The sequence below is a fragment of the Psammomys obesus genome, unplaced genomic scaffold, assembly GCF_907164565.1.
Source record: "Psammomys obesus unplaced genomic scaffold, mPsaObe1.curated_primary_1811, whole genome shotgun sequence".
In the NCBI taxonomy this organism is placed as follows: domain Eukaryota; kingdom Metazoa; phylum Chordata; class Mammalia; order Rodentia; family Muridae; genus Psammomys; species Psammomys obesus.
In genome coordinates, this window is record NW_026585504.1 from 15510322 (window position 1) to 15570356 (window position 60035).

General features: G+C 48.1%; 2 protein-coding genes across 4 annotated transcripts; both read left to right on the forward strand.

The window, feature by feature from the left end:
- The first annotated feature begins 1601 nt into the window (after positions 1-1601).
- Positions 1602-6960, forward strand: Pla2g4f (phospholipase A2 group IVF). Its single transcript, XM_055611706.1, has 10 exons — positions 1602-1721; positions 2409-2545; positions 2783-3005; positions 3631-3745; positions 3933-4070; positions 4149-4256; positions 4371-4581; positions 5032-5194; positions 6299-6485; positions 6737-6960. The coding sequence occupies exons 1-10, from the start codon at positions 1602-1604 to the stop codon at positions 6958-6960; spliced, it is 1626 nt and encodes a 541-aa protein (XP_055467681.1).
- A 13302-nt stretch (positions 6961-20262) lies between these two features.
- On the forward strand, positions 20263-42373 carry Pla2g4d (phospholipase A2 group IVD). 3 transcript variants are annotated; one of them, XM_055629494.1, is made up of 21 exons: positions 20263-20436; positions 25506-25581; positions 25755-25891; positions 27076-27207; positions 27822-27862; positions 28206-28248; positions 29459-29522; positions 29734-29870; positions 30760-30858; positions 30987-31024; positions 31196-31331; positions 31586-31722; positions 33117-33339; positions 36717-36831; positions 37166-37303; positions 37523-37621; positions 37748-37897; positions 38173-38339; positions 38522-38708; positions 40003-40202; positions 41911-42373. In XM_055629494.1, the coding sequence occupies exons 1-21, from the start codon at positions 20365-20367 to the stop codon at positions 41941-41943; spliced, it is 2424 nt and encodes an 807-aa protein (XP_055485469.1). In that variant the 5' UTR covers positions 20263-20364; the 3' UTR covers positions 41944-42373. The 3 variants fall into 3 exon arrangements, with proteins under 3 accessions (XP_055485469.1, XP_055485540.1, XP_055485420.1); XM_055629565.1 differs by having other exon boundaries at positions 37751-37897; XM_055629445.1 differs by having other exon boundaries at positions 20264-20436; positions 37742-37897.
- The last annotated feature ends 17662 nt before the right edge of the window (positions 42374-60035 follow it).

Consider the following 60035-nt stretch of genomic DNA (forward strand, 5'->3'; position numbering starts at 1 on the left):
TGTGTGTGTGTGTGTGTGTGTGTGTGTGTATGTGTGTCTGTCTGTGCACTCAGGAGCAGGAGTTCTCTTACCCACAACCTTCCTTGAGAGACAGAGTCTATGTGGTCCCGACTGGCCTCAAACTTGCTATGTAGGAGAGTTGGCCTCTACCTCCTGAGTGTAGTGATTAAAGGCAAGTGCCAACACACCCACCTCCCCAAATGTTTTGTTTTGTTTTGTTTTGTTTTAATGGTAAGTATTACTACTGTGTAGCAAAGGCCTCATATGTAGTCAGACTAGTCTTGAACTTATGGTCCTCCTGCCTCGGTCTCCCAGATGCTGGTATCCCAGGGCTGTACTTCCATGTCCGGCTCTCTTCCTCTTCTCATCCGGACACCAGTCCTGTCAGGTTGAGGCCCTCCCCTAGTATGCTAACTATATTTACTTCATTGGCTCTGTCTGCAAACAGACTCATATATGAGGGGTGGGACTTGACCAAGTGAATTCCTTCTTTCTTCTTTCTTTCTTTCTTTCTTTCTTTCTTTCTTTCTTTCTTTCTTTCTTTCTTTCTTTCTAATCTTGTCTCATATATTACATCCTGACCACAGTTTCCCCTCCTTCCCTCTCTTCACCCCACCTCCCCTCTCCCCCAGATCCTCTGGCCTCCACTTCCCTCAGAAAAGAACAGGCCTCTCAGGGACATCATGGCAAGCTTCAATAAGACCAGGCACATACCATGACATCAAGGCTGAAGGAGGCAACCCCTTCAGTAGGAAAAGAGTCCCATAGTAGGCAAAAGAGTCAGGGACAGCCCCTCCTCCCTCCGTTGGGATTTCCACGAGAACACCAACCTACTCAGCTGTAACATATATGAAAAGGACCTAAGGGGTCAGACCCTCTAGGCCAGACCCCTAAATACAGCCTGATCTCTGCGAGCCCCTATGAGTCCTAGTCAGTTTATTCTGTGGGCCAATGTTCTTGTGGTGTCCCTGACCACAGCCACAAAGCCTTCGACCTACAGTTGGTCCTGCCTGCAGAATGTTCTGGGACCAGAGTCTAACAGATTCATCATCAGACCAGAGAGAGACTTCATCCAGCAACTGATGATGGGAGCAGATGCAGAGTACCACAACCGAACATCAGGGGCCACTCTGGGAGTCCTGCATAGGAGGCAGGGAAAGGGTGGGAAAGAGGAACAAATGAACTTTGAAAGGGCATAACTAGACAGTAGTCAAAGGGATCCAGAAGCGGAGGCTTGGTGGGATCTCTTAGGCAAGGACCAGTTGGCCTGTGTCTGGGATGCTGAGAGGTGGACCGGAGGCAGAAGCCAGGAAAAGGCCAGTAGCCTCATCTCCGCCCCACGTGTAGAGCAGATGTGGAGCCACTGCCCAGTGACAAACCTAGATTATGTATCAGGTCAACAGATGCGGCCACTGAGTGCCAAGAATCGCTTCTGTTTTATCCAGCAACAACAGGGTCCCCAGAGAGCAGGGCCAGAAGCAGAAAAGGCTCGTGTCTGGGGGGGCAGGCCAGGGGTACTTGCTGGTTCCTGTCACTTCAGCTTAGTGGTCCTCAGCTGCAGGCAATTCTATTCCCCAAGCCCCAGAGGACGTGTATCAGCAATGGCTGCGAGTGGTAGGTGGATGGAGGAGAGCGCCGCTGGCATTGACCGAGGAAAGGCCAAGGGTGCCGCTGAAGGTCCTACAAACGGTGCAGAGCCACAAGGGGCCAGCCAGGACCAGGTGTTCACATTGCGAACTGGGTCTGGAGAATCAAATATACCTTCCCGAGACAGCGGCTAAGAGCCGCCTCTGAAGCCAGGCATGGTGGTGCATGCCTGCGGTTCCGGTACTCAGGAGGTAGAAGCAGAAAGCTCAAGACCATCTTTGGCTACATAGTGAGTTTGAGGTCAACCTGGGCTTTGTGAGACTACCTCAGAAAACAAAACAGAACAACAACCCAACAAACAAACAAGCAAGCAAGCTGCAAAGGCTCAGTCAATAAAATGCTTGTTGGAGTCCAGATCCCTAGCACCCACGTGAAAAAGCAAAGTTTGGTGGCACACGTCCTGGGAAGAGGGACGTAGTCACGGGCTTAGAGATTGGTGGCCAGCTGGTGAAGCTGAATCTGTGGGGGTCCGGGTACGGGGAAAAACAATGTCTCAAAAAACAAGGTGAAGAGCAAGTGAAAAATCACAGCCGGTATCATCTTTAGACCTCCGAATGATCGTGTACTTACACACACACCTAGCCCCATGTAACCTCACACATCAGTGTTGTCATCTATAAAAGGGGGTTGGGGGGCTCACTAGGTTCCTGGGAGGTGTCAGTGAGCTAATGCTTGGGGCGTGCTTACAACAATGTCCGCTGTGGGTGAGCAGTAATCCATACAGCCCAGTGTTGTCGCTATGGAAGTCTCGCTGTGCCTAGGTGCCTGTGGTAGCTGTGTTAGGCTCTGGGGGCGGAACCAGAGCCATGACTTCCTTGTACGGCAGCCTGGCCGGGCTGCAGGAGCTTGGCGTTCTGGATGCCGTGACCTACCTGAGCGGGGTTTCGGGGTCTACCTGGTAAGTGAGGTGGGGCAGAGTACAGAGCAAAAGGGAGCTATGGGTGATTAAGGATGTCCAGGTGATCGGATGGAGTCTCTGATACGGGCCTGGGAGCCTGCCTTTATGAGGATCAGGGTGGCTGAGAGGAGGCTGGGTCCCAGGGACAGTGGTCTGAGCGAAGGAGCAGGTCGGCAGATGTTTGTGACAGGGCAGAGGATCCTTCCTCTAACTCACAGGCATCCCTTCCATCTGCAGGTGCATCTCTACGCTCTGCAAGGATCCATCCTGGTCCCAGAAGTCTTTGCAGGACCCCATTGAACGTGCCTCGGCTCGAGTCTGCAGCAGTAAGATAGGGTTGCTCTCGGCAGAGCGGCTGCAATACTACTCCAGGGAGAAGGCGGCCTGGGAGAGCAGAGGCCACACCATGTCCTTCCCTGATTTCTGGGGCCTCGTCGTTGAATATTTCCTGAACCAGGCGGTAAGAGAACGGGAACTGACTACCTTCTCCCCATCCCATCTCCCTTTCCACACTTCTTCAGGCTGACCCTTATCGTGGAGTGTTTTCAAAGCGGTTCCAGCCCGCCCCTAGGGCGGAGCGCCACACCCATGCGTTGGCCAAAGCAGCCCTGACCCATGCCGCCACCAGGCGGTTGCTGCTAGAACTGCAGGCCCAGTCTCTCAGAGGCAGAAGGTTCAGAGCCGCAGAGCCGCAGAGTGTGGCTGTTGGTTGGAAGCGTGGTATCTCTTTGTAAGTTAAGAAGTTACATTTCCTAGAGATTTTCTTTGTAAAGAAACTAGACTGCTTTTTCAATAGTTCCCTAAAATTGCCAGTCTAGCTCTCTCTCTTCTGATATGCTTTCTGGAATGAAAAACAAGAGAGAGAGTATTCCCAGAGGCACTGAAATTGTTGAAAAACAAACAAAACAAAAACAAAACAAAACAAAAAACCAACCCACAGGGGTCTTAGGGGTCTTAGCTCAGCTGCAGCCTCAAGCTGTAGCTTGGCCTTGACAACTTGACGTCAGAGTGCTGACATCAAGCCCTGGGGACGGAGAACAGGGAATCCTCCCAAAGCCAAGCTGTCTACTTTCTTTCCTGCCCAGGAAAACCCTGCCAAGCTGTCAGACCAGCAAGAAATAGTCAGCCAGGGTCAGAACCCATACCCCATCTACGCCAGCGTCAATGTCCACCCAAACATCAGTGGGGAAGACTTCGCAGGTGCCTGGGTGTGGACACAAAGGAAGAAGACAGGAAGGGGGTGATGGGAGGGGGATAAGGATGGTCTGTCAGGGACAAGTGGGAGGAGCTCCCAAGCAGGGACCTTGGTGGGAGGGGGCATCGCCATTTTTGGAAAGGCAAGATCCCTGCTAAGCCATGAGGACCCTGCTGACTTTGTTTCTCCCAGAGTGGTGTGAGTTTACACCCTACGAGGTCGGTTTCCCCAAGTATGGGGCTTATGTCCCCACCCAGCTCTTTGGCTCTGAGTTCTTCATGGGTCGGCTGCTGCAGCCCTGGCCAGAGCCCCGCATCTGTTACCTTCAGGGTAAGTCTGGGCTCGGAAGGTTGGAGACTGCCAGGGCCGGAGGTAGGCCCTGATGTGGGGCCCTGACTGTCTCTGCAGGCATGTGGGGTAGTGCTTTCGCCACCAGCCTGTATGAGATCTTCCTGAAGACGGGACACTCAGGTCTGGGCTTTCTGGACTGCCACAGAAGCAGTGTAAATATCACAGGTGAGCACAGGGACCTTGTTCAGCCATCACCACTTGCTAGCAACTTGCCAGGCCCAGGAAAGAGGTGGACCAAGAACAGTTCCATTTCTCACTGTTTCATCCCTTCCCATCTAGAAAGCAGTCCAAGGTTCCGGTTGAAGGACCCCACACGGCTTCCTACCAGGCTCTTCACGCCACAGAACCCCTTCTCTCAGGCCGTGTTGGACATATTCACCTCCCGCTTTACTTGTACCCAGAACTTTAACTTCACCAGAGGTCTCTGCTTGTACAAGGACTACCTGGCTAGCAGGGACTTTGTGGCCTGGAAAAGTAGGTGGTACTCTGGGTGTGTGTGTGTGTGGGGGGGGTTGTTTTAAAGAAATTTTTAATGTGCGTTGGTGTTTGCCTGCATGCATGTCTGTGGGAGAGTGTCAGATCTTAGAGTGACAGACAGTTGTGAGCTGCCATGTGGGTGCTGGGATTTGAACCTGGGTCCTCTGGAAGAACAGTCAATGCTCATGCCTGCTGAGCCATCTTTCCAGCCTGGCAGGGCGGAATTGTAAGTGGATCCTTGCTATACATACATCTAGCTCACCGGGGCCAGCACTGGCTTTTATCTGGTTGGAGGAGGGGGAGGCTCCTGCTGCTGGAGGAGGGGACGGATTTTCTGATTGCTGAAAGCTGTGAGAGGCAGGGTGGACGGGCTTAGGTGAGGGACTCCGTGGCTGTTGGGAGGCAGGAGAAGAGGATCACCAGCAAGAACGGCTATACTCATCCCTGTGTGCCTTACAGAGAGACACCCTGATGCCCGCCCCAACCAGCTCACACCCATGAAGGACTGCCTGTCCCTAGTAGATGGAGGCTTTGCCATCAACTCACCATTTCCGCTGATCCTGCAGCCCCAGCGGGCTGTGGACCTCATTGTGTCCTTTGACTATTCCCTGGAAGCCCCGTTTGAGGTAAGGAGGGAGAGAGGGGTCTCCTAAAGGGAGTAGAGGGGAGGAGAAGACATCTATGCTGAGAGGCCCGGCTGGGTGTTTGGGTGTTACCCCTCATAGAAGGGACCATTTAAGCATCATTGACAGTCCAGGTCTGCCAGCTGGAGGATTCTGGGATTATGATAGGACGTGGAAAGAGGGTCTCAGGCATCGTCTAGACTCCGTCCTAGAACCTGGCCAATTATGGTAGGATTCCCTTTCCAGGGTGGGCCTGGGGTCGCTTTTCTTTGTTACTATGGAAACACCAGCCATGAAAGTCCTCTTAGGGAGACAGCTTAGGGAGTCTAGTGATCTCACTTTGACTTCCTCTTTGTCTTCCTCGTCCAATGACTGCCTAGGATTGAAGAAGAGATAAAACCACCCCTCCAACACTGCCCTTTTAACCAGCCTCTTAACAGGGAACAGGGGAGGGGTTGAAGATGGGATGGCCATATTAAGGGGAGGAAGGAAGGACTACAGTCTCACTAGACACTTATTCCAACTATCTTAGGGTTCCTATTGCTGTGAAGAAACACCGTGACCACAGCAACTCTCTCTCTCTCTCTTTTTTTTTTAAGATTTATTTATTTATTAGTATACAGTGCCCTGCCTGCAGGCCAGAAGAAGGCACCAGATCTCATTATAGATGGTTGTGAGCCGCCACGTGGTTGCTGGGAATGAACCCAGGACCTCTGGAAGAGCAGCCAGCACTCTTAACCTCTGGGCCATCTCTCCAGCACTACAACAAATCTTATAAAGAAAAAACATTTAATTGGGGCTGGCTTACAGTTTTAGAGGTTTCGTCCATTACTGTCACGGCCGGAAGCATGGAGGCACACAGGCAGGCATGGTGCTGGAGAGGGAGCTGAGAGTTCTACATCTGGATCCCCAGGCAGCAGAAAGAGAATGAGATTTGTTTCCTCCAACAAAGCCACACCTCCTAATAGTGCCACTCCATGTGGCCTGTGGAGGCCATTTTTATTCAAACCTCCCAGACACCTTTATTTGGCCAATAGAAAGGTGGCTCGGAAAGTCACTCCGTTATACAGAGTTAGCGTGAAGCCAGAGGCTTGCCTCTCTGCCCAGGTGTTGCAGATGACAGAGAAGTACTGCCTGGACCGAGGGATCCCCTTCCCCAAGATCGAGGTGGGCCCCAAGGACCTTGAGGAGCCCCGTGAGTGCTACCTGTTCACCAAGGCGGAAGACCCCCGATCGCCCATCGTCCTGCACTTCCCCCTTGTCAACAGGACCTTTAGGACACATCTGGCCCCAGGTAAGGGGAAGTCCCAAGCCTGTTCTAACCTCCAGGGGAATGTGGGATGCTGGTTGAGAGCATTGCTCCTGGAGGGCCTGGGTAAACCATTGCTGCTCCCCACCACCTGGACCTCTGTGCTCACGATGAGTCAAGATGGCCTCTCCCACAGAGCAAGCCAGATCAACTGTGCAGGGCAGTGTCCAGGGCCATCAGCTCCTGGCCAGTTTCATAGACCACTCCAGCCTAACCTTGCTCCCACCCCACCCCAGGTGTGGAAAGACAAACAGCCGAGGAGAAGGCCTTTGGGGACTTTATCATCAATGGGCCAAACACCCCCTATGGAATGATGGACTTCACCTATGAGCCCAAGGAGTTTGACCGGCTGGTGACCCTGAGTCGGTACAACGTCCTGAACAACATGGAGACTATCAGGCATGCCCTCCAGCTGGCTCTGGATCGGCGGCAGCAGGCTGGAGAAGGGATCGGGGGCTGAGCTGGTGAGAGTCAAAGGACTGTGGGAGAGATGTGATGGAGGACTGTTGTTGGAAGTATATGGCATTGGGCTGATAATGCTTGTTATCAGCCCCGTAGTTGTTAGGGCAGTATTATCTAACCCACCATCATAATCAATAAAACACAGATGCCTGTCAGATTTTATAATTGCCTTATTTACATTGGGCTGGGTAGGTAGTTCCTCCCAAGCTACCTTCCATCATCTCCTGGCCTCCATCCCTTCCATCTGCCTTGGTTCCTATCTGGTCCATCTCCCATCCATAATTCCACAAATACTTGCTTATCCTTCATCTAGATTGCTCCTTTCCATGATACTTTTAGAGTCCTTCCTCCTGGCCCACGTGGTTCCTTTTCCACAATAACCCATCATGGCTTCCTCCTCTCTGTCTCTGTCTGTTTCTGGTGATTCTCCTCTCCCCAAAGCCCAGGAACTATAGCCATGAACCTCCTTTTGCCCTGCCCAGGTTTTGGCCTTTTAATCAACCAATTGGGAATGATTTTTTTAGGCAATGTTAAACAGCAATAATTGGGGTACATGACAGTGTGCACATAAACAGTAAGAATTTGGGGGGCAAGCAATTAACAAATACAAAGCACCTGACCATACTCTAACAATTCCTTTTTTTTTTTGTCTAATTAAAAAGGCTATTTAAAAAAATATGTATAGTAAAAATAATTATGAAGCAATTATAAAGACCAATAGGTAAGACTCATACGTCCAGTTTAAATGTATTTTGCAATCTTGAAGAAAATATCTATCTTATTTATGAGGGTCTAAAGTTTTGTATCTAAATTACTTTTATTATAGCTTGTATCTATCAGCCTAAAAACATCTATTTAGACCTTAAAATATCTTTTTAATTCTCTAAGCAACCAAGCTTGATATAAAACTATAATTATCTGGTCTTCAACCCCATCAGACACTTGAGAAGGAATAAAATTAATTACCCGAGTAAATAGGAAGTGTATGCTAGCAGCCTCCAAAAAATAAAAATTGACAGAGACAGTTTGCTGCCTGAATAGCCACCCAAAACTCTCTGTATAACATTGGGGTATCATCTTTAGTCTTCTGTCCCAGTATATTTGACAAACATATATGTGAAGCAGGAACCATTTAGGACTTGCTTACTCTGTCTTAGCAGAACTCGGCAGTTGACTTGGCCTGCATTCAAGCTTGCCCATTTTAGGCAGAATTCTGTCTGTGGTAGAAACGAAGGCTTTTTTTTTTTTTTTTTTGCCCAGGTGGCTAATTTGCCACATTTGAAGCCATCTCCATGTGGAGGTTCTTTGATGCTCATCATCTTCTTTGAGGTAGATAGGGTGCTGCTAGGAGCTGACATGTGTCATTGTCAAAGAATCATTAAAATAATAAAAGCATTTTTTAAGATTTACTTATTGATTATGTATACAGTGTTCTGCCTGTGTGTATGCTGACGTGCCAGAAGAGGGCACCAGATCTCACTATAGATGGTTGTGAGCCACCATGTTGCTGGGAATTGAACTCAGGACCTTTGGAAGAGCAGCCAGTCATCTTAATCTCTGAGCCATCTCTCCAGACCAATAAAAACATTTTTAAATGCCATATTTTGCAGATCTCTGAGGTTTTTGAAGACTTATCTATCTATCTATCTATCTATCTATCTATCTATCTATCTATCTATCTATCTTATTTTTATATATCTATGGTACTATATGTTAAACCTAGGAATGTATATTCCTGTAATAAATTAGACTAATATCTGATATGACCAAGAGTTGGTTAACTAACAATTAACTTGCATTGCTTGATTATCCTAAATAGCTTGTAAGAGCAGTTTAAAAGTATTGGAAGTAAACCCTCTATTTATGAGTTGTGTGGATATAATACCTCATATCAGAGTAAAGACATATGAGTGTAACAAAGAAACCTTGAATTTGTATCAGTATACTAAAATTTATATCAATGTATCAAATACCCTTATTTAAATATAATATCTCTAAGTTGACGAGTAGATACAATAGTCTACCTTTTGTCTTATTATTCCTGTAATATATTTCTATATTCCCCTTTGTTTCTCTTCAACCCTTTCCTCCTCACCTAAGAAAGACAGAGAAAAGAAAAGGAAAATCCCTGAGTCTAAGTTTTTATACCTTGTTTTTTCTTTAAATAAGACCACTAATAACTTATAACCATCTCCCAATGACAATAAACATTCATAGCCCATTAGAACAAGCAAAAAGCTACTTAACCCCTTTTTTAGGGAAATGGAGCATCACTAAGGTTTGCTTCTTGCTGATTTTGGGGGTGAAGGAATCTTATTTGGGGGCCCAAAGTAAATTGGGGAATATGGTTAAGCAAGCTAGCATTAACATTTGTGGTCCAGTCTCTAAACGTTGAGAAATTCCAGACTTAATAGAAGTCCTGTTTGGAGCAGTATGAAATGCTGGACTAATTGAGATTAGTAGCTTTCTTCAACGCTCCCTTGGGAGTAGGCTCTGATGAGGACCAGCATCTGAGGTGACTGAAGTTGGAAAGCTGGACCAGGCAGGATGCTGGAACAGATGTGCTAGCATCTCAGCATGCTGAGGGATGAGTCCTGTCAGGCCTGATCCGGCGTCATTCAGTTAAGGGTGGTTTTCTGCTCTTTATATGAGCAGAAGAAAGGCATTTTTCCATAAGCCAGTCTGGGCTGTTAACAAAAATGCAAACCAATTTTGTCTATGCCATTTAAAAGGAGAGCATGATAACTTTTGAAGATATTGTGGCCTAGGAAATCAGGAGGTCTCCCTCTGTCATACCTGATTCTTATTACTTTGGGTGGAGTCCAAACCCTTTTTCTTTTTCTGTTGCCATAAACATAAATCGTTCCTTCCAACATAACATAGTCTTTGCTGTCCAGTTTGAAGTTATTGTAAGTATAGAATGATCCAGTTTAGTCGTCCAATATTTTTTTAGGTTTCTTACATTTTTATTTTCCTCAAAGGGGATAATATTATTATTGAATATATACACATCTTCATGTTGATAAATCAGGACAAGATTGTAAAGAATTAAAATATATTGTTTTATAAACATGATATCATTTTTATGGAGACGGGGTTTTTCTGTATAGCCCTGGCTCTGCCTTTTTCCTGAGCGGCAGGCCTAATGGCATTAATTATTTTCTGTTAGTTAGCTTTCCTATCAACTTCCGTGAACTGTAGGCTGTTCTGAGCATTAATTGATTATTTCACACTATTTCCTTAGTGCTGATGAAATCAGCTTTCAGTTTCTGTGGACGCTCCACACTAGGAAACCATTGGGCTACTCAGAGTATAAATTAATTATTCATATTGTGTTAGTCTGAGTTCCCTTCGTTTTATTCTGCATATGGTCCCAAATGAGGCTGTCTCGGGGGTATTTCCAGGTGTCATTGTATCAGCCACTTGGGATATTTCTCGAAGGCTCATCAGAAATTCTCCCTCTGTGGTGACCGCCATAAGAGTCACCATAAGATCACAAGCAGCTTGCTCTGTGATCCCTGGCAGCATGTGTACTAAATTAGCCTGCATGGGACCGAATATGAGGTTTGGTGAAAAAACAAAAACAAAAACAAAAAAAACATCTTTGCTCAGGAATGGTTCTCTGGCTTGTGTCTCTCCAGCGGTCCACGGTAGTGGCAGCCAGCTCTTAGTTATGTTAGTTTTCTCCGTTTGTCTCCTGCAGTAGACTGCCTTTTGTTTGTGGGTGTGTTTAAGAGTTTCTCTTAAACAGACACATAGGAGACAGTTTTTGACCTGGAAGGTTTTAGGTTTTAAGCTTGGGTTATCTTGTTGGGAGCTTATTCCCCCTGCCAAACTATAATAAAGTATGACTTTAAGGGCATGGGTGCATAAAATTTGTTGGGCACCATTTGTTGTTGAAAATAAATTAGGTGCCAGGCTAATAATATTTATTATTATTAGCCCTACAATTGTTATGGCCGTATTATCTAACCCACTATCATAATCAATAAAACACAGATGCCTGTCAGATTTTATAATTGCCTTATTTATGTTGGGCTGGGCAGATACTACCTCCCAAGCTTCCTTCCATTATCTCCTGGCCTCCATCCCATTCCATCCACCTTAACCATTCCTATCTGGCCCATCTCCCATCCATAATTCCATAAGTACTTGCTTATCTTCATCTGGATCACTCTTTTTCACGCCAATCCCAGAGGCCTTCCTCCCGGCCCACATGCTTCCTTTTCCATGCTAACCCATCATGGCTTCCTCTTCTCCCCTCTTTTCATCTCTGTTTCCAGTGATTCTCCTTTCCCCAAAGCCTGGAACCTTAGCCATGCCTACCTCCTTCTGCCCTGCCCAGGTGCAGGCTTTTTAATCAATCAATCAGGAATAATTTTTTAAGGCAAGGTTATACAGCAATACTTGGGGTACATGACAGTTTGTCCATAAAGAGTGAGAATCTCGGGGGACAAGCAAATACAAAGCCCCTGACCATACTCCAACAGAGGATCTCAGGCCAGGGTGTGCTTACAGAGGGGTGAAGACTTTAAAGAGTTTCTGTTTTCCTGATTCTTCCCCAGGGAAGATGAGACAGTCTTTCTCCCTATGAGTGCTTATGGATTCTGGGAGGGAGAGAGCAGGGTTCATGTTATGTTGGGTTGTGGAGAGAACCAGGCAGCAGCCTCATCGGTGAGCCCGCCTCCGCCACAGAAAGACCCCTGGAAACAACCCGGGCACACAGCGAGAGCTGTGAGCTAAGGAACCAGTTGCCCGCCTTAGACTGAGTCTAGACGCAGAGCTACAACACTTCCACAGAGGGAGCCAGCTCTGACCCCCTCCAGAACTCCCCGACTCAGCACTGTCAAGAATACAAAGGAGCTATGTGGGTCACCAGTCTCTGTCACAGGGTGTGTGTTCTACTAATTCTTCTTTGCAGCCAGGCCTCTGGCCCTCCCTCTCCGGGCCCCCCAACTAAGGCCCATGAAGTGCGTGCTAAGATGGCGCTTTGCTCTCTGAACCCAAGCCACGTTTTTCTGGTTCATATACACAGTTGCCACAGTGTGCAAATACAGACTTCCCGTTGTCAGGAGCCAAGCAGGGGTGTTTAGAATGGGCATCTGTCAATCAGGGGCAGAGTGAAGGGACAGTTACAAACACTGTATCTGTGGGTACATGTTTCAATGTACGGTGGGCCAGGGAGCAGGCCAGTTCCTTCACATGGGATGGAGAAATGAGGTGGGGGTAGACCCCCCCGGGATTGCTGCATCTGATGACCTACATAGTTCCCTCTCTTTCTTTCTCGTTTCTCCCGAGAGCCTCTCCAGAATGAGCAGACTTCCAACCCGAAAAGAGGAGAGCCATCCTGGTCGGGCTGCCTCCCTCTGACTTGCCTCCTGGGCCCCATCTTCCTCAGCCAGCTGTGCGCTGGCACCAAGCCCTCTGAGGCTGTGTACTGTACTGCTCTACTCAGGCACCCCTTGGCTTCAGGAATGGGAGGTTTGTTTGGAAGGTCCTGCTGTGCCCATTGTCACCAGTTTGCCTGCCACTGTCACTGGCTGCCATTGGACTACCATAAATGTTAGGACTTAACCAGTCACGGAGTGCACAGCTAGAATCTTTATTCTGCCTTCAAGCTTCAGGAATCGGCTGGACTCTGGCTCCCATCTTCGGAGCGGAGACCCTTTTGTCTGCTTAGCCAGGCACTGAGAGAGGATCCTGGGTTTCCGTTGAGACCGACTCGGCTGGTTTGCTGGGTTGCTGAGTCTTCTGTGATTCTCTAGCCTTGTCTCAAAGCGGGGTCTGCACACTGAATTCATTGAGAGCTGCATCGATGCCGACAGTGAGGTCCGTTTCAGGCCACGTTCGTCTTCCCAGCACCCCAACTTTGCCCCCTCCCCCGGCACACTCTAAATAAGGCTTCCACAGTAAGTCTGGGGACGATTTCGCTGGGGCCTCATCTGGCACCAGGTGACCTGACCTGCTTTTCCTGCCTCCCCAAGCTTCTATGACGCTATTACACTCACTATCACTGAGTGCTGGGATTAATAGGACAAGCTACAAATCATCTTTTTGGGTGATTTTGCTCAAAGACAGTTCTGTGCTCTGAAATTCAACTCTTCTGCTCACTGTGATTTTTATTCCCCACGGTGCACGAGTGGGAATCAGAGGACAACTCGCAGGACTGGAGCCTCTTAATTCGCCACGTGAGTCCCAGGAATTAAGCTCAAATCTTCAGGCTGAGCGGCAAGTACCTTTACCCACTGAGCCATCCTCACCAGCCCAGAATCCAATTTTAAGGATTGTCTGAACCTGTTTTCACAGATTGCAGCCTTAATTAGCTCCAAACAAATGTAGTCCTTTTTTTTTTTTTTTTTTCTCATCCAAATTGATGTTATTTTCAGGGCTTGAATGGAGTGAGGGAATCTACCTGAATTCTTCTGGATTGCTTTGGCTCTTGTTAATAGCAAAATACCAAAGGGAGGCCTGCCGAGGTACACGTGATGTTCCTGAGGTACCCTCCTATTTCATAAGCTAACACTCACACACCTGCTATATTACTTCCAAACAAAGGTAATGGCTGAGGAGTGTTTGCTTGAACTTTTCCATGGCTCTCCTCTGTGTAATTCCAGAGGCTATGACCTGGACTAAACATCTCTCCATCCTTCCATGGCCTGCCATGGAGCATCCTGGATTCCAAAACACCAGCATAGACTGGAAAGTGACCTAAGTGACCTTGCCCTAGGTAGAGGCCCCAGGGGAGGGGGGGGACCCAGACTTGTTTTCGCTGCCCTGACTCTTGGTAGGGTACACGGTAGACAATCTCTGTCAAGTGAGTGGCTTGTGTGGCGGAGTGAAATCCCACCCTTTGCCTTGATTGGAACCTGGTCTTTCCAGTCACTTCAGAATGAAGGAGGGCCTGGTGATCATTTCTGCTTGGTTCCGAACAGTCCCAGACAGGAAGGTCTCCTGCCTCCTCAGGAGGCAAGCCAAGCACACAGACCTGCCCCTGCCTTGATCTTGACATGGTAATGAGTGCTGCCTTGTATCACACTGTGCTTCCTGCCCCGCCCCCCCCCCCCCCCCCCCCCCCACGTTAGGGCTTCTGACTTAGTGGAGCAATGTCTCCTCTCCTCTCCAGCAGCTGCTACCCCTCCTCAGTGACACCATCACTGAATGCTAATCCGGGGAAAAGCTACAGGAAGTGACTTCCTAGAGAGGAAACTACCAGGGAGTTGACCTCCGAATGACTCCAAACTCAGGGCTAGATCTCCTTCAGATTAGGTTTGATCTAGGGACGCTCTGGAGTCTGCTGTGTTTTTGGAGAGGGACTGTCTTGCAGACGGTGGGTAAGAACATTATTCTGATGGCCTAGGGGAAAACTCTTCCACCGATTCCTGCTTACTTTTCTCAGTCACCAAATGTGGACGATAAAGTTATCTGCACTAGAAGGTTGGGGGATGAATAAAGTGTTTTTTTCATATAAAGGGTTTCTGACGGTCTGGCACATAGGCTATGTTCTGTAAAGCCTGAAATGTATGCAAATGGATACGGAGTTACGATGAATGTGAATATTCATTTAGAATGATAAAAGATATCACAAACCCCCCCCCCCAAGTCAAGATTTAGCTAGGTGTCGGGGCACACATCTGCAGACTCGGGTGATTGAGGCAGGAGGGTCATAAGTTTAAGGTCAAAACTTGGGAACCATAGTGAACCCCCATAAAAAATACTTTTAAGGGTGAAAAGTGTCCAAACAGCAACAAAAAACACCCAGATGATGTGTTCTGATCAACCGCTGTGAGTCCGCACATGACTCTTCGCACCTGGGTCGCATACTCCATGACCTCCTCCTCCTCCTCCTCCCCACCTTTAGTGCAGATAAGCGGCATTCTCCCACCCAATCTGGCTTACTAAGATTTCAAAGGCGATAAGTAGCTAAAAAAATGTGTCATCTGCTGGGTTTGGTGGCACACGCCTTTGATTCCCAACAAAGGGGGAGACAGAGGCAGATGGATATCTGGCCATCTGTGAGGAGCTCAAGGCCAGCTTCGTCTGAATAGGAAGTGTCCCACAAACAGCCAGAGCTACATAATGAGACCTAAACAACAAACAAAAAAAGAAAAAAAAAAAAAGAAAAGAAAAGCGAATTATCGTCACTATTATTGATTACATCAGTATTAACGGTGGTATTAGGATTTAGCTTTTTCAAAGACCGTGTCTTAAGAGCTACATTTCCCATGCTGGATTTGAATTAGCAGCTATCCTTCTGCCTCAGCCTACCAAGTGCTAGGATTACAGACAAAAAACGCATTATCACACCCAGCTTACATCTTATTTCTAAGAAGTGGGGCAAGACACCGCCGCCGCCACAATCCTTGCCTTACAGAAAGCGCCCGAGAGCCAAGTGTGGTAGGCACGCTTGAAGCCAGCCTTAGCTGCATAGCAAATTGGAGACACGCCTACCCTACCTGAGGCCCTGTCTCAAAACATCTCTCTCAAAAATACAAAACAAAGAAGCGAAAAGCAACCAAACAGAACCCAGCTTTCAGGCTGAAACTTCTGTTTTAATCAGATGTCAGTAAAACAAAACCTCCAGAACATAATTTTTCTGTTTCCAGTGAGGGGGCCTTTCAGTCTACTTTCTGGGTCTATGTATTTCAGACCTTTCCATTTTCTTCTGCCCAAGTCTGCTGGTGACAAAGGACACATCTACAGCTCAGTTCAACCTCTGGCCTTGGCTCTTTGTGTCACAACGCCAGATGAGTTGGCACAGTGGGTCATAGGCACGTGTGAAAGTGATTGCCAGCCCAAAGTCAGTTCTCACTGGACTTAGCCAGGTCCTAAACATACTTCCTTCAGAGCCACCTGCTAAAAGAGGAAGACAGAGGTTTCTTAGCACACGTACAATGGTTAGATTCAGTCAAATTGACCACGGAAGAGGAAACCTCAACTGAGAAAATGCCTCCGTCAGATCGGCCCACAGGCATGTCTGTGGGACGTCTTCTCGATTAATAATTCGAGCGAGAGAGCCCAGCTCACTGTGGGCAGTGTCACCACTGTGCGGGTGGTTCTGGGGCACATAAGAAAGCAAACTGAGAAACTCACGAGGAGGACGCCAGCATCACTCCTCCATGGTCTCTGCTTCAGCTTCTGCCTGGATTCCTGCCCCCACTTCCTCTCATGACGAACTGTGAGCTTAAAGATTAAGTGAACCCTTTCCTCCCCAAGTTGCTTTTTGGTCGTAGTGTCTTATCTCAGCAACAGAAAGCAAACTAGGACAATAAGTGATCTCAAGGACACACTGCCCAGGCCTTGGGAGAGATGTGCGTGGAAACAAATGACAGCCGTCTCAGCCCGGCCGGGCACGCAGTTTACACAGGCATTGGGGAAAGTGTTGCAGTGTTATCATTGGCTTTTTTTCTGGGAGGTTTTAGAACCTCTTGTGATCAGCAGTCCAACTTCATCTCCCCCCAGTTCTGGTCCAGCAGGAACGATAAAGTGTCTTTTAGATTTTCATGCACCCAGCAATTGCTCACACACAGCTTGGGTCATGAGTTCAATGAGCCAAACACCAAGGTCAGGGCAGTTCCGTGATCTATATAGCTTTGGGCCACATGTTACATTCTATGTTTTTTTAAATTTTTTTTATTTATTTATTAATTTTGTGTGTGTGCATGTAAACACGCCTGAATGTATGCATGTGTGCCACATGCATGCCAGAGCCTACAGAGGTCAGAAGAAGCACCCGAGCCCCCTGGAGCTGGAGTCATAGGCAGTTGTGCCCACCCGATTTGGGTGCTGGGAACGCAACATGGTTCCTCTGGGAAAACAAGACTTTCTCTTAACTGCCGAGCCATCTTTGAGCCTTCACCTCTTAAACCACGATACAGAGTACAGGGGAAGGGCTGGTTTCCAAGAGGAGACTGGGAAAATGAAGCCACCATGAACGCTGAATGAAGAAAATAGTCACTGTTCAGTGGCAGAGGGCAGACTTGGAGACAACTGGGTGAAGGAAGGGATCACAGCAATGGAGAAACAGGATGGGACAGGAAAGACAGGCCTAAGACCCTTCTCAGCTCCGCAGGGTGGGTTAGGACTCATCTGCATGTCCCTCCACTGAGCAACCTGTTGCCTTAGGTGAAGATATGCGTAGTGGGAGTTTTGGTTTCTTTAAAACATAACAGAAATGTTATGTGGATATGTTTTGGTTTTGATCCCAGGCATGGGGTATAGGCTGTCCACAGCAGCTAACTGTGATTTGTTATGTAACTATGATAGTTCTGTAACTATCCTGTGCTCTGGCAGCGGAGTGGTTCTGCCAGCTGCTGATAATTTGTGTTTGAACTCTAGGGACTCTTCAGAAGATTAATAAACGCCGAGAGATGGGGCGGTGGCTGCTGCTCCTGCTGCTGCTCCTCCTGCTTCTGTTGCTGGTTGCAGATATCTTGATCACAAAGATCAAACTTGCCCTAAAAACTTGATGCCCCTAATCAGCAGGAAGTAGTCTAACAATATTGATGCCCCCTTTCCCTCAAACCTTCTCTCTTTCCTATCTGGTCTTAAGGGGTTGAAAGGGGTAGGGGTGGTGTAGGGAAGTAGGAAAAAGAACCCAAGAAAGTAGCCAAAAATCCAGCTCCACATGTAACCTAACCTCAGCCCAGCTGTGCCTGCCAGCCCCGTTCAGGAACCTCCTCCAGACCCCTGTCTGATATCTGTCTTCCTGTTCTGATTTGGGCCTGCTGATTCCCCACGTACAGCTCCTTCTTCACAGTTCATGAAGGGTCTTTGTGGAGTGTGCTTTAGGGCTTGGCATCCCAGACTTCTCCGGGTAATTCTTTGGAAACTGTCATGGATAAGCGCTACATCCTAAAGGCTCCCTGTCCTCAGTCAGAAGGCCTTGGGAGTCTGCAGTTGTTTCAGCTTTCTTACCATTGAAAAGTTTCTCGTCTTTATCTCTCTCTCTCTCTCTCCTTTCTTTCTTTTTGATTTTGTCATTGTTTGAGACAGAGTTTCTCTGTGTAACAGCCATGGCTGTCCTGGAACTCACTCTGTAGACCAGGCTGGCCTCAACTCACAGAGATCCACCTGCCTCAGCCTCCCATGTGCTGGGATTAAAGGTGTGAGCCACCACACCTAGCTTTCTTCTTGAGTGTTTGAGATGGGTCTCCTTATGGAAGCCTGGCTAGTCTGGACTTCACTATGTAGACCAAGCTGGCCTTGAATTCGAGGCTGTCCTCTTGTCTCTGCTCCCTGAGTGCTGACACCATACCCAGTTCACTTTCCTATCTGATATTATACTTGATTTGTTAGATATTTTTTTAAACTGGGGGCTGGAGAGATGGCTCAGAGGTTAGAGCACTGGCTGCTCTTCAGAGGTCCTGAGTTCAATTCCCAGCAACCACATGGTGGGTCACAACCATCTATAATGAGATCTGGTGCCCTCTTCTGGTCTGCAAGTGTACATGCAGATAGAACATTGTATACATAATAAATCAATCTGAAAAATAAAGAAATATTTCTTACTTGAACACTTTTCAGTTGTTCACAGACCATTCTCAATTTTCTGCTTTGGCTGATTCAGTAAGAATATTTTTAGATTTTTTTTTTTTTTTTTTTTTTTTTAAGAGAGGGTCTCACTATGTATCCCTGGCTGTTCTGGAACTTACTCTGTAGACCAGGCTGGCCTGCCTCTACCTCCCAACTGCTGGGATTAAAGGCATGCACCACAACCACTCAGCAATGATGTATTTATTTATGTACTTTAGGTATAGGGGTGTTTTGTCTGCGTGTACATTTGCACATCATAAGAAGGCATAGATCTCACAGGACTACAGTTATAGATGGTTGTGAGCCACCATGTGGTTGCTGGGAATTGAACTCAGGACCTGTGGAAAAGCAGCCAGTGCTCTTATCGGCTGAGCCGTCCCTCCAGCCGACTGTTTTTTAGTGAGTTAGCATTTATTCGGTTTCATTTGTTGGTTCACTCCTTCCACCACGGGGATTCCAATTATCAAACTCAAGTTGTCAGGCTTGGTGGCAAGAGCCTTTGCCTGCTGAGCCACCCTACTGGCCATTTATTCTTTGATGTATGATGAACTGACACTCGGGTCATTTTAGGAGCACACTTAGGGTTCCGTGCACACTAAGCAAGCAGGTGGCTTCTTCTACGCTGTTCATGACCTGCAAGTTTTCTGACTATGAAGTCTGCCATTTGCTTCTGTTAGAAAACCTCTAGGGAGATAGCATGGTGACTAAGACGCTTGTGGGGTAAGCGCAGGACCAAAGTATGGCTCCCCAGCAGTCACATAAAATCTGTGTTCAGAAGAGATGGCTGAGGCACCACACACTACTCTCTTTTCTTTTCTTTTATTTCTTCTTTCTTTTTCTTTCTTCTTCCTTTTTTACATTTATTTTATTTATTTATTTTTTTTCAGATAGGGTTTTTCTGTGTAGCCTTGGCTGTCCTGGAACTCCTTCTGTAGACCAAGCTGTCCTGGAACTCAAAGAGATCTGCCTGCTTCTATCTCCCAAGCGCTGGGACTGAAGGTGTGTGCCACCACCATGCCCAGCTCCATGCTACTCTTCTAGAGGACCAGAGTTTGGTTCCCACCACCTCACATCAGACAGCTCACCATTGCCCTCCAGCTCCAGGGGGTCTGACACACGACCCTGGCCCCCGTGGCCTCCTACAGATCCATAGCAAACATGTGCGTAGATGCACAGGTACACATACATAAAAATAGATCATAAAAGAGTACTGCATCCAGTGAATAAAGCGGGGGCAATCAAAACACCTGACATCAGCCTCAGGCCTCCACACATTTGCACCTGTGCACACATGCCTCCGCATCCACATACCCACACACACACACACATTCACACCAAGGAAGGGAAAAAACAAAGGAAAGAAAGAAAAGCCCCATACACTTCTAGGCTCTGCCGAAGCAGAGTGTGAGTAGGCGTGGAGGTGAGGGGCTGTGAGTGTGGCGCCCACACTGGGCTGCTCTTCACTTTAGGGCCTAAGCTCCTTGCTTCATGGAGCGCTAAGGGGTCCATGTCTGAGCTCAGGAGCCCCCTGCTTCTCCCCCAGGGATGGCCTGACTCAGATGGTGTTGCCCTCTGCCTTAGAGGAACCAAACTCCTGCCCACTGTCTATCTGTTCCTCCTGGCTGTCCTTGTTTTTTTTTTTTTTTTTCTGGAACTTCAGCCCTGGGAAGCATGCTCCGCCCATGAGACCTGGTTTTCTGCCAGAGGTTTCTGGAGCTGCTAGTTAAGCCAGCCTTTTCAGGAAGATAAGAAGTACTATGCGACTATGTCAGCTGGGGGGTGGAGTCACCTGTTATTTATAGAGCCACAGTCCCCCCCAGGGGACAGTTACTGCATCCAGCTAGGGAGCTGGCGTCTTGGCAGGAGTTGGATGTGGAGTGGAGCTAGAAGGATTGGCATGGAGAGCCGGTCACCTGAGAGACTATCTGGCCATCCTTACCAGGTAACAGTACGTTGGGCCGGGCCGGTGGCCAACAATCGGGAGAGCCTGGGGCCAAAAAGCCTGCTGTAGCTGAAGGGAAGGTGGCGTTAGTCTCTGTGTGGCTGGGGGAAAGGGGGCTTGGTGCTTGGGAGTACGGGTAGAGGGTAAGCAGCACCCATAGAAGTGGGAACGTGGGGACCTGGGGACCGTGAGACAGAAACATCCTCTGGGGGGGGGGTTCCTCAGGGCTGCTCCCGTGCCCCACACCAGAGAACAGTGGCTGCTTCTCCCTGAAGAGACCCACCAGGCCCATAGTTCATGACCCACCACGAAAGGCCAGTGGACTTCCTGGAACAAAATGGAGCCCTGTGGCTCTCTCTGTCTTGAATCCTCAGGCCAATTATTTTCCGCCTTCAAGAGCTCCGAGGCCGCACCCGGGCCAAAGTTCCCACAAACTGTTCACTCCTCCTCTCAGCCCTCCCTCATCCTGTCCTAGAGACGAAGGCCAGCAGCAACAGCTCCTCTGTCTGCCCCAATGGCGTCCATCAGGGGCACCAAGTTTCCAAGGTGGCTCTCCAGAATCCTTTGTTTCACTTACTGACCTTGATGGCTTTCTCACTGGGGTCCTGAGACCCAGCCTAAGCTACTGATCCTGGAAAAGACTTGGGCACTGCAGCCTGGACACACCTGGTGGGGGACAGGGTTGGAAAGGGCTGCTTCCACTGGGAGGCAAGATTTGTCGTCCTAGCCTGAGTCTGAGAGGACCCATCCCCAAGTCGGTCACCAGTGGAAACATCCTGCTGTGACAGGGTAGTGCAGGCGCCAGCCAGTCTCCCTCCTCTCAGGAGCCCCACATCCCATAATGGTTCAAGAAATATAAGTTCCAGCTGATTTTCCTAGTGTGGGGGGCACAAATCCTCCTCTCGCCTACTCTGGGTCCAGACCCAGGAGTAAACAAATGGGAGCCCAAGTCTGCCCCATATTTGGGGAGTACCTTGCTCCCAACTGGTGTTTCTAGTATGTTGACTAGTATGTCCCACCCTCGTAGTTGGTAAAGTGGCTCCTGAAACAAGTGAGCTCCAGCAGCTGCTTGTTGGGCTTCTCTGCTGCTGACTGGGGACTGGAGCTTTTCCTGGTGGCAGGAGAATGGATGGCAGAGCTGGTTGGGCATCCCACTGGTTCTGTGAGGAGCTTCAGTGTGGACCCAACAGCTCAGCCTGACTCACAGAAGAACTGGACAGGGAGTCACAGCCATTGGGGAAAGGGTGGAGGGGTTCACCCTCTCAGTCTGCCAAAGACTAGGAGCCATGATCGTGATACCCTGTACCAGACTCTGGAGGCTCCCATCTCCCTTAAGCCACACCTGCCACCGGTAGAGACAGGCATTGAGCCTCTTGCAAACCTTCCTGGCAAAATGTAGGTCCTGGGCCTCTCCACAGGCAGGAGGGATGGGGAGGCTACACCATCCCGGTGTGGGCAGAGAGAGAGAGTGGCTGAGACCTTTGATGAGATAATGTGGCTCGAGGGCCCTACCAGAAGCATCTGAGGTCAGCCAACGATGACCTCAACGATGCCGTTTCATATGGGAACGTCTTCCTACAGTGAAAATGATGCCTCGTGTCCTAGGAAAGACTCATGCTGCTAATGTGGTGGCTAAATAATCCACTAAATCAAAAGCAAATGAAAAGATTCTAGGATGTCACGGTCTCAAGGGCAGTGGGGGATGTGGTGTTTTTATGAAGAAAGCAAGGTTGTGAGATCTGGCCTTGGCATCTGAAAGTTAACTCTGTAACTTTCTAAATCTCGGCTCTGGGCCTGTTAAACTTTCTGAGTCTCAGGTCCCACATTATAAAATGGAAATTTTTTGAGTGGTTCTTGGGGGGTTGATTGTGTGTGTGTGTGTGTGTGTGTGTGTGTGTGTGTGTGTGTGTGTGACTAATGAGACTTTTGGTAGCAGCCAGGCCCACAGAAGCAGTTTGCCAACAGCAATGAAAGCAATTATCTAGAAATCTCCCAACTCCCATGCACTGATAGTCTTAGGCAAGCTTGATAAGAGTCTACCGTTGAGCTACGACCCCAGGTGTTGTTTGTTTTTGAAGTTCTAGGGGGGGAAACGCTTATGTTTTTCCTTACTTCTTCCTTACTTTTGCCCCTGACCCCCTGAGAACATTCTATGAGAGCAATACTACTGTTATTTCACTCCAGATAAGAAAATGGGGACGTTTAGTGACTGGTCCAGGCTCATGCAGTGAGTAGCAGGCAGTACCAAAGCCAGCAACCTGCCTCTAGAGTCCGCCTTAAATCCCTGGTAATGAGCAGTTGTGATTATGGCTACAGTGCTGTGAACATGCTGTCTCAGCAATGGTCTCAGACAAAGATAACATGCCAAGTTATGGGGGACTTTTTGATGCTGAGATGCTCCCAGTGACTACAGGGAGAAATGGTCAGTGTTGTTTGCTTTGTTTGTTTGTTTTGTGGGAGGATTATATGCTTGTGCACAAATGTGCATGTGGAGGTCAGAGGTCAACACCGGATATCTTCTTTCATCACCGTCCATCTTTGGGTCTCTCACTGAGCTCATTGGGTTTACTAGACTGGCTGGCCAATGCCCTTCAGAGATACAGCCATCTCTGCCTCCTCTGTGTGCTGGGGTTAGAGACGTGCGCTGTCGTGTCTGGCTTTTACGTCAGGGCTGGGGATGTGGACCCTGGTACTCATATTTGAGCAGTAGGCACGTTATCAACTGAACCATCTCCCCAGCCCCTGCTAAAGTCCATAGGCTGTAGGCTTGTGGGGTCTCAGCCTGGCCAGAGAGGCAGGTTAGCAAGGCCTGTTGCCTATGTAGGTCCTCTGTCTCAGAGTGGGGCACTGACATGCCACAACTCCCACAGAGCAGCACCAACCCAGGCATCACCTCCTGTGTCTCAGACAGTGGAGGGCCTGAGTGGGGAGGAGATGGAGGAGGTGGGTGCCTAAAAACTGAGTAGGTTCCTGGCAGTCATTAACTCTAACTTAAGGACTATGGGTTTGAAATGCTGCTGGGTTTGCTAGAATTAATCCTTTCTCTCCTCCTCCTCCTCCTCTCTCTCATTGTCTCTCTTTCTGTGTTTGTGTGACTAAAATGACAGGAAAATTCAGCCTAGAGCCACGGAGGGGGTAGATGCTGGGACGGGCCTCCTCCTGAGCCATCCTTTTGGTTCCTCATGCGTTACAGTTCTCTGTGGGGAGAAGTACATTGGGTTCCTTCAGACTCTAGTAGGAAGCACCTGTGCAAAACCCAGGTGAGCTGCGGTGGGTCCGAGGACCTTCTGGCCATGCAGGTTTTGGAGCAGGCGTAGAGGCACGACAGGAGACCTTCTCAGGTTTCACAATACCTCTGTGTTTTTGCTTGCGGTTCCCGATGCTCACCACACAGCCTCTGGCTGCCTTGGATGAGAGCAGAGGGGGTGCAGGAGATGAGGGTCCCACTAGCTCTTTCTTAGTCAGAGTCAGTATGGGCTTGTTTGGTGGCAGAGCCTGAGAGGCAGAAGCCCCAGTGTGGGGTTTTCTTATCTTGAGGCACTTCAGTGGATTCTCCTCAGGGCTGCTGGGTCAAGTGTCTCCAGGATTATTATGTCTGTGCCTTCATATGAGCGGTGCCCACTGCGGCTCCTGTCATCTGTGTCCCTTCATGGTCCCCTCCTATGCACATAACGCCCTGTTTAAAGGGTCCTCCCTGTGTGGACCTTTCCTGCTGGAACCACACACCACAGATGCTGTCCTCTGGGCATGCTCTTTGTCAAGAGGATGCAAGGCCAATGACCTTCCCTGGGATCCTCCAGGGATCCTCCAGACCATGGGGCTTGTCTGCATAGGTTACCTAGAAAAAGCTGGGCAATCAAACCCTAATCGAAGAAAACAGGGAGTGCCCTGGTTCCCAGGAGTGCGAAGGGATTTCAGCTGTGGTGAAACCAGCTACTCCCCTAGTGCCCTGCTCTGTCATGACTCTCAGCTGGGCACTGCTGCCCTCTGGTTGCCTTCTTGGCATCCTCTTGCTTTCTCTTGCACTTACCTGAGGCTTCACATGCCTCATGAGTATATGAATACACGATCACCTTTCACCCACCATTCACTTCGCTGGTCTGATCTTCCTAGAGTTGCCTAATTCACGCCCGATTAACTACAGGTGGCTGAACCACAATCACGGATGATAAAATTCTTCCCCAGGGGAAGACATAAACATCACCCACCTCTCTTTCGAGCTCCCAACAACTAAGTGCAGCAAATCAGAGTATAGGCGAGGGCTTATCTGCAGGACCATGCCTGCTCCTCCCTGCAAAACATCAGAAACTCTTTAACCCAGTACGGATGGTGGCTTTCCCATAGCCACATAGATGGAATGCCCTTCGCTGGTCTCCTCTCTGCCCACATACACTCTAGACCTTCCCTGAGGCCACATGCCATTAAGGCAGAGTTGCATACCACAAGGAGAAGAGAGCCTCGGGATACTTGGGAGAGGGTCTCATGGCCCTCCTTCCGTGAGGGGGTAGAAACAGTCAGTAAGCCCACCTGGACTATAGTTCTTTTGCAAGGGGACAAAGCTGAACTCCCCAAGATGGCGGTGTGCTAGGCTGAGAAGATAATCATGCACAACACACATTTCAGAACTTGCGAAAACTGTGGGCTGCTGGCTTCCCTTGGCTCAGCCCTCCCTGCGACATGGGAAAGACGCAAAGGAAGAGGAGTGGACTGCTTCCGCAAAGGCCATCCCTCTCCGGAAGATCTGGAGGTGACCATCTTCCTGACCAGTGAGGAGGCTCGCTCCTTGCTTTGTCTGCTCTACTTGGGATTCTGTCCCTGAAAGGGAGAGGACCCCACCAACTACCCCCCCAGGCTATCTGCTGTTCCATGACTAACAAAGGCCAGGATCATAACCCCAAGGACAGTGGTAGACAGAGGCTTTTTGGTCTCTGAAGGTGTTCCTGGAAGGTTTGGCATCCTGGCAGCATCACCATGTCCTGGATTGATGAGTGTGGTCAGGCGCCGGGCAGTGCAGCGTCTCCAGGTTTGAGAAGCTGCTGATAACTGAGGAGGTTGGGGTCTCTCTGCAGGAGGAGGCCTCTGTCTTCTGTCACAGGCTCACTGTGAAGGTCCTGGAGGCTCGGAGTTTGCCCTGGAGTGATCTTCGTGAGTGCCTGTGGGTGGGGACTGGCTCCCAAGGGAAAGGTCAGTTACTCTTTGGGATAGGGCTTAGCTGCTCTCAGTGGACCCTGGGGTTGTGGTAGGGTCCTGGGCAAACTCCCTGGGAAGAATGTATGGACATCTCCCTCTCTGACAGCCGGCCCCCTTGACTTTGTCAGTGAGTACCGTAGATCCGTACGTGGCTCTGCAGCTGACAACAGCTCCTGGAGTAAAATTCAAGACCCAAACAGTCACCAGCGCCACTCATCCTGTATGGAATGAGACCTTCAGTTTCCTCATCCAGAGTCAGGTCAAGGTAACTGTTAGGTAGCACCAGCCACTCGCTGGTGGACAGCCCATGCCCCTTCCCTCCACATGAGGGGCTTGGGATCAAGCAGGGTCCAGAACTCAGGGAAGGAGGGCGTCTGTGCGCCAGACTCAATGAACAAAAGAATGTGAAGGAATGAACATGGTCCTGCCACTCCCTGGCCGTGGAACTGATTTTGGCAAGCTGCTGCTCTTCTCCCCATCAATGATTCGGGAATGGAAAGCATTCCTTCTTAATGGGGCTGCTGTAGGGCTAAAGGGGGATTGCATAGAAAAGTGTTACCCGGTATCTAGCACTTGCCTTTGGGGTGTGTTAGGGAACCAGCAAAGACCAGTTGAGAACTTTTTCCAGACTACATTTGTTTATTCATTCTGTGTACATGTGCCTGTGTGTACCTCAGCACATCGGAAGACAATGATGGCGAGTCCATTTTTCTCCTTCTATCATCTGGGTCCTGGGGATGGATCTCAGTTTGTCAGGCTTGCCAGCAGGCACCTTTAAACACTGAACCATATTGCTTGCCCCAAAAGAAATTTTAAAATATTATTTGTTTGCTTGCTTGCTTTCTGGCTGGCCTACAGCTCACTATGTAGACCAGGCAGGCCTCAGACTCACAGAAATCTACCTGACTCTGCCTTCAGAGTGGTTGGATTTGGGATGTGCAACCATACCCAGCTTTTGGTTCGGGGGGAGGGGGGGCGTTGTTGTCATTGAGATAGGCTCTTTTTACGTAGGTTTAGGTTTGGCCTTGAACTTACAGAAATCTTCCTGTCTTTGTCCCCTGACTGCTGGATTGCAAGCATGAGCCACCATGCCCTGCCTAGGAAGACAGTTTTTCAACTTTCAGTTTTCTTTGTAATTTGGGCCCGGCAGATGGTCCCACACTTGTACACATACAGACAGCAGTAAGCAATAAGCCAGAGAAAGAAAGAGAGAACATGAGAAAGCACATGAAGATGGTAGGAGTTGTGGACAGTAAAGGAGAGGAGGTGCTGGCGGTAGGTTAGATCCAAACACTTTATATTCTTGGATGACTATTAAATAATATATTAACATTTAAAGACACGAGGAGAAGCTAGGAATGTTAACTGGATTTCTGTATACTTCTTTTGCATTTGTTTGTGAGCTATTGTTTTAATGACTTGATACTATGTTATGTCCCTGGTCCCTAGAATATTCTGGAACTGACAGTCTGTGCCGAAAACTTAATTACGAAAGATGACATCTGTTTCAAAGTCTCCTATGATGTCTCAGAAATTCTCCCTGGCCAACTGCTCCAGAAAACCTTAAGCCTGAATCCTCAGGTGGGTGAGAAGGCTCCGGGCTAAGAAAATTGCTCAACTTTTCCTAACTGCCAGGACGCTGCTGGCTGTACCCACCCACAGGACAAGAGCTGGCCTACCTAGCTGCTGTTGCAGACAGCATTAACATGCCCAGAGCTTTCATCACCTGCAGGGTAGCCCTCAAAACACTGCTCGGCGCAACCATGGGCAGGCGGTATGGGAGCATCACTCTGGTTCAGGGGACTCCAGCTCTGTCCCACCAAGGTCTGGCCCAGTTTTCTGCTGCAGGCTTGAGGCGGGGAGAGTAGAATTCTGGGGTTCAGGAGTCTTCTCAGCAGGGAGAGAAGTAGGGCCTGGATTCTCTCAGGTTACCTTTGGCTGAGCTCCTTGTCTTTTGCCTTCAGCCCCATCAGGGTTTGGGGATCCAGAAGGGAGGAAGATTTGTTCTTCTTTAGTCCTAGCCTCAGGTAATTTAGTGGGTAGCTTCTCTTCCCTTAGACCTCAATTCCTTAATTTTGTATTATAGTCACAATAGCACGCATTCCTGAAATATTGCTAGAGACGGCGGGGTAATGCTTTTAAGAAAACGGTGTCGACTATAAATGTTGGTGACTTGTAACCCTTTTCGATCACAGGGACCGGAAGAGCTAGATGTGGAGTTCCTGGTGGAAAGAACGTGAGTAGGAATAAGCAGCCGGGCAAGTGGCTGGGGACACAAGCTTTACTCAGAAAACTGACCCTGATCCAGGTTCCTTGTTGGTCTGTCCAGCTGGGCCACCCTGCTTCATCCCCCCAACCCTAGCAGGGAGGTCTGGGGGCTCTCTTGGGATCAAGGATGAGGATGGCTAGCATTTCCCCTCCCTGTCCTGTATTCTCCTTTCACCTTGCTGTCCACAGTAACATCCCCTGATCCCGCATCACCCAGGGAAATGTCCTGTGGCCTAGGAGTGGTGAGGATGGGTCAGTGCAGAACACTTTTGCTTCTGGAAGCCCAGAATGGATATTTCGATTTTTTCCAGGCTGGACCCTCCAGAAAACCTCATCACCAACAATGTCCTTGTGGTAACGACCTTCCTGTGACTCAGCCAAGATTCAGAGGAGGGAAAACTGGGGTTGGGATTCTGGAGTGTGGAGGAGAAGGGACAAGACAGAAGTGGTAAAACTACCTCAGACTCCCAGCCAGGTGGCCCCCTGAAGCTGTGGGGTTTAGAGGGATCTAGAGTCAAAGAGCTGATGGAAAGAGGGGAGGAGGCTGTGCTGAGAGGGTTCTGGCTTCTAACTTGATGGCCGAGGGACCGTTGAAAAACCTGAGGTGCTTTCTGATGGCGTTTAGTTATGTGCAATGAGCGCAGAGTCCTCAGGGATTGACTCGGATTCTTTCCTGATGTCGTAGTGAAGTCCTGCGTGCCAAACCCATCATCATTTATTAATATTGGGGTCACTGAGGTTTGGAGAGGGTTTCTAGTGCGATGTGCTAGCTCATCTTTTAGCATCTCCTTGAGCTCCCATGGGACTGCAGTGGGCAATAACGGCCACAAGGTGGCGAGCGCTGCTTGGAAAGCTGCTTCTTGGATGTGGGGCTCATGACCCCGGGTGAATAAAACCTGGAACCGACCCCTGGAGCACACCCCGGCCAATCATTGTCAGGGCTTGCGAAGTGCCTGTCTGCTGGCTGGTTTACCTTTAGAAGGAATTCACAGTGTAGCCTGGCACCTTGGCGCATGTCTGTAATCCCAGCACCTGAGAGGCAGAAGTAGGAGGCCAATTAATCTGAGGCCGGCCTGGTCTACATAGTGAGTTTCAGTCCTGCAGCAGCCACCCGGCTTCACAGGCAGAGTGTTGAAGGCAAGTCAGCGCTGCTGAGGATAATCAAGTGGTGTTCTGGTCAGTGTGGCTCTAAGTGCGTCTTTGACACCTCCAGCCTGTGAGCCTGAGATTCCCACGCAGTACTTGGGAGTCTGTAAGATGAAGACTCGAGTTACAACAGAGACCTGAGCCTGAGAGCTGGGGGCTTTCAGAGCGCTCAGATGCTCGGCGTCCGGGGACAGGTGGGGATGAACTGTCTTGGATGCTTCACACAGAGAGCAGGCTTAGCGGTTTGCAGCAGGCAGAGATGGCTGTGAATGGGGGTTCTGTCTAGTCCCATTCTGATCCTCATTTCTCATGGTCCGTGTGGTGGCTTTGGCTGAGACTCAGTGGGGCTCAGAGTTGAGGTAGAGGGGACCTCAGCTTACCCTGTAGAATTCCTTACCTGTGATGCCGTCTGCTCCAGGCCCGAGAACTGTCCCAGCTGGATGTCTGTGTGGACAGAGCCCGGAACACCACCGTGGCAGCAGGTGAGAACTCCTGGGCTCTGCCTGGACCGTGGAGGGCAGAGGCTACTGGGACACGTGCACAGGGAGGGAACATCTCTGTCGTAGCTGGGAGTCCACGGGGCTGTGACATGAGCAGGCTGGGGGAGGCCCCCTCTAGAACCCTCCTCTACAGATAGGCACACTGTTGCTGCTTTTTCTTCCCTCGTTCTCATCTGCTACATCTCTTCCCTAGGTCAGGACAAAGTAGAGCTGGAGCTTGTGCTGAAGGGGTCTTATGAGGGCACACAGACATTTGCCCTGGACACAGCCTCTACCTTGTGCTTTCACTATGTGAGGGGCCGGGACACAGAGCTGGATGGGAACCTGAGGGTGAGCCTCTGCTGCCCAGCTCTCTCACCTCCTTAGATTTTGGCTAGCTCTACCAAGGCCAGGCCTCTTGTGCTCTTGCCAACCCCTCCCAGGTAGGCCCACACTCGGAAGACACGGAGCATCAGCAGGGGCTGGAGGATGGCTGCATGGTGTCAATCTTTCACCTCTGATGGCTCCTCCATCAGAGGACTTAGGGCTGGTAGAACAAAACCTGCCTGTGCCCACATAGACAGCATGCGTCCTGGCCTCCTCCAGTTCTGCTGCCTCATTTTTGTCCAAGGTCTTCCTTGATGCTCTGGCTATCCTATTCTCCTTTTGCTTTTCAAACATGCCAAGTGCTTTTCAGGTCCCCTGGCTCCCTCCAATACCTCCTTGACCTCTTCTGCCTCCTGCTTCTCCTCCTCCCCATCTTAGCTTAAGCAAAACCTCTTCAGTGATGATCTCACTCATATCATACAGCTCCTCCATGCCTCTGTTTGTTTGCAGTCTCCTACCCTATTACCCCGTGCTGTGCTGGCAATACACTGCTGACATCAGTTCATTACCCATTTCTTTTCTTTGAGAAAAATTTTTAGACAGGGTCTCGCTAGTAGCACGGCTGGTTTGGAACTGACTGTGTAGATCAGGCTGGACTCAAACCCAGAGATCCCATCTGCCTCTGCCTCCCGAGTGCTGGGATTAGAGGCGTGTGCCACCACTCCCAGCCACAAATTGACCCGTGTGAATCAGAGAGAACAGTGTTTTTGCAAGCAGTACCAGCCATCCTTATTTGTCATTGTTAGAATTAACTTTGTATTATCATGGAAAGGATGTCTTGTTTGCAGTTTAGACACTCGGAGTTTGTTGAATGAATGAATCAATGAATGAATGGAAGAATGTTTCCCTTCAGAGTTCTGGAAACTCAAAAACCATAGCTCCATCCTTCAATTTACCCCTGACGTCCTTGGCCCCAGGGAAGGAGGTGACCGTGGACATTCCGGCTCCGAATGTAAGTGGCCTCAGCTGGAGGGGAAATGCCAATAGGAATAGAACAAAGGGGCCCGCATATCCCAGGGATACCCATCACTCCCTCGGGGTCCAGGATATTCTGAACGAGGTCTCTCGCTTTGATTTTAGATCCCAGAAGCAAAGCTGCAATTTAAGACAGACTGCTGGTAAGAGACCCTGATCTCCGTGGGAACAGAGAAGGTGGGGAGGGAATGTTATGCATTGGTGCTCGTCTCGGGTAGGACAGGGTGTTTTTTCAGATGCTTGCCATGGGCTTGGTTGATTAAGGAGTGAGCCGTACAGTTTTCTCGTAACCCTTGGACCCTCTACCATCCCAGCCCTAAGGAGCTGGCTGTGCGGCTGGGCTATGGACTCAGTCCCGAGGAGCAGGCCTTCCTAAGCAGGAGGAAGCAGGTGGTGGCCACCGCCCTGAAGCAGGCCCTGCAACTGGATAAAGACTTGAAGGAAGATGAGGTTTGGGGATGTGTTAGGGATGGGTATAGAAATTCTGGGCTGCCTTGTGCCCTCTTACTTCCTCAAAGGATGGAACTGGACCGTTGGGAAGGTAGGACTCCTGTTCTCTATGGAGGCTCTGTTCCGGGTGGAGGGTGTCCCTCCGAACCTATGATAACCTCATCAGTCCCTGGAGGCAGGGAGCAGGCTTGAGTGAGGCAGCAGGCAGCGTATCCCCATCTTGCTGAGCTGGTCTGCAACTCTGTGTGGTCCAGGTTCCAGTTGTGGCCATCAGTGCTGAAGGAGGAGGTGTGCGGTCTATGATCTCACTCTACGGCCACCTGTGGGCACTTCAGAAGCTGGGCCTCCTGGACTGTGTGACCTATATCACTGGCATATCAGGCTCTACATGGTAAGAGTCACAGGGACTGGAACAGCAAAGATGACCAGATCCCAGAGTAGGGGCAGACTGGATGCCCAGGGCGATCCCGTGTGGAGAGAGCACTGTGAGCTGATGGGGCCCAAGCAGCTTTCTCAAAAGGAAGAAACCGCCTTAACCGGAAGTCCTGCCGGAAGCACAGTGATGTCAGGGGGCTTTTCTTAGGTCCTAAGGAGCTGGAAGAGGGAGGGCCCAGAAAGGACTGGATTTGAGTTTGGCAATCCTGTTCGAAGGCCTTGGTGACCTCGAGCAACTTCCCTGAGTCTCAGTGGGTTTATCTCCAAAATGTGTGTGATAAGAGACACACTCATAGGTCGGCAGGAGGCAGCTCATTGCAGGCAGTGGTCCAAGTGACACCCACCAGGCCCTCCAGCTGGCCTCACAGTTGATGCTTTGGGCTCACACTGCTTTCTGAGGGAATTTCCCTTACTGTTTATGTAGTACAGGAGAGGAAACTGAGGTCAAGAAGTTCTCTCATACTGAGCTGGGCATGGTGGCCATACCTGTAATCCTAGTACTTTAAGGCTAAGGCAGGAGGATTGCCATGAGTTCCTAGTGAGAGCTTGTCTAAACAATAAAGAAGGCAAAAAAGGGAGAAAGATCAAGAAAAGGAAGAATGTTCTTTTTCAGGCAGTGCTGGGAATTGAACCCAGGGCCTTGTATACATCAAGCAAATAGTCTGCCACTGAGCTATATCCTCAGCCTGAGAGAATGCTCTTTATACAAAGATAACTAAGCCCACTCTGCAGCCCCTCCCCCAGACACAAACAGGGGCCCAACCATTTCACTATTACAGATTTATTCATGTAAGTCACTGACACATGACATTAGGTGTTTGTGCTAGGTTTTAAACTCTATTTTATTTGGGGTATCTACCTCCCTTCTACCAGCCCTTTAGGCGGAGGTAAGAAAGAGAAGGTTAGTGGGGGGCGCAGACCCCTTTCCTTCGTGCTGCTGTTTGCGGTCAGTGGGTTCTTTTGGGGCTATGCCAGTCTTCATCAACAGCAAACACAGCAAATGGCCTTCTCCAAGCCACTGCGCTGAGCTGAAACGTTTCTCTCGGTCTCCTCCAAGCTGCCACACTGTCCTCCTCCACTCTCCAAACCGCCACATCTCCTCTTTCCGGGCTCTTCTAGTTACATCCCTCAGAGTCCTAGACCACGCTCCTCTCCATGCTGCATAAGGCCTATTTCTTGCCCATTCTGGTATGAAATGCCCATACCCATACCCGTACCCATCCCGGGACTAGATGGAAGTTCCAAGACTGTCTCGGGAGGGAGAACCTCAACAACCCCTCCCTCAGGGATTAGGCATGGGTTAGGGTTGGTCCTCATCTTTTGTCCCGCTTTGTCCCCTTTTGGCCCCAGGACAATGGCCCATCTGTACCAGGACCCAGAGTGGTCACAGCAGGACCTTGAGAGACACATCAGCCATACCAGGAAGCATGTGGCTAAGAGCCTACTGAAGGAATTCTTCCCTGAACAGTTGGCAAGCTACCGCCAGACGCTGAAGCTGCGGGCAGAGCAGGGCCACCCACCCAGCATAGCAGACCTGTGGGGCCTGGTGCTGGCAGCCAAGCTGCACGGAAAGGTATCCTCCCTTCTCAGCAGCACGGCACAGCTCTACCTTCATGTGCTTCTACTGACGGTGGAAGAGGCTCTGAGAGACTGCATTGGATCTTAGCACTTGGGAGGTCAGGGCAAAGGGGGTTCAAGGCCAGCAGGGACTACATAGGGAATGCAGGCAAGCCTGGTACACAGGGACTCTGTCAGAAACAAACAAAGAGAATGTGAGGGTTAGTGACTGTCCAGGGCCAAAATTGCTTTCTTTCTGAGTAAGTTATTCTTCAGTTACAGTTGCATGTTACTCTCCATGGCTGAAGTGAGCTCCATTGTGCATAGGCCTGTATTTCCTGTACACGTTCATCTTTTGATGGGCACCTAGGCTGATTCCATAACTTGGCTACCATAAACACTGTGGCAGTGAATATGGGTGTCGCGGTGTGCTGAGTTAGAGTCCCTTGGGCAGATGTCCAGAAATGGTCCAGGAATAATAGCTCTATTTTAGGTAGTTTTTTGTTTGCTTGCTTGCCTGCTTCCTTTTTTTAAGGACCTCCATACTCATTTCCACCGTGATTGTGCTAACGAACATTCCCAATGTCTTTCCTTTCCCCTCAAGTCCTTGTCAGTGTTTATTGAGGTTCATTTTCTAGATAATAAGCACAGAGACGTGGGTAAGATGGCATGGAACTGAAATTTTGACTTGTATTTCCTTTGTGCCTAAGGATGCTGTATCACAAATTCGTTGGGCATTTCTGCTTCTTTTGAGAATTTGATTAGATTCTGGGGTTAGGAGTACTTAGGTTTTTTTCTTTTGAGCTCTTTAATATTCCAGATTTTAATATTTAATATTCCAGGTATTAATCCCCTGTCAGGCTAGTCGCTGACAAAGACATTTCCCCCTTGTTCTGTAGACTGTCTTTTTACTCTGATGGCTGTTTCTTTTGAAACCCAGAAACTAATTTATTAGACTCATGTTTGTTGAGTTTTGTTTCCTGGGGGAGTGGAGTGTTTTCTTGTATCAGCTTCAAAGTTAAGGTTTTTGAACCATTTTGAATTCAGAGTGAGTCATGGGGAACTGAATTCATTATTGTACAGTTTCTCCAGCCACTTTTTCTCTAATGTATGTTTTTTTGTTGTTGTTGTTGTTGTTTTTTGTAAAAAATCAGGATACTGCAGCTGTGTGCATGTATTTCTGGATCTTCTATTTCACCAATCTACATGCCTCTGTTACTGTGCCAGTGCCACGCGGTTTTGTTTTGTTTTGTTCTTGTTATTAAGGCTTATAGTATAATTTGAGATAAAGTATTATAATATCTCCATTGTGGCTCTCTTTTTCATCAGAATTGCTATGGCTATTTAGGGTGTGTGTATGTGTGTGTGTGTGTGTGTGTGTGTGTGCATGTGCGTGCTCACACATGCTTCTACATGGATTTTGGAACCCACTCTGAGTTCTGTAAAGAATGTCACTGGAATTTAAAGGGATCTGCATTGAATATGTAGATCACTTTCAGCAATATAGCCATTTTCTTTTATTTTTTTCTTTTATTTAAAATAGATGTGTTTTTTTTTTCATAGCTTCTGATTATGGCTTTCTCTCTCTCAACTCCTGGATCCTCCCCTCCTTGCTTTTCATTCGGATTCACACCCTTTTTCTCTCATATTAGAAAACATACAGGTGGCTAAAGAATAATAAAATAAGATAAAACAAAATCAGATAAATTTGAATAGAACAAACAGAAGCAAAAGAGCCAAAGAAAAGCCACAAACACACACACACACACACACACACACACACACACACACACACACACAGGCAAAGAGACCTGCATGTTCGCAGACACAGGAATCCCATAAAAACCTAAAACCAGCAGCTAAAATATACACACAAATGACCTGTAAGGTTTTTTTTTTTTGTTTGTTTGTTTTTAAATAAATGTCCCAACAAAATATTATGAGACAGTCTCCAAGGATTCCATTGGCTTTATTTTCGTGTTAGTTATTTACTGCTGGGTCTGGGGCTTGCCCTTAGGAATGGATTGTATCTCCAGTGAGACTTCGTTGGAGAAAATTAATCTTTCATTTGCAAAGAGGCTATCTTCAGAGAGAGTGTGTCCATTTCTCCTCTCAGCGCTGGGACCCATCTGATGCAGACCTGTGCGAGGCCTGTGCGTGTGGCGAGTCTTTATGAGTTCTTATGCGCATTGGTCCTGCTGTTCAGAAGGCCTGCTTTCATAGTACTAATCCTTCTGACCAATGAGCACCTGCTTTGATTCTTCTTCTAAATTATTCTGGCTATTCTTGGCCTTCTGCTCTTCATAGTAGCATCATGTAGAAGTGTTTCACTGTTAATGTTGGGATTCTAACTGAAATGGCATTGAATATATCAGGCCAGTATGATTATTTGAAATGTCTCTATTGTATTAATGTGTCCTGTGTGTTCTTTGGATCTACTGTTTAACTTCACATTCAGTTTAGAATGTGCTGCACTCTTACTAATTGACTTTTCTGTCTGGTGGCAATAGCTAATTAACATAGAGGGAGAAGCTTATGACAGTACATTTAATGAGGTCTTTAAATAACAGTTTGATCCTAATTATAAAGAAAACTACTATTTATTACCATTTGATCCTCTAATAATGATTTCAGCCTGAGTTTATGTATATAATTTATAATATTTTTTTTCGAGACAGAGTCTCATGTAGCCCAGACTGGCCTCCAACTTGTTATGTAGCTTGAACTCTAAATCCTCCTGCTTCTGTCCCTCAAGGGCTTAGATTACTAACATACACCACCATGCCTTTTTTTTTTTTTTTTTTTTGTGCAATGTGAAGGCCCAAATTCAGGGTCTCACATGCTAGGTGAGTTGTTTTATCAACTGAGTTACAACCTCAAGTCCTCAGTTTCAACATTTTTTTTTCTTTAATATTTTGTTGAGTGGAGCAAGGATGTCAGGAAAAGCATTTGGAAGGCGCTGAGACTTGAGCTGCATGAAAGTGAACACAAAAAGGGCAGCCCATCCCTTGGCATGGCATAGGCTAAAAAGACTGCTGTGTGCTCCCTGGAAAGGCGTGTGCATGAGTGTGTGTGTGTGTGTGTGTGTGTGTGTGTGTGTGTGTGTGTGTGTGTGTATGTGTGTGTGTGTGTCTGTGAAGAGCAGAATGGGGAGGAGATGAAGAGCTGCTGTCATCACAGTTCCTGAGAGTGACCTGGAGATATGGTGGATTGCATGTAGGGCTGATCAGAGCTGGCTACACAGGGCCACTCTACACACACCCACACAGCCCAGAACCCAGAGGAGCTGCAGCCTCCTCACCACCCTCTGTGTTCCTACCCTGCCTTGGCCCTGTTGGCATAACTACCTCCAGGATGCTCCTGCACGCTCATGTCCTCATGCTTCCGCCCCAGGCGACAGATCAGACGCTGTCAGGACAGAGAGCTGCACTAGAGCGGGGCCAGAACCCCTTACCCCTCTACCTGTGCATCAATGTCAAGACAAACGTGGACACCCTCCATTTCAAGGGTAATATCCTACCCATCCCACCCTCTAACAAATTCCAACTCCTCTGAACCCTGAGTGTCCCGAGAATCCAGAATCACGAAGTGACTAGCTTCTGGAAGGACGCTATGGTTGATCACTGAGCCTGGGGGCCAGCCAGGGGGCACTGCTTGTGCATGTGGGGGGCGGGGCAAGTGAGAATGGTCACCCAGGGGTCTGCCTTCCTCACATCTGCAGGCTTGAGAGCAGACAGGAGGGAGCCAAAGGCCTGCCAAGGGCTCTCAACTGAGCTGTGGGGTCCCCGCCCTCTTCCCTCACCCCCCCCCCATTCCCTTGATTCTCTTTTCCATTCCATTAGAATGGGTGGAGTTCTCTCCCTATGAAGTTGGGTTCCTGAAATATGGAGCCTTTATCCCCTCTGAGCTCTTTGGCTCCGAGTTCTTCATGGGGCGGCTGATGAAGAGGCTTCCTGAGTCCCCAGTCTGCTTATTGGAAGGTAAAGGGATGCTTCTTCCTGGACAGGACTCCTGTAGCTCCATCCTGGGCAGATCCCGGGGGGGGGGGGGGGGACAGGGGGGCAGTGCAGAAGAGCCATTGCAGGATCTGCTCTCCCCATGCCCATTTTCCATTGGTACCGAAGAGTGGAGATTATTTAGTGAGAAAGACAGGGTACAGGGACCTAAGGGCTGGCCTCTTTTTGGAATTTGGCCTTCAGGTATCTGGGGCAATGTTTTCTCTTCGAACTTGATGGATATCTGGTATGGTATCAACTCTAGGAAAGACTGGAAGTTCAATGAGGATGTCAAAAACTCAGGTAGAAGAGGGTTGTTGGAGGTGGGAGCCTGGGCTGAGGCCATTCCTTTCTGGAGGCTGGTGGGAGAACGTGGGTAGGCATTTTCGGGGTCCCTCATACAAGCAGTAACTGAGCCCTCAGCCTCAGCAGGAACCTCCTCCTGTGGAGACGCCCTGGCCCAGGCAATTAAGGGCTGTCTGACCAGCAGGCTATTCTACCAGCGTAGCTCCAACTTCCTCCACGGCCTCCAGCTGCACCAGGACTACCGTAACCAGAAAGACTTTGCCATGTGGGCAGGTAAGGGCCATGACCATGTGTCCTCACAAGGCCAGGCTCCTGGTTGGGATTGAGCTGTGGCTGCTAGCTGGCGGAGGTTTTCGGGGAAAGCACACGCATGTACTTCTGTGGTGTGCTCTGGAGATTCCATTGTGGAACCTAGAGGAAGGGCTGAGGCGGCCTGAATTCAGAGAGCGACTCCAGGAATGAGAAGGGGACATGGAGAGGATCTGAGGAGTCTGGGGGCTACCTATGGAAAAGTGGCTGTTTCTAACTAGCATTGCCTTTCCTATCAGACAGCAGCCTAGACTACAAGCCGAACCAGCTGACCCCACGGGACCCTCACCTCTGCATAGCTGACGCTGGCTGCTTCATGAACAACAGCATTCCCTCCCTGTTGCGCCAAGGTCGCCAAGTGGACCTCATCCTCTCCTTCAGCTACAACCAATTTTTGCCCTTTAAGGTACCTAGTCATTCTGTGGGAACCCCTTTCACCTGGCCAGCCTCACCTCTAAGGTTGAGCAGCAGCCTCTGTGCCACTTGCCCCACAATTCCTGTGACCAAGGGGGCAAGTGGGAATTGGAACAGTCCTAGCCTAGGTCTGAGATTACACGGCTCTTTCTGGACTGCCCTCTGCTCCTCCAGGGGTTGAAGCAATCGGAGAAATACTGCAGCATTCAGGGCCTGCCCTTCCCCCGTGTGGAGCCCAGCCCTGAGGACCAGCGCCAGCCCCAGGAATGTTACCTGTTCTCAGACCCCACCTGCCCAGAGGCACCCGTTCTGCTGCACTTCCCGCTGGTCAATGGCTCCTTCAGGGACCACTCAGCCCCTGGTGAGGACACCATTCCCTTCCTGTTGTCTGGTGGGTGGAATAGCCCTCCAGGACAGGCTTTGAGCTGGGCTTTAGGCTCTTTGACCACCCCTCCCTGGCCTCCCTTTGTGACTTGTCCTCCTGTCACTGGTCTTGTCTCTGGTCCTATCACTGTCCTGGAACTTTGCCATGATCCCTTCGCTTTTCCTGCCCTGTGTGTCCTGAGACCCCCTTCTCAGAGTCCTGGGCCTTTCTTCTAGTGTCCTCCAAATCTAAGCCCTCAGCACATTCCCTGTCTTCATTTCCACCAACTTGTCAGAATTCTATCTTCTTCGGGTGGGAAAAATGTAATGTCTGCCTATGTGCATTATTCCTAGTTTTCTAGTTGATGCCAGAATTCTGACTCTTCTGGACTTACTATTTTGTTTTGATATACCATCTTTCTGGATAGCCTGAGGTGACCTGGTGCTCAAAATGTGGCCTCAACTTCACAGCAATCCTCCTGCCTCAGCTCCCTGAGTGCTGGGATTACTGGTATGCAGTATCATACTTGGTTTCTGGCTCTACTTTTTCTTCTTTTCTCTTCCTTCCTTTCTTATTCTTCTAAAAATACAGGCGTTTTGCCTGCATGTATGTCTGTGCATAATTTACATGCCCTGGCACCCAAGGAGGACAGAAAGGGCATCATCCCTTGCAACTGGAGCTACAGATGGTTGTGAGCTGCCCCGTGGTTGCTGGGAATCCAACCAGGTTCTCTAGAAGAGCAGCCAGTGCCTCAGCTGCCCAGTCATCTCTCCAGGCCCCATTTCTTTTTCTTTTCTTGTACTGGGTATCAAATCCAAGGGCTCAGGAACTACATCCCCAGCCCATGTTTTAAAGTTGCCCAGGCTGCCTGTGATCTCAGTCTGCACACCAGGCCTTGGATTTACGATTCTGCCTCAGCCTTCTGAGCAGCCAGCTGCCGGGCCCTATACCTACTGGGCTTCCAGTTTACTCTCAACACGGTGGGCCGAGGCCTCTGAGTTCTGAAGACAGTCCTTCCTTTGTTCCTAGCAGGAGCGTCAAGAATCCACTCATCAATCCCATTGTTCCTCATCCTCAGGTTCTAGCTTCCTAAGAAGCCATGCAGCAGCCCCATGAGCTGTCTAAACTGAGTGTAAGGGTGACAAACTCCTCTTACCTCAAAACTGTTTATCATCATCCACATCCGTGTTTTTGGAAGGAAAAACATGGGTCTCATCCTCCTCTGGGCCTGGCTGGGACACCTGTGGAAGCCTCCAGGTCCTGCTCCTGACCCTCCTTTCATCCTTGGCAGGTGTCCGGCGCAGCCCTGCTGAGCTCAGGGCTGGGCAAGTGAATTTCATGGGGAAATTTTCCCCCTACACTCTGTGTAACATGACCTACAAAGAGGAAGAATTCAACTATCTGCTCCAGCTCTCTGACTACAACGTGAGGAACAGCCAGGACATGATCCTGCAAGCCCTGAAGACCGTTCTGAAACGCAGGGCTCCAGAGGCACGTCATCAGGAGTGCAGGCGTGAGGCCTCTGGGGGTGGGGACCCTCTAGGGCTCTGAGGGCCACACTCTGACCCTCCAGCTTCCAAGGACTTAACTCAGCCTGCAGCCAGGCCCAGTCACAGTGTCCCTGGCTGGAGCTACAGTTCTTCAAGTCCCGGGCCTCCCCTGCACCTTATCCCACTGCCCAGAGGGGCTGTACCCCACCGTCCATTCTCCCCTGTGTTTCCAGCTGGTCTGAGAAGTGTCAGTACATGAGACAGCTGAGCACACCAGGCAAACTTTCACAAGCACTTACTTTCTCTCTAAGCAGAATGGATTTGGAGAGACTTAAGGCAACTGGACGAACCGGTACCTTCTCCTCCCTACAAGGCTTTTTTATTTATTTTTTAAAGACAGGAATTAAAAACAAACAAACAAAAAACTTCCTAGGAAGGATTGTAGGAGCAAAGGGGTCAAGGACACCACAAGCCCATGCCCACAGACTCAACTAACCAGGGTTCCCAGGGGCTCACAGAGACAGACGCAACAATCAAGGAGTCTCTCCTCCGTCTCCTGCATATATGATGTTACGGTTTTGTAGCTTGGTGCTCTTGTGGGAAAGTGGGGGCTGTTTCTGACTCTTTTGCCTGCTTTGGGACCCTTTCCCTCCTGATGGGTTGCCTGGTCCAGACTTGATTTGAGGGTTTGTATCTATTGTTATTGTAACTTGTTATCCTGTGTTGGTATCCCTGGGGGGGTCTGCTCTTTTCTGAAGGGAAACAGAGGAGGAGTGGATCTGGGAGAGAAGGGAAGAGGGAGGAGGGACTGGAAGGAGAGGAGGGAGGGGGGACTGCAATCGGGATTTAAGATATGACAGGAGAACAAAGAAATAAACATTTAAGAACCCCTCCCTATTTCCGGCTCTCACTATGTCTCAGTACACAAATCTTAGGGTTAAATTTATGTTTTGATATTCTATTCTTTTCAATGATATTATAAATGCAATTATTTTTCAATGTCATTTCCTGACCGTTGCTTATGGAAATTTAGTTAGTTTTAGTAGTTTAAATTTACATTCTGAAAAAAAAAATTTTTTTTTTTTGAGACAGGTTTTTCTCTGTGTAGTCTTGGCTGTCCTGGTCTCACTTTGTAGACCAGGCTGACCTTGAACTCACAGAGATCTGCCAGCCTCTGCCTCCCTGAGTTCTGGGATTACAGGCATGTCCCATGGCTCCTGGCTTGCATTCTGTAATCTTAAATTTACTAGCTTAAATACTTTTTTGGTGGACTCTTCAGGGCATTCAATAATGGATCTTGCAAACTACAAGAAGAGATGTTCTGACTTTTTTTCTTGCTGATCTGAATGCCTTGTGTTTCTTTTTTTCTGACCTAATTGCCATACCTACAACCTCTGACAACATGTTCAATGAGCATGAAAAGAGCAGCCATCCTTATTTTGGTCCCTGGTGTGGAAGGAAAGCTTTGAGGCTTTCTACTATTTTGCTGTTCCGTTTTCTTAAGTGGTTTTGTCAGATGGAAAATGTTCTATTTTATTCCTAGCTTGTTGATTGGTTTATGATTTTTTTTTCGTCATAAAAAGGTAGAGTTTTGTTTGTCATGTGTCTTTGAAAGGATCAGACTAACTTTGTAGCCTATATGTCTTCTAAAGCCTATATTTTTGAGTTTTAGGTCCAGGTTAAGCTAAAGCCTCATTTTACCTTTCCAGAGAACGAAGGAATGTGACCCTGGCCATCTGTGAAGACAGATATTTAAAAAAACAAGCAAGCAATGACCTTCACTCAGCAAAAAGAATGGCCAGACCCAGATCTTTCTTAGCAACCAACCCAGATGGCCTCGATCCTTCTTCTGAGTAGCCCCTGACCTCCAGCCAAAAGCTGCAGCCCTGATCTTCAAAGATGAGCTAATCACTCCCACCCCCACCTTCAATTGCAGCCGAATCCACACTTGGCAGGACTGGCCAAGCTTGAGCACCTAAGATTAACCAATTATCTTACTTTATAGCTTCCTCATCCAATCCTGAATTGCCAAGACTGCAACCCCTAACAATTCCTGCCGTTGTCCTTTAAAAACCCAAGGCCATTGTCTCCCAGTGCCACTCCTTGCTGACCGGCAGGGGTGACCCCATTGTGCAATGGTTAAAATAAACCTCTTGTGATTTTTGCCTCGAAGAGATCTGGTCTCCTGAGTTCTCTTCATCCTTTCTGAAAATTAGGCTCATGTTGGGCCTAACATCTTGGGATGTTCATGTGGGTTTGTTCTTTATAGTTGTTTTGTCTTGTTTTGCTTTGGGTTACTTATTTGTTTGTTTGAGATAGGGTCTCACTCTCATCCCTGGCTGGCCTGCAACTCACTGTGTAGACTAGGCTGGCATGAAATTCACAGAGCTCCAACTTCCTGTGCCTCCCAAAGTGCTGGGATTAAAGGTCTGCATCGCCATGCTTAGGCTTATCCTATATTCTATTCATGTGCCTTACTTAACATTTACTGATTTTTGCATTTAACCGCCCTTGTATTTAATGTTTATCATTAAAGCCTGTAATGATTACGTCGGTGTTATCTACCTCACTATCATAATCCATACAAGACACAGTGACACCTGTTGTATCTTAAATAAGCCTTATTTCATCTGGGGCTGGGCAGATATCACCCCCTAAGCTACCCTGTAACCTCCCAATCCATACCCCATGCCATCTGCTTTAATCATTCGTATTTGGGCTGCTTCCCATCCATAATCCCAAAATACTTGTAGGTGCTCTCCACCTGGGCTGCTTTTCTCCACACCGAGCCTCAGAGTCAGTCCCTCCCAGCCACATGGTTCTCTCCACACTAACCCACCAGTCTGCTTCCTCCTCCTTCTTTCGTACCTGTCGCCCCACTTCCCATGATCCTTCTCTTCCCCAAGCCCACAAACCTTAGCTTCACCCCTCACTTCTGCCCTGCCCAGGTGTGTAGGCCTTTTGTTTAGCCAATCAGGGATAATTTGAGAGGCAAGATTACACAGCATTACTTGGGGTACGTGATAGTGTCTGCTCGTAAATCGTTAAGAATCTCGGGGGGCAAGCAAGTAATAAATGCAAAGACTGGACCATACTGTTACACCACAGCACAACATATGATCCTTCATGTGTATTGCTATCACATCTTTAAAAAAAAAAAAAACCTTCTATACTACACACACACACACACACACACACACACACACACACACACACACACACTCTATGGATACCTTGGCTTGAGGTAGGAGGTAAAGTGGGGGCTTTAGGACAGATTTGAGCTCAGGGATTGCTCTAGGATGATACCATCTGCCTCTCCGGTATCTGGTTTGACTTTGTTTTGCCTCCCTCATGTTACCATTAACTTGTTTTCCTTAGCCACGTGGCTGGTGGAATGTACTGGCTGTTGTGTTTTATTTCCTGCAGGCGCTGAATGGTTATTCCTCTTAGTTTTCACTGTGGTCTGTTGTTTTAGGTGGTATTACTGTCTCCAGGGTGGTGAAATTCGGGAATGAGGAAGAAAACTGGCTCTGCCTCCGAATGCTGGGAGCTGTTGCTCCTCCCTGTCATCCTCCTGTGACCACAGAGCACCAGTGCCAACAGTTACCATGCATTTGGTGACAGAACAAGACAAAGGCAAGACTACTCCATAGCATGTCTGAACATGGAAAAAAGTCAGGATTGTCACAAACTGACTCCGTTAGAAGCTCTTGCTTCATGAGAGATAGCAGTTTCTTTACCATTCATGGCTTTTTATCCCTGCCTCGATCCTTATCGCCTAGATAAAAGTTATGAAGACGCCTACTTGTGTGATGGTCCCTGTCCTGATAGCATCTGATCCAGGTAAAATCTTTGCTATCTTGAACATCCCCTTAAAAAAAAAAAATCATCTCTCACAAGCCCAAGTCCTTCAATAAGCCCCATTCTCACCTCTGCTGGGATACTCTCCAGTTTCCCATGTATGACACCTCCTCCTGTACAAGTACTAATGAAATTTGTCCACTCCCAGGAAGGCTCTTGGCGGGCTTTGGCTGATCACCATCGATAGGTTAAGCCACTCTCTTAAGATCACTAAACACAGGCAAGTGTGGTGCACACCTGCAACCCAACACTCAAGAATCTGAGGCAGGAGGACTGCAAGTTCTAGGCCAGATCGGGCCTACATAGCAATACCCTGCCTCAAAAACAAAAAACAAAACAAGCAACAACGACGGCAACACCTACCAGGAATCCAGGCATAGTGATACATACCATTAATCCCGGCACCGAGGCAAGTAGAGCTCTGTGAGTGTGAGGTCAGCCTGGTCTACAAAGTGAGTTCCAGGCCAGCGAAGGCTACCTAGTGAGACCCTGCCCCAGTGTAACAAAACACAAACCAAAACACAAACAAGAACACAGCCAGGGCTGGTATGATGTTCAACAGGTGACGGTGCCTGCTGCCAGGGGATCTGATGCCCTCTTCTGACCCCCACAGACATCAGGCATTCAGATGCTGCATATATGTATATGCCTATTTATATGGGGAGGGCTCACGGACCATGCCTCCAGGGGAACGGGCATGGGACTAGCCAGGTGGATCATGTTCACACCCCAGAAATCTCAAACTTGAGATGTAAAATCTCATCCTGAGAACGGAAGTGTGGGACAAGGCTCTCTCCTTTCTGTGCCTGCCCCAGGAGCACATGACACAACCCCCAGGTGGCTATAGATGGTCAGTCACATGAGCTTGTCACCTGTTACCTTTCCCCATGCAAACAGAGTGTTGCCAGCATCCCAGCCAATGAGACACGTTCATCCTCAAAACCACTCCCCACTGCCCAAGGCTGATGTCCCCGTTTCATGTGAAATAAGACAGAGAGCATCATTACTTCACCGGGGGAACTTCTGAGACTGCTGTTTATTTCAGAGCTGGAACACCGGGGGGAAAAAGGCTTTCCCTTCTCCCCCAAGAGTTCACCTCCAGACCCCAGGACGCGACTTCTGGCCAGGCAGCCCAGCTAAAAGAACAGTGACACTGATTTCAGAAAGAATTTCCTTTTGCCATACCCTAGCTGGACCAGAGATCTTGTGATATGGACACATGTCACTGTGCTCACTGGGGACCCCGAGGTTCATCCTTTTCCACCAGGAGACCTATGGCACTCAGACCTTCCAAGGGAGAAGCACAAACTTCAAGCGTGGTGCCCTTCTGGGAGATGCATATATATATATATATATATACGTCCAGACCACACACACACCACACACACACACACACACACACACACACAGACACACCACACACACACACATATATATATATACGCAGACAAACACTCATACACATAAAAAACATAACCAAACAGACAAACACAAACTCTCTAAACGTGAAAGTGGGAAAGGCAGGCCATGAAGTGGCCTTTCCACGTCACTTCCCAGACTTTCAAGCACTACGTAGCTCTGTGTCTTTGGGAACACAGTGTGTAACACTTACCTCTTAGAGAGAACTAACTTCATACAAGGCAAGGTCTGCCTTCAACCACTGGGTTGGAATCTCTAGGCCCCGGAACGCCATGTTGGGGTACATGACTCTTTCACAGGGTCATTGACCTTGACTGGCTGCAGGAAGTAAAGATTAAAGGTTTGGACATCCAGGGCAAGGCAGTGCTTTGCTGAAGCTCCTCCACGTTGGCACTCTTCCAGACTGGGTCCTGGGAGGCATCCTAGTAGGTCTCTTGGTCCTAATGACCTTCAAATGTGTAGTCAGCTCGTCCAAAGTACACATGCTGAGTGAGGTAAGGGAGCCATTCCCTCAGGCTGTATGGATGCCTTCTGTAGCAGTGGTCTAGAGTCCTAGGAAGACAGTGCAGGTTGCAGGATGTCCTTGCCCTGGGGTTCGGGAGCCTCCAGGCTTCCAGGATCTGGAGTGTGAGTGGGCATAGAGTGAGCAAAGGCTCCCTACATTCAGAGACCTCGCCAAGGTCAGACAGAGCTGGAGTGAGGTCACCCAGCGCTCAGACTAAGGCAGGCTGAGGCCAGCACACTGCTGTACTAGCACACCAGCAGGAGTCAGGTCCCCACCCACAGATGTCAAGGTACATGTCAGAAGGCTCTTCTTGCAGCCCGTGGGCCCCTCAGGAGGCCCAGGGAAGACAGGCAGAGACGTGAAGCCCATGGGCTGTCCCAGCATATCCTAGCTCTGGGCAGTTCCACTGTCTGCCCCGCACGGGTGGTAGCCACGGGAATGGCAAGGAAAGAATGACTGGACTGCTGACATCTTCCCCACCCCAACCCCCCCGCGATCAAGTTATGTATATGTTAACAAAGCAGGAATAGCATTGTGTCAGAAAACTTAACAATAAAATTGTCAACAAAGAGACCAAAAGAAAATAACAAGAAAGAGATTCTCGATAAAATTCCAGAATATATCAAAAGCCTTTAATTTGGGAATTTACATAACCTGCTATATGGCATGGTGTCTGTGATGGTTAACACTGTTGGACCCAGTGCCTAGAAGTGTACTCAAACAGTGTTCTAGAGGTCTCTCTGACTTTCATTTTCTAAATAAGATTTACATAGAAATTAGCATATGGATGCAACAGACTACTTTCCATCATGCTGATTGGTCTCATCCAGTCACGACAGTCTTAAGAGGCTGGCCTGAGCAGGCAGGAATTCTGATGACTGGCTGCTTCTGAAGTCAGCAAGTCTTCCCTAGGGATTCCTGCTGGCCTCCTCCATCAGATTTTGGACTCTTTGAGCTTCCTCAATGGTGCAAAATGATTTTCCTAATTATTTCTTGGTCTTTCTCAGTCTCTCTGTCTCTGTTTCTCTCCACACTCACACAAATATTCATACAAACATGCTCATGTGCACACAAACACACACACACACACACACAGAGTCCCATTGAAACTATGCAGAAAAAGCCATTGCATCTATGCATAACAGATTTTTTTCTTGTCATTATTGCTAAAATACACAGCATAAAAACTGTATATACCATACTCATTGTATTAAGGATTGTAGATTACCTAGAGATATAAAAGTATATTGGAAGATTGTGTAGGTTGTGTGCAAACACTATGTCCTTTTGTTTAAGAGGTTAGAACTTCTGTGGATCTTGGGAGGGCCTGGAACCAACCCCCCAAATCTCTGAGGGCCATCCTCAGAATATGACAGCTCCTGGGTCTCATTGAACTCATTCCTGTGGGGCCAGGAATAGAGGCCTGCCTTCAGAGCATCACTCTCATTCACAGGTAAAGAAACACACACCTGGACCTAGGGACGTAGCCCGAATGGTAGAATACTTGCCTAGCATTCAACACACCCTGGGTCCAACCCCAACACACATCCTGGTGGCTTTGTGTTTCCAGGGAACACTGGCCAATGCTAACCCACATTAGGGAAAACAAATTCTGCCATGTTGGATTAAGAGGCCTTAGATTTGCTTTCTTAGGGTTTAGGAACAAGGTTGGGTGGATACCACCTTCACTTCTTCTTCTTTTTTTCCTTCTTTCTCCTCCTCCACATCTTCATCCCCATCCTCATCCTTCTCCTCCCATCTTCTTTTGGTTGGTTTTATTTTGTTCTGTTTGAGATAGTGTCTCACTATGTAGACTTGGCTGGCCTGGAACCCACATTTACCTCTGTCTCCCACATGACCACCTTCTTTCTTGATGGTGGCTCCTGGAACTCATTTAGCTTCTGCAGTTCAGGAACCAAGGCCTGACTTAGCTGGCCCTCTGCAATCAAGGAGTTACAACAGGATGCTGCAAGCTCTCCAAGCTGCAGGGAAGACTTCAGTACTTTAAAGAAATTTGCAGTAGAAGTAAGAGTTGAAAGGGTTAGGCTAACTTTGTAGCCTATATGTCTTCTAAAGCCTATAGTTTTGAGTTTTAGGTCCAGGTTAAGCTAAAGCCTCTTAGTACCTTTCCAGAGAATGGAGGAATGTGACCCTATCTGTGAGGACAGATATAAAAAAGGCAAGTAAGCAATGACCTTCACTCAGCAAAAGAAGGACCAGACCCTTGTCTTTGAGATAGTGTTTCTTAGCAACGAACCTAGACTTCTTCTGAGTAGCTTTTGACCTCCAGCCAAAAGTCTGTAGCCCCTAATCTTCAAGGATAACCACCCCAATTGCAGTGCATCCACACTTGGCAGGACTGGCCAACCTTGAGCACCTAAGACTAACCAATTATCTTACTTTATAGCTTCCTCATCCAATCCTAAATTGCCAAGACTGCAACTTCAAATCTCCCGCAATTTTTCTTTTAAAAACCTAAAGGCCTTTGTCTCCCAGTGCCACTCTTTGCTGACCGGCAGGGGTGACCCCATTGTGCAATGGTTAGTAAACCTCTTGCTTTTGCAACGAGTCTTGGTCTGGGGGAGTTTCTGGGAATGGCGCAATCTTGAACTCCTGAGCTGTGAGACCCCAGGTCTTACAGAGTGAGGTTCTGTGAAGACTCTTGAGCATTTGTGAGCTGCCTGAGAAAAGACAAGGGGCCCGAGAAGACACCGTGTTCAGAGGTACTCTCAGATGCACAGTAGGTGTTTCTGAGGGTAAACAGGAAATGCCCTGATGGACTGGAGAGTCAATGTTGATGTGCGAAGCTCTGAACAGGGGAGCAGAAAAGAGGAGGAAGGTATCACAGGTTCAACCCTGGGCAGGATCTCAGAGACCCTCAGCTTATCACTCTCACCCACAAAGGAGCAGAAACCTGGGGCTGGTGAATAGCCCAGCTGGTAGGATGCTTGCCCAGCACTCACCACACCCAGGATTTAACCTCCCAGAATTGCATAGACTAGGTGTGGTGGTACACACCTGTAATCCCAGCACTTCTGAGACTGGGAGGAGAATCAGAAACTCAGAGTCATCCTTGGCTACATAATGAACTTGAGGCCAGCCTGAGCTACATTGGACTAACACCGAACACAAACAAGGCAGAAGCAGCAGATCTCCCAGGGGGATGAAGTGCCTTGTCCAGATCACACAGCAAGTCTAGGACATACTGGATACTCATTGTTTCAAGGTGTGGCCATTACCTTCTTTTAGGAATAGGCACTCCAGCTTTTCTAGGAAATGTCCCCCTATTCTCACGGAGCTCACAGGTTGGGGTCTTGACTGACTCTACTTCGAATCAAGGGGTGAGCTTATAGCTGGGACCCGGCCAATCAGAGCTCTGTATCTCCCTGGCCACAAAGATTGGCTCGGGGATTAATAGATGATCATCACAGACAATGAGATGCAGAGACTTCCTTAGGGTGAGGAGGTGGGCATGTTTGGGCTGGATTTGAACATGAGTCTACGTGAGGCAGAAGTGACTCGTACCTTCTGAGCCTGAGAAGAAAAGAGCCCATCTAAGGACAGTGGGAAGACAGAGACGGCCTGACGTGTGTGAGTTACACTGACCATGCCTACAGAATGGACTCTGAGACTGGGGCATTAATCTCTATTCCTCTCTTTTCCCTCCTTCCCTCCTGTAAGTGACGTGTAGAGAAATTACTGAACTAGACTATTCCAAGCTAGGCCTTCCTGTGAGCAGAAAAAAAAAAAAAAATTCTAGTTTAAAATGCAGGGAAAGAGCTTTACAGCATGAGTGCACTGGACTCCGAGTTCTGAGATGCTTGGAAAGCCAAAGAAGTCAGCAGGTTTTTGGCACTGAGCAATCAGTAGAGACCTTTAGTATTAGACTGAAACCCCATAGCAACCTGGATAGGCGTGTGTGTAAGACTATTAAGAGCATCATCTACATTACATTAGCGGAAAAGCTGGCACAAATTCAGATGTTCATTAACCAAGGAACGGAGGGGCTGGAGAGATGGCTCAGTGGTTAAGGGCACGGGGTACCCTTGCAAAGGATATGGGTTCCGTTTCCATCACCCACATCATGGCTCACAGCTGTCTGCAACTCCCATTCCAGGGACTCTGATGCCCTCTTCTGATCCCCTCAGGTCCCTGCATAACTGACATGGATGAATCTCATATATAGTGTTGAATGAAAAAGTAAATAGGCCCTATATAGTTTCATTTAGGGTAACTAACCAAATAGCCCCAAGCTTAGCAAAACACTACTTACAGATTTGTATACGTGTAGTAAACATATGAAAAAGCAAAGTGGGCCAGCAAGATAGCTCAGTGGCTAAAGGTGCTTGCCAGCAAGCCTGACCTTTGATCCACGTGGTGGAAGGAGAGTTCGGACCCCTGAAAGATGTCTTCTGACCTCCTCCCCTACACGTGTTCTGGTACACACTTGAAGACAGGTCAAACATACATTTCAGCGGCAGGGAAGATTCTAGTTAAAGAGGCACAGGGGAGCTTCAGAGGTCTGGGCGGGAGTTTACTTTCAGCCGAGACAGATGGGAGGGTTTTATTCCTCCTCACAGTCTCCATTGCCTTGTATTTATGAAACACTTCATAGTAACAACTGTAGGACAGAATGTCTTTGGGAGATGATTAGCCAGCTCTCTGCGTAAGCTGAGAAGTAAAAAGTGAAAACGGCTGCCGTTTTTATTGAGCACAAGCAATGGGAGGCTAAGCATTTTTATTTTCTCACTTAGTCCACACAACAGCCTAGGGAGGTAAGTGTGGTGCCTGAGAGTTATTTTCTGCGGTGAGAGGTAGTGAAACAACTTGCTCCAGGCTACAGAGCCATTAAGGGTGGAACCAGGAACTAAATCTAGGCCATCTGCCTTCAGCTCCTATGGTTGGCCATCCTATGTGCTGGCAAAACCCCATTTCCACAGTTATGACAAGTTCCTAGTAATCCTCGATACCAAAACAGAATGCTTGCAACCACTGGATTGGCCAACATGCCAGGAGCCAGGGTTCAAGAATTTCTTATCACCTCCAGAATCTAGGATAGCTGGGTTTGTGGTGCAACCTGGTCCCGATTTGCTCAAGGTTAAGGGAGAATAAGCTTGCTCAACACAGTGAGTTGTTAGAATGAGAGAATCTTATTTCTTTTCTTTTTTTTTTTTTCTTTCAGAATTCTACCAGGCTTTCTTTCTTTTTCTCTCATTTATTTATTTTAATCACTTTATATCCTATATCCTTGTAGCTCCTTCCCTCCTCCCCTCCCAGTCCTATCCTTTCTCCCTCCCTTTCCCATCCAATGCAGCTCATCAAGTTGTATCCTTTCCCCCTGTGGCCTGTCAAGGTAGTCCTGGCAGCAGAACGTGATCTAAAAGCTATCAAGTGTCCGATGCAGTTCCCACTTTCCTTACTAGAGGACCCACTTGAAGCCTAAGCTGCCCATCTGCTACATCTTTGTAGGGGCCAGTTCATTCATGGTCCTTGGTTGATGTTTCAGTCTCAGCAAGCCCCCAGGCCCTGGTTAGTTAGCTCAGTTGGTCTTCTTGTGGAGCTCCTGTCGCTTCCAGGTCCTTTTCTCTTTTCTTCCACTATTCCCCAAGACTCCCTATGCATAGATCAATGTTTGGCTGTGAATCTCAGCATCTGTTTTGAGGCACTGTTGGGTAGAGCCTCTCAAAGGACAACTCTGACAGACTCCTGACTGCAAGCTTAGCAGAGCATCCTTCATAGCGTCAGGGGCTGGCACTCTCCGATAGGGTGGGTCTTTGGCTGGGCCAGGCATTGGTTGGGCAAACCCTCATCTCTGTTCTGTGTGCACTATCCCTGCACATCTCATAGGCAGGGTAAACTTTGAGTCAGAGTTTTTGCGGGTGGGTTGGTGTTCCCCTCCCTTTACTAAAAGACTAGTCTAGTTAGAGGGTGTTCTCTTCAGTCTCTATGGCCTGTGCTACCAGGAGTCCGTGTTTGAGTCCCCCTCATATCCTCCCAGGAGCCTACCCAGACTCAGGTCTCCAGCTTGTCACAAAGATCCCCCAACCCTCAGTGTCTCTCTTCTCTACAGGCCTCTGTCTTCTCTCTCTCTCTCTTCGGGTCTCATCTCCACCCTCTTAACTCTCTGTGCCCCCTCTCCTACCTCGTTCCCTCTCTTCAGCCACTACCTCTGTCTATTCTATCTCTCCTTCTGAGTGAGGTTTATGCATCCTCCTTGTTATTTCTCCTCTTTGGGTCTGTGCCTCATAGTATGCTTCTCCTGTACTAAAATCCTTATCCTATACTATGGCTAAAATCCACCTATAATTGAGTGTTACCATGTTTGCCTTTCTGGGTCTGGGTTACCTCAGTCAGGACGATCTTTTCTAGTTCCATCCATTTGCCTGCAAATTTCATGATGTCCTTGTTTTTAATGGCTGAGCAGTATTCCATAGTGTAAATGTGCCACAGTTTCTTTATCCATTCTTTGATTGAGGGACATCTAGGTTGATTCTAGATTCTGGCTATTATGAATAAAGATGCTATGAACATAGTTGAGCAAGTGTCCTTGTTGTATGGTGAAGCATCTTTTGGGTATACGCTCAGGAGAGGTATAACTGGGTCTTGAGATAATGTTATTCTCATTTTTCTAAGAAAGTGCCAGATTGATTTCCAAAGTGGTTGGTACAAGTTTGCACTCTCACCAGCAATGGAGGAGTCTTCTCCTTTCTCCATATCCTCGCCAGTCTGTGCTGTCACTTCTTGATTTTGATCTTAGCCATTCTGACTGGTGTAAGTGGAATCTAAGAGTCATTTTGATTTGCATTTCCTAATGACTAAGGAAGTTGAGCATTTCTTTAAATGCTTCCTGACATATTTTGAATATTAGCCCTTTGTCGGATATAAAATTGGTGAAGATCTTTTGCCAATATACAGATCGTCTTTTTATTCTATTGACAGTGTTCTTTGCCTTACAGAAGCTTTTCAGTTTCAAGAGATTACATTTATTGTTGACCTGAGCTGTTGGTGTTCTGTTCAGGAAGTTGTCTCCTGTGCCAATGGATTTGAGGCTCTTCTTCACTTTCTTTTCTAATATATTTAGTGTATCTGGTGTTATATTGAGGTCTTTGATCCACTTGAATTTGAGTTTTGTGCAGGGAAATAAATATGAATCTATTTGCATTTTTCTACATGTAGACATCCAGTTAGACCAGCACCATTTGTTGAAGATGCTGTCTTTTCTCCATTGTTTGGTTTTGGCTCCTTGGTCAAAAATCGAGTGACCACAGATATATGGGTTTATTTCTGGGTCTTCAATTCAATTCCTTTGATCCACCAGTCTGTTTCTATGCCAGTACCATGCAGTTTGTATTACTATTGCTCTGTAGTATAGCAAGTCAGGGATGGAGGATGCCTCCAAAAGTTCTTTTATTGTATAGGAAGGATTGTTTTAGCTATTCTGGGTTTTCTGTTTTTCTGTATGAAGTTTAGAATTGTTCTTTCAAGGTCTGTAAAGAATTGTGTTTAGTATTTTGATGGGAATTGCATTGAATCTTTAGATTGCTTTTGACAGGATAGCCAATTTTACTATGCTAATCCTACTGATCCACAAACATGGGACATCTTTCATGCTTCTGATATCATCTTCAGCTTCTGTCTTCAGAGAATTTTCATGTGTATGTGGAGAAGGTCCTGAGTACACGGAGACAAGTCGGCCATCTGACCTAACACCCAGCACTGAGCAGGGAGGCGAGAGCGAGGAAAAAAGGGCTGGGTGACCTGCTGCTACCCAGGTAGACGAAGATGAAAAAAGAGCACACATAGCTGCTGGCTTTCAGATGCGCTAACAGTACCTGTCAGAAAAAGACCCCGTGCCCCTTCTGGGAATGGGCAGGGGGAGAGGAGCTGCAAGTCTTTGCCTCCAGGCAGAGCTAGAGAAGAGGAAAGCCCTTCATTAGGTCCAGCCTCTGGGCTGGACTCTCTTCTAGTAGATTCAGTGTATCTGGTATTATATTGAGGCCTTTGATCTACCAGGAGCTGGTATGTGAAGATGAACCCCAAGAAAGCTGTGCATAGCAAGGTACAGCCTATGGAAGAAAGCAAGTGAGATCTGGACTATGGCAGAGGTCTGGGTTAAAATCCTGCTCTGTACCTTGAGATGATTACTGATTGTGTGTGTGTGTGTGTGTGTGTGTGTGTGTGTGTATGTCTGTGCATGTATAGGTATTTTGCCTGCATGTATGTCTGTGTATCACGTGTGTGCGATGCGCGAGGAGGCCAGAAGAGGACATCAGATTCCCTGGAACTGGAGTTACAGGTGGTTGTGAGCCACGATGTGGGTGCTAGGAATCAAATCCAGGTCCTTTTGAAAAGCAGTCAGTGCTCTTAACTGATGAGCCATCTCTGCAGCCCCAGTTATTGAAAATGCAAGACTCTACTCACCTCTAAAAGGAGACAATGGTCTTTCATAGCATTGCTGGGAAGAGGATAGCCTTGGTGAAGAACCTGGCATAATTCCGCTCACTCAGCAGGTACTTGATAAATGGAGGTTGCTATTATTTTTCTCAGATTTTTTTTTTCAGGCTGAAGATGGAGCCCAGATCCACATACGTGCTGGGCAAACGCTCTGACACTGAGTTGCACCCTCAGCCCGGTAGTTGTTATTTAAAAATTTTAAATAAGTACCTGTATCCCGATTTGATACAGCTTTATGGAAATGGAATACATTATGCACATAAATGATAATCCCTTCAGGGGCTGGAGAGATAGGCTGGCAGTTAAGACCACTTGATGTTCTTTCGGAGAACCTGTGTTCGGTTCCCAGCACCCACCTGGGAGCTTACAATTTTACTCCAGTTTCAGGAGATATGATGCCTTTTCCTGGCCCCCCCAGGAACCAGGCACACACACAATGCATGCACATAAGACTCTCACACATATAGTAGTCAGGTGTGGGGTAGCACATGCCTTTAGTCCCAGCACTGGAGGGGCAGAGGCAGGCCTGGTATACAGTGAGCTCCAGGCTAGCTACATAAATAGCTCTATAAACAAACAAATGAATCTTTTTTAAAAAGATAAAAAATTATTGCTTCATGTCAGGCATGCTGGTACATGCCTTTAGTCCCAGCACTTGGGAGACAGAGGCAGGCAGATCTCTGTAAGTTTGAGGCCAGCCTTGTCTACAGAGTTCCAGGACAGCCAGGGATACACAGAGAAATTCTGTCTTGAAAAACAAAAAGCAAACAAAAACAAAAAAAAATAACAACAACAACAAAAAAAAAAAAAACAACCAAACTCCCAAAACCCAACAAAAAGATTGTTTTTTCAAGTGTAGGTTATATCTTGATGTGCATGACTATCCTCAGAGCCAAGCACCTGCCACCAGCTGCGTCCCTTGCAAAGGGCTTCTCCCAGCTGGGCTTTTTGAGTGTTTCAACCCCTTCATGGAGGGAGGAGTCACAGGATCCTCACCTGGAGTTTCCCTCTGTTCACCGTACCTCTGGTTAATTGCACTAGGCCTCGGGGAAAAGCTAGAATACCTAGGCCAAGGAAGACTATAAGGGTAGCACCTATGTGGCCAAGAGTCCCGCTGGGTCAAGCTTCCTAGGTGCTGCTTTCTGAAGGGAGAGCCTTCACATCCATGTAAGTAACCTGTGCTGGAAGGAAGCCCATTAAACTATTGGCTCCCCTGTAGCAGGAAATCCAGTAGAGTCATTATATCTAGAGTAAACATTGGAATGAAATAGTTGTCTCCTAGAATTGTGAAGAAATCATTGTAGAAGACAGTGGTAGTTTTGCATTATCTGGAGCTGTTTTTCTGAAGGAGCTTTACAGCCTTTGCCTGACGTTGGTCACGAGACAGTCCTGGCACACCTGAAATGTCTTGCGCTATTGAGTGTTGCAAACAGTGCCCGCTAAGGACTAAGGCTGTAGGGGCGTGACGTTTTCCTTCAGGAAACGTAGATTAGATTAGGGGCTTTGCTATGAGTAACTTGTTTTACCCAGACTTTACCCTTTTGTATAACAGTCAATAAGTTCGCTTTTCGGCGGCTGGTCAACGTTCAGTCCTTGAGAGGCTGATCCCTCTGAGGCCAGCAAAGCCGTAGACTCATCCTACAGTGTCTTTCTTTCTTCCATCAGTGGTCCCTCACGTACCCCAGAACACTGACATTCCCCGGAGCAAATTTTGATGGAACCTTGCCATGGTTTGTCCTTTGAGTTTTAGTTTCAGGAGAAGGAGTAGACAGTTATGTCTCCCCCTGAGAAGGGATTTTAGCAACACCTGGGTACTTTCCCAGCTAGCAATTAACTTCTGAGGGAAGACTGCAGTTCAGCGAGTCCACCACCAGGAGGCGATGTTGTAAAGGGACTGTCGGGCTGACTGATCCATGGTGGGTAGTAATGGGCTTCAAGAAAACAGAACATACGCAAACCTTCTCATAGGGTATGTCCCTTTGGAAATGGTTTTATTTTACGTGTAAGAACATTTTGCCTGCGTATATGTCTGCACCACATGCATGCCTGGTGACTGAGGAAGTCAGAAGTAGGCGTCTAATCCCTGGAACTGGGGTTACAGATGGCTGTGAGATACCATATGGGTTCTGGGAACTTGACTTGGGTCCTCTGCAAGAAGAGCAAGTGTTCTTAACCACTGAGCCTCTCTCCTGTCCTACACTATGTCCTTAAACGCATATAGCAGTCTTATATATGAGTCTGTAAGCAGTGTTTACAGATACATTAAAAGAAAGACTTAATTCAAAGTCATAAAATACCTAGGTGCTTGGGATGTTGTTCTTCTCATCTTGGGTACCCATCAACCGCAACATAGATAAACATGTGTTAGTGTACCTGTGCAAAGAGATACTCCGTAGCTACAGAGGTGTCTCATGCCCAGCATGTAGACGGATTTGCATGAACACAGTGCTGGCTATAGACAGCCAGGCTTACCAGAATAATACTGACTGGCTGCATTTATATAGAGTTCCCACAGTGACCAAACTCACTATGGTATAGGAACTCAGGGTGTTGTGCCTCGGGGGTTCAGGGGAGCCAGGAGAGAAGGGAGCCCAGGGATGTTTCCGGGTTTGGTGAGTATTCTATGTTTTGATCAGTGTACTGGTTAGTATAAGTATGTTCAACTTAGCCTGCTTTCTGCTGCTTTAATTTAGTATCCACAATCAAGTAAGTTAAAGAGAAGAAACATTTCTTACACTTCTTGGGACTGGGAAAGCCAAGGTTAAGGGGTTGCATTTTGTAAGAACCTTCTTGTCTGGTGAGGACTGTGTTGTAACAAGGGGATAGGGCATGATGAGAGGAACCCAAACCAGCTAAGCTCGTTTTTATAACAGACTCATTCTGGAGATAACTCATTAACTCACTAATCTATGGGTGGGTTAATCTATTCATTGGGCCAGCGCTCATTACCCAATCACCTCCTCAATTCCCATAATCTTTAATACCATCTACCTATGGCTTTGAGGATTAGGCACCAGTGTTTCGATTTTGGGAAGCCAGCACCCAAGCCACACCAAACAGTAAACATCCAGCTGCACACCTAGAATCCACACAATTTGCTTTTTTCCTAGCTTCGCCTAAGATTACTGAGGGGCTGCAAAGATGGGTCAGTGGTTAAGGGCATAGGCTATCTATATTTGCAGAATGTGAGAAATGGAAATGAAATATGTTGTCTTTTCCTACAGAGGACTAAATGAGACAGCTAAGTTTCATCTCTAAAGAAATTTGTCAGGGCCAAAGTCCCTCCCCAAGTCAGCACTTTTCTAAGATCAGAGTTTGTGCTCCAGGCTGCATCCTGCTCTTAAAAGTTGCACTTCCCTTACCGTGCTTTGAGTTAGCCAGCTGCGTAAGACTGTAAGGCCAGCTCTGATCACTTGGAGTGAGGCACAGGACCCCTTTGTACTAGGAATAAAAGCCCAGCGGGACTCCAGCTGAGTATGCGTGCTTGATCTGTAGAGGTCATACTCGCTGAGTTGCTGAAATACTTTGGATTATATGGTTGTCTTCTCGGGACCCCAGATCCACTTCTAACATGGGAGGTCTGAGTTTGGTTCCTAGTACCCATATAGGATGCCTCACAGCCACCTTTAACTCTCATTCTAGGGGATCTAATGTCCTCTTCTGGCCTCTGTGAGCACCTGCACTCATGTGTACAAACTGACACACAAGTAAAATAAGAAGAAAAAAAAAAGTTGATGGAAAGGAGTTCTTGAAGGCCTGTGTTCGGTCCTCAAGACTGGGGGAAAGGGGTATATCGCAAGAATCTGAGGATATCAGCCTAGGCATAGTGGGCTGAAATAATGAGGCATTTGTGTCCACCATGTAAGTGTTCCCATCACTCTTCTCTTGACAACTTCTGCCCAATGGCCGGCCTTGGGTGGTGAGGTGTGGCCAGGACTGGCCTATCTCAGGAGCCATCTCCCGAACACTGGGATTGGCCCAGGGCAGACACCTTGCTTAAGCCTGTGAATAAATGTCTCTTTAATGCTGGAATTGCAGATGTAAACAGAACAGAGTCTGTTCTGAGGAGCATCCCAGGTTCTGGCCTTCCTCAACATTCTAAATCTCTGTTTCATTCTAATCTGTGAATCAGTGTGCAGCTTTCCCAACTTGGTGAAACTTAAGCTCCTTTAGTTTCTTTCTTGATACCTACAATTAGTTGAGATTAGTCTTGACTAATCTATAAAGTCAACGGGGCCACTGACTGACGGCAGCAATAAGATGAAAAGTGGTCTCTCGTGGAGCAAGGATGACCAGAGAAAGGTGGCTGTTCTCCTACGCCAGGACCTCTCCACAATGTGACCCCAGTGTTCTGTGCAATCTGAGGTGATAACCAGCCCCTCGGGTACCACCTTGGGATCATTTCCTATCTTGAAGTTCAAGCCAAGGTTTTATTCTCTTAAACTCTCAAATTCCTTCACTCTCAGTCTCCAACCAGTTTAACTTGGAAAGATTCTTTCTTTAGTGGGGTTTCCTCATGGTGATAATGCTAACACCCCACCACTGCCCAGGATGCTTGCCTAGTGCAACAGCATGACTCTGGCCATCAAAGAGGCAACAGCCACAGCTTGTACCTGCTCCTTGGTCTGCTTTTGCTCTCAGGGCCACACGGCATCACTGTTGAAATGCAGACAAAATCTGCCCCTGCTGTCCCCTCCCCTCCCAGCAGCCCTGAGGGCCCCCCGCTGGGCAGCTACCTCAGGGTTGCTCACTGTGCTCACTGCAAGCTGGACCTCTTCCAGCATCTTCCTGGAGAACCAGGCTGGGAGGGTGTCACAGGCTTCACGTCCACAGGGAGAGGGGACACCAGGGTGACAGCCACATCTGCACAGCCTGCAGTGCCTGATTCAAAAGGCCTCCACAGGACAGTTTCAGCCACACTGTGCCTGGGTTACTCTCCCTGCCAGCATTCTTGCCCTAGAAGGAGAGAAATTCTATCTCACTCAGAGTGTTCTGACTCCCCACAAGATGATGAGCTCACGTGGAGCTGAGGATGCAGGTCTTGGCAAGTGCCACACTCTCCTTCAAGAGATGCAAGGATGATGCTGTGTCTTAGCGAAACAAATGATAGCATATGGGCCTCATTTTATGAGCTGTAACATACATGCTGCCCACTGAATCAGCTGTGGGCCATGGAGGCTACACCTTCGACAATGAGGTTGAACAGGAAAGGCACTGGCACCAACTGTGCCCTACATTGCCCAGGCATTTGCTTCCTGTTTCTATGAGTTTGCTGTCATCATTATTACCATTTCACAAGTAAAAAGAACAGTTAAGAAATTTAGGCTGGGGCTGGAGAGATGGCCCAGTGGTTAAGGGCCCTGCCTGCTCTTCCAGCAGCCCAGGTCCAATTCCCAGCACTTGCCTAATGGCTCACAACTGTCTGTAACTCTGGTTTCGGGGATCCCAACACTCTTCTGTCCTCTGTGGTTACCAGTCACACATGTTTTTTGCAAAATATACATGCAGGCAAAAGACATAAATTTTTAAATTAAAGAAGAAGAAGAAGAAGAAGAAGAAGAAGAAGAAGAAGAAGAAGAAGAAGAAGAAGAAGAA

Excerpts from the sequence above, each read along its gene's own strand:
- Pla2g4f (XM_055611706.1), top strand. The coding sequence starts at position 1,602 with ATGGCTGCGAGTGGTAGGTGGATGGAGGAGAGCGCCGCTGGCATTGAC. Across the intron at positions 3,006-3,630 it reads AATATTTCCTGAACCAGGCG|GAAAACCCTGCCAAGCTGTC; the intron begins GTAAGAGAACGG and ends TTTCCTGCCCAG. Across the intron at positions 3,746-3,932 it reads CAGTGGGGAAGACTTCGCAG|AGTGGTGTGAGTTTACACCC; the intron begins GTGCCTGGGTGT and ends TGTTTCTCCCAG.
- Pla2g4d (XM_055629445.1), top strand. The coding sequence starts at position 20,365 with ATGTGGAGTGGAGCTAGAAGGATTGGCATGGAGAGCCGGTCACCTGAG. Across the intron at positions 31,332-31,585 it reads AAGACTTGAAGGAAGATGAG|GTTCCAGTTGTGGCCATCAG; the intron begins GTTTGGGGATGT and ends TGTGTGGTCCAG. Across the intron at positions 33,340-36,716 it reads CAGCCAAGCTGCACGGAAAG|GCGACAGATCAGACGCTGTC; the intron begins GTATCCTCCCTT and ends CTTCCGCCCCAG.